We start from the raw sequence: 72,089 nt of genomic DNA, 5'->3' as shown, positions 1-72,089 counted from the left end.
ATCAATGTCCTAGTTACTCTATTAAATTATTTTGAACCAGTTTGTAATGATTAAACTAAATTGTTTTACTATATTTCAAAATGGATAGTATAAATCCATACTAATATATGTTTTAAATATTATGTGATAGTTTGATGTGATATGATATTTTTATATTATTCGTTACCATTTTAAGAAAATAAATTTTAAATCACTTTTAATGGGAAAATATTTTACAAAATTTCATGTGACATCTATAATATGTATAAGTGTAATTATACGAGTTTTAGGTGTTACAGAGTTAGTGAGCCACATAATTGAAAATCGAGACGATCCAACGACAGACGACGAAGATCAAGACGATGGAAGTCGAGGTGTTCTTGGTTGTTTTCGTGGAGCTTGGGGACCGATTCCTGAAAAACGAAGCCCAGAGCCGTAAACACCGAGAGGAGACGAGCAAGACCAGAAAATTTGGTGGCCAATGGCCACCGGGGACGGTGACGGTCGGTGATGGACGAGACACTGGTCGGAGGAGGGTGAGCCACCGACGACGACCGATTTTCTAGAGAGGGGAGACCCTCTGTCTCTAAAAATTTTTAAACCTAAAAAATGAAAATTATAAAAAAGAAAAAGTTGTTATTTATAGAGAAAGTTTTGGGGGAAATCACGATGTGGTCCCCCCACCTTTAGCGTGTTATTACAAAACATTCACATAGGGGACCTTTTTTGTAATTTCCCCATTTTATTGCGTTTCTATTACTTTTTAGGTAATTCTTGATTTTAGCTCCCCTATGTTTGTCGTGTTTTCACGTTTTGGTCAATAGACCACTTTTTCTGATTTATTTCAATTTTATCATTATTTTTTATTTTATTGTAATTTAGTCTTCTATTTGTGTGGCTATTTACTTAAAATTAGTAACTTATTTTTGTTTTGTTTCATTTTAGTCATTAATTAGCTTTCTCTTTATTTTATTTATGAATTTGATGATATAGTTTTTTTTTTATATTTGCATTTCGGTCACAATTTATTTCTTATTTAACTACTAACTTTTATTTTCTTTCATTTTAGCCACTGTTATTTTATTTTTTGAAATTTAGTCAAGGTTTATTTTTTTATTTAGCTACTATTTTTATTTTGTTACATTTTAGTCCCTTATATTCATTAATTTTTTTTTTATTTTTGCCTTCAATTTTAGATTCCTTTTAACTTAGTCCTATTAGATCATTTGTCTTTTATTTTAAACCAGTTTTGATTTTGATTTTAATATTTTTAGTCCCCAACTAGATTACTTTTATTTTAAATTTAGTCATTAAATTAGGAGAATTCTTCATTTGGTCATCGTTTTTGCTCGAGGTTCCAATTTAATTACTCGAATCTTAAAATTAATTTAGGTTAATTTTATATCCTTTATTTTAAGATTCGATTTCAAGCTAGACTTTTAATTTAGGGGATAATTTGAGTTGGCCCTCGCTTAAATGCTCGATGGACCATTTCGATTATTCTATTTGATAATTGATTAAAATCAAATAGAATTAATATTATAGCCTACATTTTTAGGTTTGAGCCTCTAGGTTCCTTAATTTTCATAATTTGACATCTTAAGCTAGAAAAAGCCTTTAATTTACCTTAGCTTACCTTAGCTTAATTAGGATTAAATAAAATTTTGTTTGATTGCTTTGTTTTTTAAACCTAAGGCAATGTTTACGTATTAGGGAATTAATGGTATATCTCCTGCAAGTATGCTAAGGGAGTGATTATCGGTGATTCCTGAAATAGGTTGACATATTTTCAAAGATCACATCATGATTTTCTAAAAATGAGGTAATATTCGAATATTACGTACAATAACTGATCTCCTGCATTTACGCTCGGCAGTGAATGCTATCGGTCTCAATAAACGAATACCCTTTTCAACTTTGCATCTGAAATGATTTTCAAATTAAATAAAGATCGAACTCAAAATTTCTGATTTCAATATAGGGTAATCGACTAGGTATAAATTTTTGGGCGCTTGTTTGGGTGCTTGTTTGGGTGCTAATCCTTCCCATACATAACTGACTCCCGAACCTGATTTCTAAATTTTCACAGACTTTAAAACTTTGTATTTGGATAAAATTAAAATGTTTTATTTAAATCACCCTATTTTTATGGTCTCCTAATTGCACTTTAAATGATTGGTGGCGGCTCCCTACATTTCGAAAAATATTTTCAAAGAGAAAACCCCCGAGTCGGTATCAGTCTTTCCTCGCCTGGGTGAAAATGGTGTCGTCAGCTTGGCGACTCATGTTTTGTTTTTAAAAACAGCTTGAGAGTCGAGCCACGAGTTGGTTACTATATATTTAGGATTTTTGGGAGATTATGAGTTCGATCTTATTTTAATTTACAGTTCATTATGATTTTTCAAAGAAAAAATATTTTCTCTTTGGTTAATGCTTACACTTCTGTGAATTTATTTAGGATTGTTGCATATCATAGCTCTAAACCCGAGCTCCAACCTGATTTACCTAAGTAGGGAGAAACGTCATACCTCACGAGGAGCTTTGGGCTTCCTTGTGTGGGTCTGATAAAGTGTCTTTGGAAAGCATCCTAAGCTGCCTATCCGGATATCAGATCAGAGGTACACTTTTAGCGGTGTGATCCCCTAAGCCGAATAAGATTCATAAGTCTATAATGGGCCAGAATCGGAGGCAACCTTAGCAGCTTGTAAAGACAACTTGGGAACCCTTACTAGATCCCAATCTCATATAAAGAATTTAGTAAACCTACCCTGCTAGAGCCATGTGGCTATAGGAGAATTAGAGCACATGCGGTTAGGATTATTAATTTTATTTGTATGCTTTATTTTTCAGTCTCAACTTTGAGTCAAATTTGATTATTTTTGCTAAGATTACATTTCTTGGACTAATCATTTCAACTAACTTGATTCTTTTTGTCTTGTTTCTACTAACATTGATTTCCTTTTATCTGGTTTTATTGCATTTTTGCATGAACATGACATATATTTCAAAGGTATTGATCCCTTAAATAACTGATCTTTTAGAAGGTTCTTGAAAACATAATGCCCAGAGCAATGCCTTTCGTTGGGATCGAAAGAATTTCGAAGATGCTCTACGTAGATCGAGAAGTGCCAATAGAGAGTCTACCTACTAAGGAGACAAGTCAGACATCTACCTGCTAAGATAACAAGGTAGACTCAAGAAGATTTGACGCTGAAGCCAAAAGTTCAAGATCATAAACTAGCTCGAAAGATTTTTGAAAGTAGGAGATGAAGTAGAAGCTTTAAAGACGATGTGGTACCCAGATGCTCATAGGAGCTGGACATCTTACAGGTGGATCAGATTTTCACTTCCGCAGTGTACCGAGACATTGTTGGTTTTTCAAGAATTATTCAAGGAACAATAATTTTTTGGATCAATTCCTTGTTGCATTTACATCTTGCATTTTACACTCCAATTTTTACATCTTTGCATTTGCATGTGCATCTTTGCATTAGTATATATACATTGTACATTTCATGGTATACATTGCATCTCAACGTGCATTAATCACGGATCCCAAGAGTAACTCACAGAGAATCTTGTGATAAAAGTTTTGAGGTAAGATGAAGTTACCCCATTCGTACCAAAAAAGGATTGAGAGCTAAGATGCTATCACCATCTGAAGATCAAGGCACCTCACTAAGAATTGTGGGGCATTGAAGCACAAGGTTCAGAATTTAATCAATTCAGAGGCATGGACATTCGATGAATGATGGGTGTTGAGTCAATCGATCGGATGAAATAGCCAAGAGGGGGTGAATTGGCAATTAAAATTTTGGTGGAAGCTTGATAGAAAATAAAAACATTTGCACAACGATTTAGAGTGGTTCGACTTTCTCAACCAAACTCTACGTCTACTACCTTAGCTATACACACTAAGGATTTTCCACAAATTCACTAATTTGTCTTTCTTTAGAGGACAAAGAGTAACCTTACAACTTCCTCAAGAATTATACCCCAAATTCTTAAGACACACTCTCTCAAAGAGAAAATTACAAATTTTGCAAACTTAGAAGTAAAACCTCACAAGGTAGGATTATTTGCACAATTCTAGAACAAAGATAGAAAACCCAAGAATAAATACAATTGAGCACAAATGGTGTTCTTGAAAGCAAAATGAATATTGAATGGATGTTGGCTTGATTTGCTCAAACAATAAGTTTAAGGCTTTCTCTTTTGTTTGTTTCTCAATTCTTGTTTCTTGTTTTTCATCAATGGCTTCAAAACTTGTTTAAATACCCCTTGAATGAATTCTGAATGTTGGGGATGATCATGGAGTCAATAGAGCCATTTTTGTATGTTTTCCACTTTAAAAAGTTGTTGGGAGCGTATAGGTATCGTTACTCCACTAAGGGGTATCAATACTACCTGTATAAAATTCAAATATTTCGACCGTTGCAACTCAACGGTATCGATACCTCTCAAGGAGTATCTCTAATGAAATGATGTTTAATTTCAATGTGCTTAGTTCTATAGTATTAGATGGGATTTTTAGTGAGACAAATCGCATTAGTATTGTCACACTTGATAGGAATGGTACCTACTTCAATTTCATAGTCCAAAAGTAGTTGTTTCATCCATAAAACTTGTACGCAACAACTACCAGCTGAAATGTATTCTGCTTCAGTGGTAGATAATGCAACATTATTTTGCTTCTTTGAAAACCAAGAAATTAACATGTTTCCTAGGAATTGACAAGTACTGGAGGTGCTTTTCCTATATAATTTGCATCATTCATAATCCGCATCCAAGAAGGCATGTAAGCTAAAGTTTGAGTCTTTAGAATACTAAAGTCTTATAGTATGAGTGTCCTTAAGGTATCTAAAGATTCTCTTAATGGCTTGTAGATGAGATTCCTTAGGGCATGATTAAAATCTAGCACATAAGCAAACACTAAACATAATATCGGGTCTACTTGCGGTTAGATAAAGCAAAGAGCCAATCATAGACCTATAGAGTTTAACATCTACATATTTACCTTCTTCATCTTTGTCAAGCTTTGTAGATGGGCTCATAAGAGTGGCTTGGGGTTTCACATTTTTAAATCCAAACTTCTTGAGCATATCCTTGACGTACTTTGCTTGATTGATGAAGATGCTATCTTTTCTTTGCTTGATTTGGAGCCCCAAGAAAAATGAAAGCTCCCCCATCATGCTCATCTCAAATTCACCTTGCATTAGCTTAAAAAATTCTTGGTAAAGAGCATCATCAGTAGAACCAAAAATTATATCATCAACATAAATTTGTACTACTAATAAATCTTTACCTTTTCATTTTAAAAACAATGTAGTGTCAACCTTTCTTTTTGAAACACCTTTTTCAATTAAAAAATTTGACATTCTTTCATACCAAGCTCTAGGAGCTTGTTTTAAACCATATAAAGCCTTTGTTAATTTAAAAACGTGATTGGGAAGTTTTGAATCCTCAAAACCATGAGGTTGTTCCACATACACTTCTTCTTTTATAAAACCATTTAAAAATGCATTTTTAACATCCATTTGGTATAATTTAAAACCTTTAAAACATGAAAATATTGATAACATTCTTATTGCTTCCACCCTAGCTACGGGAGCATATGTTTCATCAAAATCTATCCCTTCTTATTGAGTGTACCCTTGAGCAACAAGTCTAGCCTTGTTACTCACTTTGTTACCACTTCTCTCAAATTGATTTAACTCTTCTTGCATAGCCATAATCAAATTTTCATCGATTAATGCTTCTTTAACATTTTTAGGCTCTATGCATGAGATAAAAGCAATATAATTACAAATATTCCTAAGAGAAGATCGAGTAGTTACCCCTTTGGATGGATCACCTAAAATCTCACTATACTTTACATAGTTGAACTCTCTTGGGTATGTGACTTCCCTTTCTTCAATTGTTAGATTCTTGAAGGCATCTTGAGTTTCCTCATCCTTTACTTCTTCCTTTGATGATGATTCTCCCACTTCATTTGCATTTAGTACACCTACGTCATCATCAACACAAGAATCCTTCATTGGAAGGGGGGTTATCATTGAAAACAACATGGATAGATTCTTCTACCACTAAAGTTCTTTTATTAAATACACGATAAGCTTTAGAATTTAGGGAATAACCCATAAAAATTTCGTCATCACTTTTAGCATCGAATTTACCAAGATTGTCTTTACCGTTGTTTAAAACTAAACATTTTCTTCTAAAAGGACAAAAATAACTAATGTTAGGCTTTTTATTTTTGAAAATTTCATATGTAGTTTTCTTTAAAATAAGCCTAATAATTACTCGATTTATCACATAACAAGCGATATTTGTGACTTCTACCCAAAAATATTTTAGTAAATTGTTTTCACAAAGCATGGTTCTAGCCATTTCCTCTAAAGTTTTGTTTTTCCTCTCAACAACTCCATTTTGTTGAGGGGTTCTAGGTACTGAAAAATTATGGTTAATTCCATTTGAATTACAAAAATCAGTAAATCCAAGATTTTCAAATTCAGTTCCATGATCATTCCTAGCACTTGAAATAGAGTTACCTCTTTCATTTTGGATTAGTTTTGAAAAATTCATAAAAGTTTCTAAAGATTCATCTTTAGTACTTAAGAACAGAACCCAATTAAACTAGAATAGTCATATACCAATAATAAAGCATATTGTTTTCCACCCAAGCTAGTAGTTCTAATTGGCCCAAAAAGATCTATATGGATCAATTGTAATACTCTACTAGTTGATACATTATTAATAGGTTTAAAGGAAGCTTTCTTATGTTTTCCTTTTGCACATGCATCACATATTTTATCATTATCAAATTTTAGTTTTGGCAAACCTCTTACTAAATTGACTTGAATAAGTCTTTTCAAAACACTCATACTAGTATGTCCTAGTCTCCTATGCCATAACCAACTATCATGCTTATCCTTGGCAACTAGGCATAAATTAGTCATGTTTATAGAATCTAAATGCACCATGTATATGTTCCCTATTCTATGACCAATAAGTATAATCCTATTAGATGCAATGTCAACAACTTTATAACCGTTTGATTCAAATAAGACATTGTATCCTTTATCACACAATTGACTAATACTTAATAGATTACACTTTAACCCATTTACATATAAAACATTTTCTATTTGTATGGAAGAGGTATTACCTATAGTACCTATACCTTTTATGTAACCTTTTGAGTTATCACCAAAGGTTACCACTCCTCAATTTTTGTCGTTAATCTTTGTAAACCAACTCTTGTCTTCGGTCATATGTCTTGAGCATCCACTATCAAGGTACCATGAATTTGAGCTTGTATTTCGTGCCTTGAAGCAATTCTCCTTTTCCTACAAACATAGATTAATTTTGGATTTTTTGGTACCCAAATTCTTTTGGGTCCATATTCATTAGTTCCTAAAAGCCTTGTCCCCTTAGGTATCCATTCGCTTAGGATATCATTATCTTTAGTAGTATTAAGTCCTTTAGGAACCCATATAGTCCTAATGATATTACCATTCGAGGTTCTTTGGGGACCTTTATGATTGTAAGATTTAAAGTTCTTTCTAATATAGTTGGATTTTAAATTTTTCTCATTTTTCAAAACGTTTTGATCTAACTTTATCGAAAGAAGCTTTAAGATCATCAATTTTATTTTGATGATCTTCATTAACTCTTGAAAGTAAGTTTTGCAAATCAAAATTTTATTTCTCAAAATCTTTTATTTTGACTTGCAAATCTTTAATCTTACTTTCAAGTTCACTGTTTGTCTTGGATATGAGATCTTTTTCATTTTTCAATTTTGAAGTATCTTTCTTGTATTTTGAAAATAACTTCTCATAATCCGAAGCCAACTCATTATATTCCTCTAATAACTCATCAAATGAATAATCTTCTAAATTAAATGAGTTATAGGTTACCTGAGAATCCTCCTTAGTGGCCATTAAGCACAAGTTTACTACTTCTTGATCCTCTTAATCGGATGATTCATTATCGATCCAAGTAGCCACGTGTGTTTTATGTTTCTTCTTTGAAAGACCCTTCTTCTTCAATTGTGGACAATCGTATTTCATATGCCCAAGATTTTTGCTTTCATAGCATACGATTGGGTCATTCTCTTTTGAATCATTTTTGAAGCCTTCATTACGTTAGAATTTTCTTTCTCTATTTGGCTTCGTTAATTTTTTTGAGTCTTTTGGCAAGTAATGCCATTTCATAATTCTCATCATCATCAGAGTCACTCTCATATTTAGTGGATTTGAGAGCAATACCAATGTTCTTCTTTTTTTTCCATGTCCTTCTTTGTATCATCCTTCTTCTCGTGATCTACCTCATCTTGAATCATCATTTTATGAGTGAGGAGAGAACCAATGAGCTCATTAGGTCTTTAGATTTGATAATTGCAGTCTTCTTTGATTGCCAAGCTTTTAGAAGAGAATAAATTATCTTTCTCATAAGTTTCTCACTAGGAATTATTTCTCCGAATCCCTAGAGGTCATTGACAATTATGGAAAATCTATCCATCATAGCTTTAATATTTTCATCTGGTTTCATCCTGAAATTTTTATAGCTATGTGTAAGAAGACTAATTTTGGTTTCTTTTACCTTGTCTGTTCCTTCATGTATAACTTGAAGCTTGTCTCATATCTCCTTGGCAGTTGAACAAGATGATATTCTCCCGTATTCATTTGGTCAAAGTGCATAAAATAGAATATGGATTGGTTTTGAATTGAGCTGGAATTTTCTCGTCTCTTCTTCACTCTACATCTCCGGGTCAGTGGATGGTTCAGAGTATCCTCCCATCATGATATTTCATGCTCCCATATCACTAACTTGAATGAATAACTTCATCCTATTCTTCCAATAGGCGTAGTTAGCTCCATTAAAGAAAGGAGGCTTGCTGACGGGCTGAGAATCAAGAACGAAGTCGAAGTTTTATGTAGAGGCCATTGATGACTTTGATAGCGATTGAACTCTTCTCGGATCTTCTTAAGAGGTGGTAAAACCTTCAAATGAGTCTAGCTCTGATACCAATTATTGAGTCAGTCAATCAGATGAAATAGCCAAGAGGGGGTGAATTGACAATTAAAATTTTGGTGGAAGCTTGACAGAAAATAAAATTATTTGTACAACAATATAGAGTGGTTCGACTTTCTAAACCAAAGTCTACATCCACTACCTTAGCTATCCACACAAGGATTTCCAAAAATTCACTAATTTTTCTTTCTTTTGAGGATAAAGAGTAACCTTATAACTCCCTTGATAATTATACCCCAAATTCTTGAGACACACTCTCTCAAAGAGAAAATTACAAATTTCGTAAACTTAGAAGAAAAACCTCACAAGGTAAGATTATTTGCAAAATTCTAGAACAATAAAAGAACACTCAAGAATAAATACAATTGAGCACAAATGGTGTTCTTGAAAGCAAAATGAATATTGAATGGATGTTGGCTTGATTTTCTTAAACAATAAGTTTAAGGCTTTCTCTCCTGTTTGTTTCTCAATTCCTGTTTCTTGTTTTTCATCAGTGGCTTCAAGACTTGTTTAAATACTCATTGACTGAATTTTGAATGTTGGGGATGATCATGGAGTCAATAGAGTCGTTGGTGTATGTTTTCCACTTCAAAAGCTATTGGGAGCGTATGGGTATTGGTACTCCACTAAGGGGTATCGATACTACCTGTATACAATTCAAATATTTCGATCGTTACAACTCAACAGTATCGATACCTCTTAAGGAGTATCAATACTACTATGTAAAGTAGTATCGATACCGGTCATGGTATCTGTACCCGTTTTGCATTCGATGTTTGTCTCGGATTCAAAACTAAAGGATTAGTATCGGTACCCATAATCATGGTATCAGTACTACTATATGTAAGGGTATCGATACTGGGTAGGTATCGGTAACCATTTTGTATTTGATGTTTGGGGGTATCGATACTGATAAGGCAATATCGGTACCACCCTATTGTAAATCCATTTTTTACTCGTATATGGTTCGAAATACTTTGTAAAATTTATTTCAAAATTGATTTTAGATAGAAACTCAATTTTTCATTTAAGTAAGGACTAAAATATGACATCTTAAAACTTGGAGTAATATTTGTAATATTCAAATAATTAATTCGAATATAACATTTGAAATCGAATATAAAATCTTAAAATTAATTAAAACTTTATTTGTTATATCAAAATATCAAAATGTTTTCAACAATGGGGCATTCTGATGCAAACTGAGAAAAATCATTGCAGCCACTAGAAACTTTTGATGCATTCACATATTGTCTTGTTTGAATTTCTTTTCTTTCTCTTTTCGTTAAAAAGTTTGTAAGTCACTTGACAATATAATGTTTTAAATAAAATGCTACCTTCTGAGGTTATGGGCAATGAATAATTTTCAGACTCGAAATTCTTTAAATATCCGATGGATTAAAAGCTCTTTTAAGAATCAGAGTTATATATCTTTGATAAAATGACAATATTGAAAATTGATAAAACAAGGACCCTTGAGCTTACTACAGATGATACATTCGAACCCCATACCCTTCTCATGTAGGAACCACTATAGCCTTCTCCTCTCATGAGGAAATGATTAAAAGGCTTGTCATTCATGTATGCATAGGAGCAGACAACATAGGACATCTCTTGTCTATGACATTACAAAACTGCCTAGACTACACTTCTATTGAATACTTTCAACGATGATTATAATCTTCACAAATGGAAGAGTGGAGTAGACAAATTTAGTTTAGGTCAGTTGTTTGGGAACTGAACTCTAAATGTGGGATTTTCTGACCATAAAAAACACGCAGACTATATCAAGTTATTCTTGATGAGCTTAAGAAATTTTGAATCTGAATACTCAAGAGGTTAATAAGTTATTACTATAGATTATACAATAAAGCTGAGCTATTCCACTAAAGCAATTAGTTATAGAGGCAACTCAAAAGCCCTGTCTTTATGAATATATTGCATTCGAACCATGACAATACTCGGATACTCAACAGTTCGGTGTTTGCTCCACTACAATTGTCAAGTTGAAGATCTTATGATGAGACGAACCCTTTAGCTAGCCCAATGAAGGTGATTATAATATTTACAATAAAGCTGAATTCAACTAGCCAAACAATGGCAAATTGAATCAAGTTGATATAATAATGATTCCGATGAAAATAGACTAAGGGAATTGAGGAACACCTGTTATAGTCAACTTCACACAAGCACTCAGGAATTTTATATTTAGACTGATGTTTCTGCACTACCTCTACTAATGGAAGTCTATGAAGCTTGAACAAATGAAAAATTTTAGAGAACATAAAGCAGAAGTGTTCTAGAAAGTCTAGTGAGTGATTATACTAGTTACGTCATTTTGTTTGCATCTGATTAAAATACCATGCCAAAGAAGATGGGCATGTTGTAAGGTTCACAAGGACCGAAAAAGAAATAATGTTTCGATGACTGAAACCTTAGAAAATTCAAGGAGCTAGCCTGAAGGCAACCCATCAATTTTGACACTTCTCAAAGAAGTATAACTTTGAAAGATTAAAAGAGTTGTTGATTCTTTTGATATTTAGTGAACTCATGTTCTGTGATTTGCTTCAATTATGAGCCTAAAAAAAGGACGTTTATCTTAAACGAACTTTCTATATATTGAAAATAAAAAGAAAGAAAACATTTCCAAATAGGACAATCTCTCTATAGAGTTTAGCCTGGAAATTGACAGATATCCCTCTGACCTAGAATATTAGAATCAAAAATTGGGGTAAAGATTTTGAATATTAGGGAGCAAGGAAAGCAGATGTTTGCAAAGAAATACGATGGTACACCTTGGTGTAAGATTAAAATAAAGGCGAACAGATCAAGAAGAGAACCAAGATTGCTTGAGCACCTTTTCACTGCTATTAATCAAGAAGAACATGCATTACACATACATGAATTTGTATATTTGCATCAAACATACATCATCTTATGCAATGAAAACTTTACTTTTTTCCCTTCTCACAAGGGTACCATTAAAATTTCTCTTGAAATCCTATGTTTTTTAAAGACATTTTCTCTTCTCATGAGGAAATTCAGGATAGCTACATCCAGATACATTTTACAGATCTTTCAGAAAAAATGATATTAAAAGACAACAAGACATCCTCAGCAAGAGGGAGTAATCATCTTCATATTCAACATTTCCAAACAAATTGTCTCTCGTTTGAGACAGTCTCATTTAATACGAAGGATTTATCTCACTTGATATTGTTTTTCTTATAACATACTTTGTCTCGCTTGAGATAATTTTACTCGAAAGAAGACATTTCATTTGACTCAAGATTATTTCTCTTAAAACAAGATTTATCTCGCTTGTGATAGTTGTTACTCGAAACAAGAATATTCATTTCACTCAAGATTGCTTTTCTTAAAACATGTTTTATCTCGCTTGAGATAGTTTCACTTGAAACATAAGATTTTGTCTCGCTTGAGATAGTTTCTCTCGAAACAGAAGATTTTATCTTGCTTGAGATAGTTTCCCTTGAAACAGAAGATTTTATCTCGCTTGAGTTAGTTTCCCTCGAAACAGAAGATTTTATCTCGCTTGAGATAATGTCCCTCGAAACAGAAGATTTTATCTCGCTTGAGATAGTTTCCCTCGAAACAGAATATTTTATCTCACTTGAGATAGTTTCACTCGAAACAAAATATTTAACTCACTTGAGATTTTTTCTTAAAACGAACAACGCCCGACCAGAGGGGTTAACATTTCCTTCACTCGATTCACGAAATTTCAAATCAGTGACGCCCCACCGGAGGGGTTAACTTTTCCTTCGCTCGATTCACGGTATTTCAAATCAGTAACGCCCCACTTGAGGTATCAACTTCTCTCATGAGATGGTTTCACTCGAAATAGAAGATTTTATCTCGCTTGAGATAGTTTCACTCGAAACAGAAGATTTTATCTCGCTTGAGATAGTTTCACTTGAAACGGAAGATTTATCTCGCTTAAGATTGTTTTTCTTAAAACAAACAATGCCCTACCAGAGGGGTTAACATTTCCTATTGCTCGATTCACAACACTTCGAATCAACAACGCCCCACCAGAGGGGATAGCATTTCATTTGCTTAATTCACACAATACTTCAAATCAGCAGCGCAACGCTCACTCGAGGGATCAACATTTCCAGTGGAAAAGATCATGATGAGAAGAACTCGTTGCTTGAAGAACTAAAGATTGAGTCTCAGGAAAGAGAACGAAGCAAGATGACATCATTTACGTCAAGGACTCAACGATTTCACATAAAGAGAAGAATTGACATTCCCAGCGAAGAGTTCGCAGTTTGACAAGAAGATACCAAGATGGAAAACGACGCTATTTTATCTTTTCTTCATCCTTGTTTCACAATAATGAGCAAAGAGAGGCATTTGTGAGCATCATTTTCCAATAGGCCTCAAGCCTTAACCCAATACAAAGACAGACCTGAACCGGGTCCAGACCAAACCCGACTCGGTAGCCACCCAAACACCCCAACCGAAAGCTACCTTTATTCCTCCCAACTAGAGGCCACCTCCCTCTGCCTCAATACTAGAAAAGCTACCATGCACGCCACCATCTCCACGCTTCTGCAAAAATAGCACGCAAGAGACATAAACATCATTTCTATTTTTTGTAAATGGGTATTAAAACCCAAAAAATGAAAGAATATGAACGCTCCCTGGGTTTTAAATCAAAAAACTCTAATCTGGGTTCCATTCCCAATTCAAAAAATCAATAAAAAGTAGAAAAAATAAACGAAATTTGCAAGGTTTTTTTTCTTCTATTTCCTGTTTTAGCCTATTTATTTAGCTTTCGAAAATACAAAAAAGGGAAAAGAGAGCACCTTACCTTCGGTCGGAGCCTCACCAGAGGTCAGGGTCTCCGTTCGCCAATCCAAACGGTCGAAAGGAGAAGAAAAATGAGAAAGTTTTGGGGAAATCACGATGTCGTCCCCCCACCTTTAGCGTGTTTTTACAAAAAAATCACTTGGGGGGACCGTTTTTGTAATTTCTCTATTTTTCTGTGTTTTATTAATTTTTGGGTTATTCTTGTTTTTAGTCCTCCTATGTTTGTCGTGTTTTCACGTTTTGGTCATTGGACTCCCTTTTCTAGTTTATTTCAATTTTATCATTATTTTTTATTTTATTGTAATTTAGTCACCTATTTGTGTGGTTATTTATTTAAAATTAGTCACTTATTTTTGTTTTGTTTCATTTTAGTCATTAATTAGTTCTCTCTTTATTTTATTTATGAATCTGATGCTATTGTTTTTTTTGCATTTTGGTCACTATTTATTTCTTATTTAACTACTAACTTTAATTTTCTTTCATTTAAGCCACTGTTATTTTATTTCATGCAATTTAGTTAATGTTTATTTTTTTTATTTTGTTACAATTTAGTCCTTTATAATTTATTAAGTGTTTTTATTTTGGCCTCAATTTTAGATTCCTTTTAACTTAGTCCTTATTAGATCATTTGTCTTTTAATTTAAACTCTTTTTGATTTTTAGTTTAATATTTTAGTCCCCATCTAGATTACTTTTATTTTAAATTTAGTCCTTAAATTAGGAGAATTCTTAATTTGGTCCTTGCTATTACTCGAGGTTCCAATTTAATTACTCGAATCTTAAAATTAATTTAGGTTAATATTATATCCTCTATTTTTAGATTGGATTTCAAGCTAGCCTTTTAATTTAGGGGATAATTCGAGTTGGCCCTCACCTAAATGCTCGAGCGACCATTTCGATTATTCGATTCGATAATTGATTAAAATCGAATAGGATTAATATCAAAGCCTACATTTATAAGTTTGAGCCTCTAGGTTCCTTAATTTTCATAATTTGACATCTTAAGCTAGAAAAAAGCCTTTAATTTACCTTAGCTTAATTAGAATTAAATAAAATTTTGTGTGATTGCTTTGTTTTGTAAACCTAAGGCAATATTTACGTATTAGAGAATTAATGGTATATCTCCTGGAAGTATCCTCAGGGGGTGACTATCGGTGATTCCTGAAATAGGTTGACATCCTTTCAAAGATTGCATCATGATTTTCTAAAAATGAGGTAATATTCGGTTATTAGGCGCAATGACTTATCTCCCGCATTTACGCTCGGGAGTGAATGCTATCGGTCTAAATAAACGAATATTCTTTTCAACTTTGCATCCGTGATGATTTTCAAATTAAATAAAGATCGAACTCAAAGTTTCTGATTTTAAATATAGTGTAATCGACTAGGTACCAATTTTTGGGTGCTTGTGGGGGTGCTAATCCTTCCCCACGCGTACTCCCGAACCTGATTTCTGGATTTTCGTAGACCATAAAACTCGGTATTTTGATAAAAATAAAATGTTTTATTAAAATCATCCAGTTTTTATGGCGTCCCAATCGCACCTTAAATGATTGGTGGCGACTCCCTACATTTCGAAAAATCTTTTCAAAGAGAAAACCCCCGAATCGGTATCGATATTTCCTCGCCCGGGTGAAAAACGGTGTCGACAAATATCTTCATCAATCTTTTTGGAGTGTTGAAGAGGATGCTCATTAGTTGTAGTACTACCGACAACATGTTCAACTTCATCAACTGGCTCAATTGATACGGCATATTGTCTGTGATATTCATAAATCTTATCTTTTTTACTTGGTAAGAAATATGATATAATTTGTTTTCTTTTCGACATACTCTAACCTATAATATCAACATTACAAATAACAAATGAAGAATTAAAAATAACAAACAATAATACAATAATCAATTCTTAAAAAAAACATAAACTAAACATAACATCGATATAATGGAATTATAACTCTAGTCTATATAAATTATTCAACTTATAATTTAATTTAACAATTAATCCTTATATTTAAAAAAAAAAAACTTAAATACCTATTTTTGTCGTGATGTTGAAACTTCGAAGATGATATTTTTGAAGAGAGCTTCTATTGAGTCTTGTATAAAGTTTCTGCCGTAATCTTGAAGGGAAGAAAGAATTAGGGATTTGATTTTTCTTATTTTAACTTAATGTGGTTTTTAAATAGAAAATGAAGTAAAAAATAATTATATAGAAAGTCTAAAAGGCATCTCATTTACTTTTGCCTTTAAAGTTATTAAATTTTAATATTTTACTTTTAATTAATGTACAATAATAATTAATAATATCAATAATTCCTTATTATAATAAAAGTTTTACTATTTTAGTCAACAATACACATAACCCTAATTTATATCTAATAATTAATAAATAATTTTTTTTTTCAATTTAGAGGTCCAATATATTTTATTTATTTATTTTTCAAAAAATTCTTTTTTTAATATTAATTAACAACAAAATCACTTGGGAGGGACCCAGGTGTCACGGACTTAGCCTAGTTGGTTCGGTTGCTAATCCGTGTAGCACTCGAAAGGGACGCTTCCCAACCAAGTCAGCCTTAATCTCGTAGATCTGATCAAGCATAAACAAACATCGCGTTAGATCTTTATAGCCACATGGTCCTTCAACCAATAATCCGAGCCCGTGGGGCATAGCGGATGCACACCTCAACCCCCGGACTTCTCCGAGAGAAAAATGTTTTATTAATAAAAGAAACATCGGGTTAAAAAAGACTCACCCACACCATCGATTAGGCCGTAGGGGCGGTCCTCGATGGTGTTCACAAGACACATACCTTTACCTGTGGATCAGCCCAAACTCTGCCGGCTGTCCACCCCCTACATATATGCGAAAACAAAATAACAGAAATGCTACCTATAGACGTTGAAATGCTCGAACAGGGGACAGTAAGTCATACCCCCACTCCCTACCTAAAACATTGAAATGCTTGAAAAGAGGACAAGCTTATTCTACCCTGCCACTAGGCCCTATACATGGTTGGCCTTGGCGTACCTACCCGGTTGTGGCCCCATAAAAGGGACGATCACGACAATCTCCCCCACCTAATTTGTCGACGTCCTCGTCGACTGGTTGGCCTGAAACTCTTCAATCTTTTGCTTGAATGCCCTGAGATCATACTCTCTTTCCCAAGTGTTCTCTTCCTGATCAAAGCCTCCCCACTTGACTAGATACTCTCGTCTTTGCTTTCCACCCACCTTAACAATTCTCCCTACCAGAATCTCGTCAACATGACGCTGTGAGGGTGGTTGTGTGCCGATTGACTCCCTGGCAGACATACTCTAATTATCGATATTGGGATCGGTGTGAAACGGCTTCAAATTGCTCACATGGAAGACAGGGTGAACTCTCATCCAAGTAGGAGGTATACGAAGCATTCCCCACCTTTGCTACTATTGAGACTGGACCCTCGTACTTACGCACCAAGCGACGATCCCTCTGGCTCAAAAATCTAAGTTGTTCTAGCATCAACTTGACTAGCACCAAATCTCCAACCTGAAAGTGTAGGTCTCGCCTGTTACGATCTACGCATTTCTTCATACGTTTCGCTGCTTTCTCTAAGTAAGCCTTGGCAATCTCCATATTCTGCTTCCACTCCCCCACAAAATTTGAGGCACGAGAGCATCTACCTTGAGAGGTCTCATCCACAGTGTGAGGAAGTCTTGGCTGCTGACCTGTCACCAGTTCAAAAGGGCTTTTATTAGTAGATGAACTCTTTTGTGAATTAAAACATAATTACGCCACATCCAATAATGGAGGCCAGTTCTTCTGATTGGCATGAATAAAGTGCCTCAGGTACTCCTCCAAGAGTCCATTAAATCGCTCAGTCTGACCATCTGTTTGAGGGTGGTAACTCGACGAAAAGTTGAGGTGTGTCCCCAATAACTAGAACAATCCTTTCCAAAATTTCCCAATAAATCCTCCATCTCGGTCACTGACTATGCTCTGAGTAATGCCCCAATATTTCACCACATGTTTGAACACCAACTTAGCAGTCTCTTCCGTCGAACAACACTTTGATGCTGGTATAAAAGTGGCGTACTTCGAGAACCTGTCCACTACCACCAAAATTGATCAAAGATTTCTTACTCTCAAACGCCACGGGATGTTTTTCCTGTAAGAGTACCCCTCCAATTGCATAGTCGGATGCGTCTGTCTCTACTTCTAGAGGTTTATCCAGGTCTGGCAAGGTAAGCACTGGTTCACTGATTACAACCTTCTTTAAATCGTCAAAGGCCTCTTGACAGTCCTTGGACCAAACCCACTCACAGCCTTTCTTTAGCAAATCAGTGAGTAACTTTACTCTACGAGAATAACCTTCTACGAATCGTCTATAATAATTGGCCAAACCAAGGAAAGATCTAAGCTACTAACATTTTGTGGGTTCGACCACTCCTGGATAGCCTTCACCTTCTCTTTATCCATACGAATGCGCCCTCGTTCAATGATGTGGCCCAAAAATTGGACTTGCGTTTGGGCGAAAGCACATTTCTCCTTCTTCACAAACAACCGATTTTCCCGTAATCTCGTCAGCACCAATCGAAGGTGCTCCAAGTGCTCTTCTATAGAAGTTCTAAAAATCATTATATCGTCCAAGTAGATGACTACAAATTTATCGAGATAGTCATGGAACACTTGGTTCATCAAAGTGCAGAAAGTAGCGGGAGCATTGGTTAGTCCAAAAGGCATAACAAGAAATTCAAATGCTCCATACCGAGTTACACATGTCATTTTTGGCTCATCCCCTTCGGCCACTCTCACTTGATGGTATCCCGACCTGAGATCCAACTTCGTGAAATACTTAGCATTACTCAGTTGGTCGAACAAATCGGTAATCAATGGAATGGGATATTTATTCCTGACAGTCACTTTGTTTAATGCTCTATAATCAACACATAATCTCAAACTCCCATCATGTTTTCTCTGGAATAACACGGGCGCCCCGAAAGGTGACTTCGAGGGTCGAATAAATCCTGTTTGGAGCAACTCATCCAATTGTTTCCTCAACTCTGCCAACTCCGGAGGACTCATCCGATATGGGCTTTTCACAGGAGGTTTTACTCCTGGGATTAATTCAATCTCATGGTCTACCAACCGTCTAGGGGGCAACTCTTTCGGCAATTCACCCGGCATTACATCCTCAAAGTCTCTCAGCACTTCTTGAACATTCTTGGGCACCGTGCCAAGATTGTCATCCTCTTTGGAAATTAGAAAGACTAAGAAGGAGGGATCCCCCTTTTTCACCCCTCTCTTAAATTGGATAGCGGACAATATCTTCTTCCCATGACGAGGGAGAATCGTAGCTGGTACCACATATGGCTGCTCCCCCATGAACATTAAATAACTTGATCCCGGGACAGGAATAACCTGGGCTGCCATCATAAAATCGAGCCCTAATACCACGTCAAAATCATCCATATGGGAAACAGTGAAATCTACAATTCCTTCCCAAGACCCAAGCTTGATACTGACCCTCTTCACACCTCCACATATCATTGAAGCGGCGGAGTTAACTGCTTTCATTTGTCCCACCTCCTTGGTGACAATCAACGTACATCTCTCCGCTTCCTCAGGAGAGATAAACGTATCTGTGGCCCCTGTGTCGACTAGAGCTTTAGAGGTTTTCCCATTTACTGAGATGTCCACATACATTAATCCCCTCTCTGGTTCTTTCCTCAAGTTACTCAACGGAGACTGTAATGCAGTTATGAATCGGATGGAGCCCATTCTAGCCGGCTCAGTATCTCCCATCGGAGCGTTCACTCTTTCTCTGTCCTTTATTATTGAGACCATGGCATTAAAAGCACTTCGTTGTGGACACTTTGCAACCCGATGGGGTCCATTGCAAAGAAAACACCTTAACGAGGGTCTATTCCCTCCATTGCTCGATCCAGGACCAGTAGGGACTTTATTTTGAACTGGGTCCCTTCTAGGGACTCTTCTATTTGCTCCCCAACTCGATGTCTTCTCCCCTCGAGCCAACTTGTTCCCACTAACCTGTTGGGTGTTAGCTCCACTCAGAGAAGGCGTCTTGCGCTTTCCAGGATGATCGTTATAATCATTAAGGCACTCGGCAGCAGCTATCGCTACTGTCAAATCTTGAACCTTCTGTCTCTGTAACTCGATTCTAGCCCATGGCTTGAGCCCTTCAAGAAAATGAAACAACTTATCTCTTTCTGACATATCCTTTATATCCAACATCAAGGTTGAGAACTCTCTCACATACTCCCGTATAGTCCCAGTGTGGGATAATTCCCTTAGCTTCTTACAAGCGTTGTAATCTACATTCTCGGGGAGGAAAGAGGTCTTCAACTCCTTTAACGCATCCCAAGTCATAATGGAGCACACTCCATCTTTGAACTTGGACCGCCACCATAACTTGGCGTCACCACCTAGATACATCGAAGCCATTACCACCTTATCTTCCTCAGATTCCGTGCGCATAGCTCGAAAATACTACTCTATGTCAAATAAGAAATTCTCAAGCTCTTTAGCATCCCTCGCTCCATCAAAGCATTGAGGATCAGGGATCTTGGCTCGTACGGCCACTCTTTCAATAGGGTTTGCGGTCAAACTAGCTACCGCTGCCTGAAGCACACTGACTTGAGCCTTCAGCTCATCATACCCAAGTTGTATCACGCCTATGGCATCTCTTGCCTCATTGTCCAAATCAGTCACTGCCTCGAGCAAATCTTCTTGGGTCTCCTCTACTCTCCTCATACGATCACCAGATATCATATGAGCTCTAAGGGCCGCTAGTGCGGCTTCGATCTCTTCTAGCTTTCGTCGATCAACCGAACCAGTCTCTTGCACAACTGGCTCGGTAGCTTCCTGCTCTACACCTTTGTGAGAGCTTGTCGATCCGCCATTTCGTGTGCGAACCATTCTCGGTGCAACCGGCTCAGTAACTTCCTGCTCTACACCTCTACGAGAGCTTGTTGCTCCGCCATTTCGTGTGCGAACCATTCTTTGTAACTCGCTGGCACCTCTATGTCTGCAACACAAATAAGCACAATCGTGCCTAAATTGGGAAGGAAAAGAGCACCGCTGTGCTGAATCCATAGCACCTCTGTGCTTCAATCGAGAACTGACACCTCTGTGCAGTTAAAATAAATGACTGAGCACCTCTGTGCTTCAGCCGGGAGCTGACACCTCTGTGTAGCTAAGACGATTGAGCACCTCTGTGCTTCAATCGAGGACTGACACCTCTGTGCAGCCAAATATGACTGAGCACCTCTGTGCTTCAATCTAAATTCTGGCACCTCTGTGCATTGGAATGATTGAGCACCTTTGTGCTACAATCTAAAATCAAGCACCTCCGTGCTTTTACAAATGACCGAGCACCTCCGTGCTGCGACCTAAGGCGAAGCACCTCTGTGCTAGGTTTAGCACTTGTGCACAGCTGTGCCACAACCAGGTAACAAGCACTGTCATGCTTGACTCAACAAAATGAGCACCTCCGTGCTTTTAGTAAATGAACACGCACCTCTGTGCTCTGATACCAAGTGTCACGGACTTAGCCTAGTTGGTTCGGTTGCTAATCCGTGTGGCACTCGAAAGGGACGCTTCCCAACCAAGTCAGCCTTAATCTCGTAGATCTGATCAAGCATAAACAAACATCGCGTTAGATCTTTATAGCCACATGGTCCTTCGACCAATAATCCGAGCCCGTGGGGCATAGCGGATGCACACCTCAACCCCCGGACTTCTCCGAGAGAAGAATATTTTATTAATAAAAGAAACATCGGGTTAAAAAAGACTCACCCACACCATCGATTAGGCTGTAGGGACGGCCCTCGATGGTGTTCACAAGACACATACCTTTACCTGTTGATCAGCCCAAACTCTGCCGGTTGTCCACCCCCTACATATATGCGAAAACAAAATAACAGAAATGCTACCTATAGACGTTGAAATGCTCGAACAGGGGACAGTAAGTCATACCCCCACTCCCTACCTAAAACATTGAAATGCTTGAAAATAGGACAAGCTTATTCTACCCTGCCACTAGGCCCTATACATGGTTGGCCTTGGCGTACCTACCCGGTTGTGGCCCCATAAAAGGGACGGACCCAGGCTCCTCCGTGTCCCTGATTTATTTGTTTTTCAAAAAATTCTTTTTTAATATTAATTAACAACAAAATCACTTGGGAGGGACCCAGGCTCCTCCGTGTCCCTGATTTGTTCCGTCGTTGCGTAAGCCAAATATTTATTTAAGCTTCATCGCCCAGTTTTTAACAATTTCAGTTCTTAAATAATATTTGTTGAAGTATCATTAGATCAATTAAGAATTATTCTCTTTCAACTGAAAACTCATTGCAACAATAAATTTCTCTTAAACTTTATAACTTGAACATGGCTTTGATACCACTTGTTAGGAAATTTTAAGAGGAAAACAAATAATGTAAGATCAACATAAAATAAAACACGTGTAAGAAATGAGATTTAACATGATTCAATCTTTCCTATCTCCATGGATGATAATAATAATTCACTATAAACATGGAGATGATGAAGAGTAGAAATAAATGATATCACGCGTATCATAAATTTCAATATCTATTTCAAAACTTGAAGTATCCCTAAAAAACTCATTCTCCCAATATTTTTTAAAATAATTCTCTCATAATTTTAAAGGCTAAGACACTCTCTATTTATAGTCATGTACTTTGTCACTAAGAACCAATATTCACTAATAATTCTTACTAAATAAACTTAATTACCAAGTATTCTTCAAACAACAAAATTATAACAAGATCTAACTTAATTTCTAATTAGAATTTGAGAGAATATATAAATTTTAACTATATATATTATGATATAATGACGAGAAAAACAAAAAGAGGCCTTACTTTAAGTATTCAAAACTTCTAATCCTTTTAAAAAATCATCTAGCTGAAAATCAATATTTCAGTGATTTAATTTTTAAACTAAGTTTGATAAAAAAAAAACCATAGTTTACCTTTCGATTGTATTTAATAAAGTTTAGGGTAAATATATAAAAGGTCCTAAATTTTAGGATGCATTACGTTTTGGTCATCAAACTTTTAAAATTTATAATGCAATCATTAAACTTTTAATTTAGTTTTAATACCGTCATTGTCATCAATTGTATAGACACTCGTTTTTTATCGAACATTGACTCAAAATTTTCATTTTGATTTCGTTTCTCAATAGATTAAGTTAAATAGGTATTATTACATTTATAGTCATAATATAATTAATATTATATAAAATGTTAAATATATTTGTTAGTTTTTATTTTTAGTATAGGTTATATTTTAATGTTAAATATATAATAAATAAAATTTTATTATCTAGTAAAAAAACTAATACTTGTTTTCTAGATGCAGGTAGGGATGACAATTTAACTCGAAACCGATGGGCGGTCCAATTTGATAGGGTTGAATTTTTTTAAAAAGATTTCGGGTTTGGGTTGGGAGGGTCGGATTTTTTAAGGGGTTGGGTCAGGTCGGGTCGGGTTCAAGTGGAGGGTGAAAAAACTCTGACCTGACCCGACCTGGGGAAAATAATGTAGTTTCCAAAAAATATTATTATTTTAAATAAGTCCTTATTTACTATTGGGTGAGAATCGGGTGCAGTATATATATTTTTCAGGTTGGGTCTGATGGAGAATATAGTTTTTGGGTTACGCCAGGTATAGTGGAGGATGCATATTTTCGGATCGGGTCGAGTTGACCGAAAATCCGATCATAACCCCCACACATTGCCATCTCTAGGTGTATGTCCTAGTTACAATACAAACCCCAAACTCCAGTAGTCAAACAGTAAGCCCGTCAACAAAGGCCCATGCATGTTAACAAAATAATTAGGGCTTTTGAACCCTAATAGGAATCCAGTCACCATGTTTGACAACTGTTGGATTTGGCTAGATCTAACAGTCTAGGTTCATTAGATCATATTAGGGTTTCTAAACCCTCACCATTAACTCAGCCACCACCAACATGATCTAGTAGTAAATATTTCGCGTGTGTTATACACGTGACACCCCACTCGTCTATGTCTCCATTGTCACGAGCTTGTGTCAGTTGATAGATTTCACGTTGTCACCGTCCTTTGCCTGTCATCACTTTCACAAAGGCTTTATCTCCGACGTATGTCTTCCCAACCTACTTGAAAAGTTAAAAAAATCTAGAAAAGTGAAAATGTGGTATTTTTTATAACTTACAACCAATAGATTAAAAAGGATGAGGGGATATGATGTTATCCTACTTATACACTTTTTACTTTTTATTATTTTTTCTTCAAGTGTGGAATACTTCAGGGACCAAGGAGCTTTACTACACTTTTTCTCACATTTTCATATTTATACTTATGTTATTTCTATGTATATGATATCTAGTATAAAAAATAGATGTTATATGCTACATGTCATGCTTAATATAATTTTATATTTAGTACTCATTATGCTAAGCATTGTCATGATACATATTAATAATTATACTTAATCATTTCATGTTTTTCATAGCATAAAATAACCATACACATCTCTACTTAGTATAATTTATAATTATTCATCCATTTTTAGCTCATCATATGCATACATATCATTTCCTATGTTAAACTTAGATTATTATAGGTTGTCTTATCCATTTACATTATTTATCTATGTTACACAACTTAACCTATTGATTTCATGCCTTTTGTAGGTACATAGGACCTAAGGACACCATATGCCAAGCCTTGGGAAGCTCACTCAATTCGTGCTAGCTCAAGCAAGCTTAAGAAAGCTCTAAGCAAGTAAAAAGGAGCTAAGGGCAGCTTACACTAGCTGGAGGACAGCTGAGGACTATAGTAGTTGAGTTGAGGACTTGTGGTAGTTGAAGGTAGCTGGAGTGACACTAGTTACCTAGCTATCTATTTACACTACCTAACTAGATACCCAAGCTCCTAGCTAGTTACCTAAGTCACCTCCTAGCTTTCACCTAATCGTGTGAGCAACATGTGACTAAGGGAACACCATAAAGTGAGGCGTGGAGGATCTTATCAAAGCAAGGGGCATATGCTTTCATTAAAAAAGTATGTTCCATTTCCTTTTTGAATTCAAATAGAGGTGTCACACAAACCAAAGGAGATAACCATTTAGTCAAGCTCTTTCCATCACTCATTTGGGTGCCTAGCATGAAGAACAACACACTTATTCGTCCTATGTATCCTTTTGTTTAAACCAACACCTCTATTCATCCAAAGGAAGAAAATATGATATGAAAGGCTAGCCGAACCATTTCAAGCATTGTAGGATATAATTTTTGGAATTAAAAACATGTTTTTTTTATAAGGAACACAAGAATGGTCGAACCAAAGCTTGTCTATTTGGCCATCCTCATTCATTTTTTATGTAAAGCCAATAGCTTGGCTCTTGTAAGGCATCACTCCCATTATATTGAAATATATTTGTAGGGTTTTCCTATTGCTTAAGTTTTTTGAAATTTTATCGACTTAAAGGCCTTTAGGTTCTTCTGGCTTTAACTCTTTTCCATTGATACTTCTGGTTGCTTTGTTTTGATATACCAAAGTGGTCAAAGTCCGATATACCATCCCTTTTTTAACTATAATGATTGGTGTTAGTTTTCTTAGCCTAGTTTTTTCCTTGTTGATCAAGATACTATCTAAACCTTCATTTTCTTTCATAAGCCATCACCTAGCCCAAATACTTCCACAACCATCTCCAATTTTCATATTCCATAAACATCCCACCATATCACCTTTACATCAACTGCCAAGTCCTCCAATTGAGGCAATCTTCTTGCAAGTACTTACTCATTCACTAGATCTACAATCAAGGGTACTTTTCCCTATATCAAGTTGTATTCAGAGCCTTGGGCAAAGAGCCAACGTGCAGTAAGAAGCCCTACAAGAAAAAGAAAAAAAGAGAAAGAGAAAACAAAAGAAAACACAACATGTGGTACGTCAAGGGAGCAAAGTTTAACCAAGTAAAGAAAAAACAAAGAAAAGGCTCCAACAACATCAAAAAGAAGTACAAAACAAATTAAAGGACATAAAACAAAGGAAACACCATCAAAGGAGAAAGAAAAACAAGGGTGAAGAACTTCATCTCAAGAAAAAGTTCAGCATCACAAGGCAAGCCCTCAAGACATTTGATTGTGGTGAAAGTGAATGTTCTAAGTGTTTGCTTGTAAATAACCCTTCTTTCTTTTCTTTCTTTATTTTTAGTCACATTTTCATTATTTCTTTTGTTTATCCTAACTTTTAACCCTTTGAAGCCGACGTGTACTAAGACCAAGACTTGAGAAAGTTTTGAGTAAAGTTTACAAGACTTTTGCACAAGAGGACGAGTGGAAAAAGGAATTGAGTGGGAGAGATCAAAAGCGGACAAACAAAAGCCATTTATGTCCTGAGAGCAAACACAAGAGAATGAGTGGCATTCTTTTCCTTGTAATTCATAACTTAGGTTTTTCTGAGAGCATATTAGTAAGGCCATTCTACATATTTCTTTCTTTCTAACCATGTCTCGAGAATCAGGTAAATCACCTCAAGGAGCAGTCACAAACTAGAAAAATCAAACCCTTCTTCAAGAAATGATGCGTATGATGTGACTGGAACTTTAAAAGATCTTGAAGAAATCCAAGGTAACCTAGGCATGTAGGTCAATAAGATTTTGAAGATGAAGAAGCCGATGCTATTTTTTAGGGTCCAATAAGGACAATACAAATAGAAAACGAGGGCATTATATACTATGATGACAATACAATAGGCATGTAAATAACCCTCCTTGTATCTTTGTTTAGCTCTCGATCTTTCTTCGTTGTCATTGCATTGTAGAAACGCCTTGAAGCAAGTTTGCTTTGTCTTCACCTTAGTTTGGACTTCGTCGTTTCACCACCACGATTTTTCATGCTCCTTAACCTTCCCTGTCGACAACCCAAGGGTATTTTTGTCCACCCCTCTAATGGAATTTGCCATAATTTTTCATAACATATCTGCATTATTTGAGTTTGTAGTTACAAAACCTATATTAGACAAAACCTTACTCCAACTGATCATTAGCGAGAAAACACGTCAAAAAAATTATTGTATAAATGTTTTCAACAAAAACACAAGATTCTATCTTATGGCTTTCTTTTCAGTCACTTTCTCGGTAACGAAACGGACTTTAAACAAAGGTAACTACAAAACAAAGTTTTAAATTCAGAATCAAAGAAAAATTACATTTCGTAAAAACTCAAACTACATACTATTTCTTTACAGAAAAAGAATCAGCACTCACGTTTAAAGCGGAAAATGCAAGCTAAAAATTAAAACAAACACATCAATATGATTATGAATATTTTAGGTTAATAAAAAAGAACAAATAAAATGAGAAAATTAGATGAAAATAGATCTACTTCGTTAAAGGATACAATGAAAACTATACCTGGAGAAGCTAGAAGGTGAAAAATGCGAAGAAGGAAAAAGTCGTAGAGATAGAAAGAGAGAAAATATCTAAATCGGTAGCGAAATGCTAAAAAAACTTTGCAATGAACTAAATCTACTTGTTAAGAACAAAACAAAAAGAACCCAGGTCACTCAAGAACCCAGAAACAAGTTGAAGGCTTTACAGATCTGGGTTTATGGATCTTGACTCTCAAAAAGCGGCAAGCAATTTAAGAACTTGACTTACCTTTTGCAGAATATGACCCAAAGAAATTGATTAAAATAAATATTGTAGTAATATACAAACGGGATCGTATTGTCCTTGTACAAATGCAAGATCAAACGGCGACCAAGAAATGACCGGAAAATTTGTTGCAATTTTGTGGGATTCTCCGTCGGCGGAACGTGGAAGAAAGGGAAAAAGAGAGAGAAACGGAGAAACCTAACCGTTCTATATTAAAGTTTAATAACATTAGTATTAATTCACTTTATTATATATACTCATTAAATTTTGGTATCACATCATACGTTATGCCTATGTACATTATTTATATTATGTTATTATAGGTATTATATATATTATATGTTATATATAGGGTAAATATATTTTTGCACTTTGTCTTTATATTTTATAATACATTTTTATTATTACGTACTTATATATATATAATAAAAAATGTAGGTTAGGGGTGATTCTCCGAGTTCAACGCTAGGGCATATACCTAGACTTAATTGGGATTTATATGTAAATTTGTAGATTACCCACCAAGAGTGATGGTAGTAAGATTTGAACATGGTCTTACAAGCCCAATTTCTTGAATTCCAACCACTTGTATCAATGCTCGTTGTCCTGTTTGTATTATATATATTGAGGGCTTATATGTATTGTTCTAAACATGTATGTATTCTTATTTATTATGTTTTTAATTTCACATTTTAAAATCTTTTTTGATAAATTTTGTCCATTTATCAGTTTTTAATTCTCCATCCAAATTTGTTTAATTTTAATTCAAATTAGTTTGTCTTTTATAAAGTTTTATCCTCATTTCTTCTAAGGCTTAACGTATAAACAACTTCTTAAACTATACCATCTTTGGTTTTAAGCCCCTAAACTATATTTTGGTCAAACTAAGTACTTAAACTATTATATTTAATCATTTTAAGTTCTATCATTTTTTTCATTTAGAAAAATAGTTTTCAACCAATAAGATGTTAACACGCCACACAAAATTAAATACTTATTTTGACCAAAAAATAGTTTAGGGACTTGAAGCAGAAAAGAGACATAGTTTAGGGATTTATTTTGATCACAAAATAGTTTATGTACTTAAAACGGTTACATATAATAATTTTGACAAAAAAATAGTGTAGGGATTTCAAGCAAAAAAAATGAGTATAGTTTAAGGATTTTTTTACTTTAAGACTTCTTTTAATTTTGACGGTTTGTTTAAATTTGATTTTAGTGCTCTTAATTTATTTTTTCCCTTAAGGATACTCGTGATTAATGCTATGATTTCATCCTTATTTTTCTTATTTTATTTCCTTTTTAATTATTTTATCTAGGTATCTATATCAACTTATATATTTATTTGTCTCTTTGAATGTTTTATTTATCTTAAATGTTATATGGTCTATATATTTGATTTATTTATTTAAGCTTATGATTCTATTTTTTTTAATTAATCATTGGTATCCGATCTATTGACCGACTAATCCAGATCGGGTAATGTAGAGGAGAGGGCGACCCTCTCAATCCAATTTGCTCCATTCGCAAACGCTAAGATTCAAACCCCTGACATTGCTTAAGAGACCCAGTGTCTCATCCCACTAGACCAATTGGTTGTTGATTATGATTTTATTTATTTAATTTAGTCTTAAGTTTATGATGCTTGATTTATATTGAACCCTTTTTTGTGTTTATATTCTTTGCATCCAGATTAAAGAAATATTCCATACATTTCCAATACTTTTGTCACATTATTTTAAATAGGGTATGGTCTTCAATTAATTAGGCATTCAATATCTTTCTAGATGTTAGAGGGTTTCGAGGTTATTTAATGAGAGAACATATCTTTTATTTTATTTTTTTACAAAAATTACATCATATTCATGGGATTTTTTGGACTTTGAAGAATATTGCTAAATTTTCTTAGACGTTATAAAAATATCGAGGTGCTTTAAAGAGTTGTAAATTCCATGTTTCGAGCCCAATTCATGAAAATCGAGGTATCTTCTTGAATGAGATTAAATTTCGATATTCTTCTAGATGTTGGGGAATGCACAAAATTACCCATGAAAGACTTCTCTTTCAAAATTTTAGATAGATAAATTTATGATTTTGAGATTTTTGAGCATAATTTTGATTCTATTAGTTGTTAGGAAATTCAAATTTTTTTCTTGAGAATTTAAAAATTCCTCATTAATCTAAAAGTATATTAATTGCATGCATGAACCGAAAAATATTTTTGATCAAGTATGTTGTTGCCAGCGTGCTGACTCCACTGGGAATTCGTTTAGAGGGAACAACTTTTAATTGATCATGAATATCTTTGTTTTCGATAATTTGTTTGCATTCTGTTTGTCTTGTACACTATTATTTGTTATTTGTTATGTATGTTTAATTTATGTTATTTTAATTCCTCACATATATATTATACATGCATAACATGAGCTTTCTACCCGAGCTATGTCCAAATTAAGTGGGAGATAGTTGCAATGCCTTTGAGAGTAACCCTCCGTAGGGGCTAGTAAACTACTTTCAGGGCGCATAGTACTTATACCTTCATGAGTACCCTTTGTATCGGGTATAAAGAAATACATCCGCTCGAATTGAACTCGATCCGTATATGTCTGTAATGGGTAAGGGTCTGGTAGTCAAAGAGCCACTAATAAGTATAATTCGAGTACCTATTTTTTAGAATTGAAACCCTACATATAACAAGTAATATTGAAATTTTTTCTGTTAGTATGAATGACTTTGAACCTTCGCTCTTTGCTTTAAATTCATAGAATAAATTTCCTTTCGAATAAAAGCATATAAATTAGATACTATGCGGTTAGGACTTACTTCTTGAAATAAATCATAACTGATAGAAATCATGTCTAGGTAGGATCTATTGTATAATTCATGTTTAGGTAGACAACATGTGAGGTAGATTTTATTCATTTTTACTATTTTGTAGATTATTTTATTTATAATAACCATTCCTTTTGTCCACTTTTGTTTTTGCATTTATCTCTTGCATACATTCATCTCTCATTCCATAATTTTTATTTATTTCAATGCATTTTAAGAGTCACGCATTACACCATTCGTTCAATAAAACACTGAAGATATAACATATTGACGATCACAACTACCATATCTCTCACTAGTGAAAAAGAGACGTTGAACCCTTACGTTACTAGAAAATAACTAAAAAGAAGGACGAAAGAATAACCCGTATTGAGCAAGAGAAAAGGGACATGCAGGAAGAAATTAGTAGTAAATTGGCTAAGATTGAGGATAGTGTTGCAAACTTGCAACTTGATATGCTTCAGAAAATAGAGGAGATATTCAAAAAGCATGCAACTGCTGAGAAAGGTCATGTTGAACCGACATTGTCTAGCCAAGAACCCACACATCCTTCGAACTTCACGCCCATTCACGTCCTTGTTCATTCTTCTACATATGAAGAAACAAAACCTCATGCCTTCATCACAAATAAGAACCAACAACATCAAAGCGTATTTTCATTTCCCATAAATTATCCCCCACCACTAGGAGCGAGGCTTAAAGAAATTTGTACCGACAACATAATTCCTGATCTAAATGAATTACTCGAGAAAGAAAAGGCCAATGAAAAATTCACCCACAACTAAAGAATCTAGAGAAAATAATGGAATATATGGAAATGGTTGAGTTGTTCTACGGGTATGACACCAAAGAATTGAGTCTCATCCATAACCTAGTCATCCTATTAAAATTCAATGTTATTGACTTTGAAAAGTATAAAGGGACCACATGCCCTTCATCCCATATCACTATGTTCTATCGAATGATGGTCGACTACATAGAGAATGAGAATTTGTTGATCCCCTGTTTTTAAGACAGTCTGATGGGATCCACTTCCAAATGGTATAATCAGCTAAGTCATACTCAAATTCATTCATAGAAGGATTTAGATCGTGATTTTTTGGGTTAATATAAGCAAGTGACTGATATGGCCTCTGATCAAACAACATTGCAAAATATGGAGATAAAAGATTCATAAGAGCTTCTCTAAGTATACAAAATAATGAAGGGATGTTGCATTCCAAGTGCATCATCCAATGATGGAAAGGGAGTTCATCATTATTTTCACTGATACACTAAAATATTCATATATTAACCAAATGGTAGTGGCTGCCACTAAGAGTTTCTCTAACATCATCACTTGTGGAGAAATTATTGAAAACTTTCTCTGACACCGCCATGTGTGGAGAAATTATTGAAAGAGCTATCAAGAGTAGCAAGATAAAGGGCACCAACAATATTGACATTGAAAAAAGAATTAAGATCAATATGGTGGGATCTTATCCTGCTAATCATGGGACCAAACCTCATAAGGTAATATAAGAAAAGACCCTTCTTGGTCCAATTCCAATGACATATGAAGAACTTCTCCCATCACTTGTCGAGAAAAACCTTGTGAATCTAGTGTAATCCAGGCCAAAAGAACCCTTATTTCCTAAAGGCTATGATGTTAACACTGTATGTAGCTACCATATATGAAGCTTGGGGCACACTATTAAGAATCATGTGCCTTTGAAGTACAAGTTTTAAAATTGATTGATTCAAGGGCATGAATCTTTGTGAGTAATGGGTCATTTTAATGCGAATTGAGAAGAAGCCACTGCATCCACCAGGAATGTTTGTTGCACTTGCAAACATATTGTCTTGTTTGAACTTTTTCTTTCTTTCTTTTTCTTTTAAAGGTTTGTAAGTCACTTGATATTCAAACATATTAAATAAAATGTTACCTTCTCAGGTTATAAATAACGACTAAATTTCAATCTTGAAATTCTTTAAATATTAACTAAACTAAAAACTCTTTAAAGAATCGGGGTTATATATCTTTGACAATAGACAAGATTGAACCCTCATAAAACAAAGACCCTTGATCTTATTTAGAAGATATACCTGAACATCATGCCCTTCTCTTATATAGGCCAAAATAACATTCTTATCTCATGTCGAAACGATTAAAAGGCTTGGCATTCAGGTATGTATAAGAGCACACAAAATGGGACATCTCTTGTATATAATATTGCAAAGTTGATTAGATTATGCTTTTTTAGGACATTCAATGATAAGAACAATCTTCATAGATGGAATGGTATGAATTTGGTTTAAATCAGTTGCTTGGAAATTGAACTCTAAAAATAAAATTTTTTTACTCTCAACGAAACCTATGCTATAATAGGGATGAGCTTAAGAAATCTTAAATTTGAATATCCATGAAATTAATAAAGTATCATCACAAGGTAAGTGTGATAAAGTTGAGCTATTCCACTAAACCAATTCATTATAGAGGTATCTCAAGAGCTCTGGGTTCATGAATATGTTACGTTCAGACCATAACATTGATCGAATACCGAAAATTTAGTGTTTACTCCACTGTGGTTGTCAAGTCAAAGACTTTGTGATGAGATAAGTCCTTTAGTTACGCCAAAATAAAGTCGAATGAAATTAAATTTAATAAAATGAAAGGAAACAATAAAGCTCGAGGTTTGAATTAATAAGGAGTCTTGGTGAAAATGAACTAAGGGAGTCAAGAAACATCTATTATAGTCAACTTCACACAAGAACTTAGGAATTCTAGTTTTAGACAGATATTTTTGTACTAACTTTGCTAAAGGATTCTATGAAGCTTGAACAAATAAAATATTTCAGAGAACCAAAATGGAAATACTCTAAAAGGTATATCAATTGTTTATGCTATTTATGTCATTTTGTATGCATTCGATTAAAATGTCAAGCCGATAAAGATGGACATGTTGTAATTTTCACAAGGCCCGAGAAAAGAAGAGCATGTCAATGAATGAAACCATAGAAAATGTATGAATCTAACCAAAATCACTCATCAAATCCTAACAATTTCAAAGAGTTATACCTTTGAAAAATTAAAAAAAAAACAGTTGATTCTTTTGATATTCATTGAATTCATGTTTTGTGATTTGATTCAATTGTGAGCCTAAAAGGAGCATTATTTTGTTTCTTCAAAAAACTTTTCAAAGGAAGAAAAATATTTAAAACAAGATAATTTCTCCAAAATTATATCTTGGAAATTAAACAAAGGTATCCTAGACTTAAAATCTTATAATCAATGTTGGGGTAAAAAAGGATACAATTTTGGTGGAAAATTTACTGGGGAAAGAAGATTAAATTATCAAGAGTCAAGAATTGCAATAGTACACTCCAATGTGAATATGAGCGAAGAATGTAAATCAGGGAGAGAAACAAGATTTCATGTGCACCTTTACATCACCATTACTAAATAAAATATGCATTGACGTCATTGACATGAACATACCTGATTTTGCATCTTTACATGAGACAACCATTTTCACTGATGCAAGGCACTCATGCCTCGATTGTTAATCTAGGGAAAGAGCAAGCACCTGTAGTAAGATATGATAAAAAATAATGGCTTGGTAGTTGATGTAATGGTGATAAAGGTAGGCTTGAATGATGAATGAAGAATGAAACATAAGTGAGTTTTTTTGGTGATATGGTAGGCATGGCAGTGGTTTAAAAAATAATGGAAATGGCTAGGTAGTATCTTAAGTAGCAATGGAATAAGAAGGGATCGATGCCACAAGCACACAAGGCAATCGATAAGTTGATAGAGTTCTTAGAGAACCTTAAAAAAAAGAAAAGCTCACAAGTATATGTGATGTGCAAAAAGAGATGTCTTACAAGATCCAAGGCATTGGTTTTATATAAAAAAATAAAAGAGAACGCCGAATAGATACAAGTAGATTTTGCAAAGGTACTACCCATGAAAATACATGATTCTTTAATATTTGATTACATTATTTGGACTATTTTTTACAAAATAAAGAGGATGGTTTGACCCATGGAAGTTTCAAATGAGTTGTCATAAAGTCTTTCACTAAATAGGTTGGTATTTCTTCACTTTGGCATCCCAGTGAGTGGTTGGTATTGAACTGGTTGAATGATGATGACTCTTGAAGGTTAGCACCTAATTTGAATGTACATGGAGTGCACAGGCCTTATATGATGCACATGGAAGCCCACATGAAGCACATGACTCCTTAGGATGGAGCAAGCTTCTTTATGTAGCAAGCTTCTCCACATCATGTTTTGGTGAGGTCTCATCCATAGGATGTAGATGCAAGAATGGAAGGTGTTGGTGCTAAGGTTGATACCTAGGTAGTTACCTAGTGTAGTAAGCTAGCTAGCTAGGTACCTAGTGACACTCCAACTGCCTCCAAATTCCCTTAGTCCTCATCTCCTCTCCAGCTAGTCTCATATCTCAATCAGCTACTTCAACTAAGCTTTATGTAGCTGATTAAGTTATGCTTTGATGCACATGAGCTAGTATGAGCTGTCATAGGTTGAGTCTTTGGCCCATGAATTGTTATATCCTTCCTTAGCTTTCGAATCACCTATGTATGACATGAAAAAACTAACATAAGTAAAGAAACAATAGAAACACTTATAAATATATTTTGCCACCTATGTAAACATGCTATTAAGCTAAGAATAAACTCATACACATAAAATGAAGTAAGACAAAGATATGAACTATGTATTATGCTAAGCAAAGTATATATTGATCATAATATAAGGACTATAACATGTCATGACTAAGATTAACAAAAAATAAAAATAAAGTAAGTATATGATGTGAAAATGCATGATATCCTTAGTATTAAGCATAAGGCATGTAAACAATCTTAGCAAAACATGGGATTAATGCATGGCATAGCAAAGTAAGACGATAGTGGTCTATGCAACATAACATAAAGTATGACATAAACTATATACAAAGTAACTATATGAGGTATAAATAATGAAAAGATGTGAAAGGTAAGTAAATGCTCTTTGGTCCTTCGTCTTTACAATATAGGATGAGAGGAAGATAAAAAGTAGAAGGTGTATGAGTAGGATTACATCATCCTCATTCATTAAGGATATTTATCCTCAAATCGAAGTTCATTTCCATTGATAACTTCTTTTTCTTGGGAATGGTTGAATCCATACTTCCTTGAATGTTCATATCTTGAATCCTTCTTGCACCTTTTCCTTATGCTCAATATCCTCTAGAGGTCTATCTATGAAAAAACTTTTCTTTATAGACTTTTCTTTGGAATAAAGATTATCAACAGGTACCTTTTCAAACGATATCTTTTCAAGACATTCCCTTTTCAAATAGTCTTCATAAACCTACAAAGTAAAATAATGTACCTTGGATCATTTGTCTTAATACAACATGATGTCCTTAGGTTGTGTCAAAAGACATGCCCTAGTTGCATTCTCCTTTAAGTAGGTACATGACTTTTCGAGTAAACCTTCATGTTGGTTCAAAAATAAACAAGCCCTTTGAAGATCCTCCTTTATATCATTGTGTCCTTCGATAGGAGGACATACCTCTTGGTGACATTCTTTTTGGTGACATTCCTTTGAACTATCATGAGCCCCTTAAAAGGAAGAGTAATGTCTATTCATTAGCACACTTGTCTCTTCATCACCTCCTTTGGAATCAACACAATGCTCTAAAAATGTGCTTTCCTTCTGAATTGAATCATCATACTCCTTGGCTTCTAACTCTTTAAATCGTTCACTTGGATCTCATTTCTTGTGAATGAACAAACTTGTCTTTTGGGCCACTCTCGATCATCTTGAAAGTCGTATGAACTTTCTTTGTTTCTTAGATGGTTTCCTTCATATACGTTTGATAACTTTGAACTTGTTTTGGGGACAATGGCTCAAAAACAATTTTTTTACATTCATGAAGAAATGAATATCGATTTGAGAACCCATCATGAGTGGCTCTTTTATCAAATTGACATGGTCGACCTAGCTAGATAAGGCTTGCATTCATGGGCAGTACATCTCACAAAACCTCATTTTTGGACTTGAGTATTAAGAAAGGAACAAGCACTTGTTTTGTGACCTTCAGTTTGCCTCCATCATTCAACACTAAAATTTGTAAGGACTATGATGCTTTGTTGTCTTTAATCCTAACCTTTCCACCATGAAATTACTCGCCACATTGGTGAAAGTACCACCATCAATAACCATGAAACAAAAATTTTTGTTAACATGAAATCATGTGTGGAAGATGTTCTCCATTTGTTCATCCTCCAAAGATTGAATATTAAATGTCTTTTTTTACAACAAAAACTTTATTAGAAGTAGAAGGAGTGGAAACTAGAAACATGGTTAGTATAAAATAAATTGAAATGTGTAAAAGGACTTACAATTTGCTAACACAAAGACCTCTATAAGTCACTCCAAAGAAAAAAGATGGCATTCAATTCACTATTGTTTAACACTGAGGAAACAAATGGCTTTTACTTGTCCTCTATTGATATCCCACACTCAAATGTATTTTTTCACTCTTTTCTACTTTGTGAAGTTCTGAAGAGAACTCACTCAAAACTGTTTCAAGTTTTGGTGTAATGTTAGTGTCAACTACAAAGTTGGTTAAGGTAGGATAGAAAGCAAATATAATTTAAAAAGGTGTCTTAGAAGTAAATAAATAAAAGAAAGAATGGATTACTTACAAAGCAAGGCACTCATAAATTTACTTTCACCACAATTAAAGTCTTGAATGTTTTAGGCTTTGTCATGAATTCCTTGTTGTTGTGGTGCATCCCTTGTTCTTCTTTATGCTTTTCTTTATTGTTGGCCTTCACTTTGATGATTTTGTACTCCTTTGATGAATTTGGAGCCTTCTTTGTTATTTTCTTCTCTTTGGTAATGCACATTTGTTTTTCTTCCTTGTGTTGTCTTCTTTTTCTACTTTGTTGGTAGGACTTGTTGTGCATGTTTTTCTCTTTACCCAATGTTCTGAAATGTCGCTTGATGTAAGATAAATCCTGCCTCGATTGTGGATCTAATAAAAGTGCAAGCACCGGTAATAAGATAGGCTCAAAAAGAATGGCTTGGAAGTTGATGTAATGGTGATTAGGGTAGGCTTCAATGATGAATGAAGTATGCAATGGAAGTGGGCTATTTTGGTGATATGGTAGGCATGGTAGTGGTTTAAGAAACAATAGAAATGGCTAGGTAGTATATTAAGTAACAAGGAAAAACTAGGTTAAAAAAGAACCTAAAACCTTTAGTTAAAAGTATCCTAATGGGTGGTAAAAAAGACTTGGCATGTTGATTATAAAGAGTCAAGAAACAGAAGTATCAATGGAATAGGAAATGGCTGACGCCACAAGCATGCAAACTACTTGATAAGTAGATAGAGTTATTAAAGAACTTTTAAAAGAGGAAAACCTCACGAGTATATTTGATGTACAAAAGGAGATGCCTTACATGATCCAAGGCATTGACTTTTTATAGAAAATGAAAGGGAATGTCGAATAGATACAAGTAGGCTCGACAAAGGCACTTCCCATGAAAGTACATGATTCTTTAATACTTAATTACATCCTTTGATGATTGTTGAAAACATTTTGATATTTTGATATAACAAATTAAGTTAAATGAATTTTAAGATTTTTCCAAATGATTTTCTAAGTATATTCGATATAACTATTCGAATATCAAAACATTACTCCAAATCTTTCAAAGATCATTTTTAATCCTAACTCAAGTGTAAAATTAAGTTTTAATCTTAAAACAATTTCAAAATAATTTTACAAAGTATTTCGAACCATTTCAAAGCCAAAAATTCCAGATTGCTCAGAGGGAACCGATTCCCCCCCAAGGGGATACCGATTCCCCCTGAATGGTTTGGCTCTGAGAATTCCAGTATGCTTGGAGGGAACCGATTCCTCCTCAGGGGGTAACGATTCCCCCTTGTATAACGGTCAAAATATTTGAATTTTACAATTAGGGAACCGATTCCCCATAGGGGTACCGATTCCCCCTCACGCTCCAAACTATTTTATTAATTGTTTTCACACTAAAATAGCTATATTATTTTCTCTAATCATCCCCAAAGTTCAAAAGTGATTCAAGGTGTATTTAAGCAAGCTTATAAGCCATTGATCAAGAACAAGAAACATCAAGCAATTAGAATCAAGAGAGAATCAAAGAGAAAGCACCAAACCTCAAGTTTGAGCATTTCAAGCCTATTTTTCATTCAATATTCATTTTTCTTTCAAGAACACTTATTGTGTTCAATTGTATTTATTCTTGAGTGTTCTTTCTTTGTTCTAGAATTGTACAAACATATTTTCCTTGTGAGGTTTTTCTTGTAAGTTTGCAAATTTGTATTTCTCTTTGAGAAAAGAGTGTTCTCAAGAATTGGGGTATATTCTTGAGGGAGTTGTAAGGTTATCTCTTTGGCCTCAAAAGAAAGAAAAAATTAGTGAATTTGTTGGAAAATCCTTAGTGTGGATAGCTAAGGTAGTGGACGTAGACTTTGGTTGATAAAGTCGAACCACTCTAAATCGCTGTGCAATTTCTTTCAATTTTCTGCAAAAGCTTCCACCAAAATTATTATTGCCAATTCACCCCCCTTATGGCCGATTCCGTCAATCGATTAACTTAACAATTGGTATCAGAGCCTAACTCATTTGAAGGTTTAATCGCCTCTTGATTCGATTCGGGAAGAGTTATATCGATAATCAAAGTCATCAATGGCCTCCGCTTCAAACTTTGACTCCGGTCTCGATTCGATGCCTGTCAACAAGCCTCCTTTCTTCAATGGAGCTAACAATGCCTATTGGAAGAATAAAATAATGTACTTCATTCAAGTAAGTGACATGGGAGCATGTAATGCCGTAGAAGAAGGATACATCAAACCTCTCACTCATCCAAGGTTGTGGAGTGAATGAGAGACAAGAATGTTCCAGCTCAACTCCAAAGCCATCCATATCATTTTTTGTGCTCTTGGACCAGATGAATACGAAAGAGTTTCATCGTGTACAACTGCCAAAGAAATATGGGACAAACTTCAAGTCACTCATGAAGGTACCGATGAGGTAAAGAAATCTAAAATTAGTATTCTAACGCATAGCTATGAAAATTTCAGGATGAAACCAAATGAAGATATCAAAGCTATGACGGATAGATTTTCAATGATTGTCAATGGTCTCAAATCATATGGAGAGATCATTTCAAATGAAAAGCTTGTGAGGAAGTTAGTATACTCCCTCCCAAAATCGTGGCAATCAAAGAAGACGGCAATCATCGAGTCTAAGGACTTAACGTCCTTAACTCTTGAAGAGCTAATTAGGTCACTCCTCACACATGAAATGATGCTTGAAGATGAGGTGGACCTCGACAAGATTGACGAGACACCAAAGGAGAAGGAGAAGAAGAAAAACATTGGAGTTGCTCTAAAATCCACAAAAGATGAGAGTGATTCGAATGACGATGACGATGACGAGGAAATGGCATTGTTTGCCAAATGGTTCAGAAAAATGATGATACCTTATCGAGGAAGAAAATTCAAACGAAATGAAGGCCTAAAAAATGAACCGAAAGAGAAGGACCCAATCATTTGCTACGAATGCAAAAAGCCAGGGCATGTCAAATATGATTGCCCATAATTGAAGAAAAAGGGTCAGTCAAAGAATAAGCACAGGGCTCATGTGGCTACATGGAGCGATGAAGAAAGTTCTGATAAAGAGGAACAAGAAGTAGCTAACTTGTGCTTGATGGCATTTGGGGAAGATTCTAAGGTAACCTCTAACTCATCCGATTTTGATGATTTATCCTATGATGAGTTATTAGAGGAATATAATGGGTTGGCTTCGGATTATGAGAAATTATTTTTAAAATATAAAAATGATGTTTCAAAATTGAAAAATGAAAACAAACTCATATCCAAAACCAACAACGATCTTGAAAGTAAAATCAAAGATTTGCAAATCAAACTAGAAGAGTTTGAAAAGAAAAATTTAGATTTGCAAAATTTACTTTCAAATATCAATGATGATCATCAAAAGAAAATTGATGATCTTAAAACTTCTTTTGATAAAGTTGGAACAAACATTTTGAAAAAAGTGGAAATTCAAAATCCAACTTTGTTAGAAAAAGTTTTAGAAACTACAATCATAGAGGTCCCCAAAGAACCTATAATGGAAAAATCGTTAGAAGTATGTGGGTTCCTAAAGAACTCATTACTACTAAAGATAAAAATATCCTACACAAATGGATACCTAAGGGGACTAGGATTTTGGAAACTAATGAATATGGACCCAAAAGAATTTGGGTACCAAAAATCAAAAATTAATCTATGTTTGTAGGGAAAGGAGCATTGCTACAAGGCACGGGAAACAAATTCAAATTCAGCTTAACGCCAAAAATGGAGGAGAAGTGACTTTTGGAGACAATTCAAAAGGTCACATTGAAGGTATTGGTACAATAGGTAATACCTCTTCCATACAAATTAAAAATGTTTTATATGTGAATGGATTAAAGCATAATCTATTGATTATTAGTCAATTATGCGATAAAGGATTCAATGTCTTATTTGAAATTAATGGTTGTAAAGTCATTGACATTGCATCTAATCGGATTATGCTTGTTGGTCATAGAATAGGAAACATATACATGGTGCATTTAGATTCTTTTGATATGACTAATTTATGCCTAGTTGCTAAGGATGAGCATGATAGTTGGTTATGGCATAGGAGACTAGGACATGCTAGTATGAGTGTTTTGCAACGGTTAGTTCAAGGAGAATTGGTTCGAGTGCTACCTAAACTAAAATTTGATAATGATAAAATCTGTGATGCTTGTGCTAAAGGAAAACAAAAGCGAATTTATTTTAAATCCATTAATAATGTATCAACTAGTAGAGTTTTACAATTGATCCATTTAGATCTTTTTGGGCCAACTAGAACTACTAGCTTGGGTGGAAAACAATATGCATTTGTCTTGGTAGATGACTATTCTAGATATACTTGGGTTCTATTTTTAAGTACTAAAGATGAAGCATTAGAACAATTCATCACGTTTTCAAAAGTAATCCAAAATGAAAAAGGTTACTCTATAACTAGTGTTAGGAGTGATCATGGAACTGAATTTGAAAATCTTGGATTTACTGAATTTTGTAACTCTAACGGTATTAGCCATAATTTTTCAGCACCTATAACCCCTCAACAAAATGGAGTTGTTGAGAGGAAAAATCAAACTTTAGAAGAAATGGCTAGAACCATGTTTTGTGAAAATAATTTGCCAAAATATTTTTGGGCGGAAGCCATAAATACTGCTTGTTATGTTGTAAATCGAGTAATGATTAGGCCAATTTTAAAGAAAACTCCATATGAAATTTTCAAAAATAAAAAGCCTAACATTAGTTATTTTCATCCTTTTGGATGTAAATGTTTTGTTTTAAACAACGGTAAAGAAAACCTTGGCAAATTTAATGCTAAAAGTGATGAAGGAATTTTTATGGGTTATTCCTAAAATTCTAAAGCTTATCGTGTATTTAATAAAAGAACTTTAGTTGTAGAAGAGTCTATACATGTTGTTTTCGATGATAATCCCCTTCTGAGGAAGGATTCTTGTGTGAATGATGATGTAGGTGTTATAAATACAAATGACGTTAGACATGACATTGGAGAACCATCATCAAAGGAAGAAACGAAAAATGGGGAAACTCATGATCCTCTTGAGAATCCAACCATTGAAGAAAGGGAAGTATCTTATCCAAGAGAGTACAACTATGTCAAGGATGGTGAAATTATAGGTGATCCATCCAAAGGGGTAACTACTCGATCTTCTCTTAGAAATATGTGTAATTATGTTGCATTTATTTAAAAGATGAACATTGGATTATGGCTATGCAAGAAGAATTAAATCAATTTGAGAGAAGTAAAGTATGGACATTAGTTGAAAGGCCTAGTAATAAAACTATTGTAGGTACTAGATGGATATTTAGAAATAGATGAAAGTGGTCATATAGTGAGGAACAAGGCTAGACTTGTTGCTCAAGGCTATACTCAAGAAGAAGGCATAGACTATGATGAAACATACGCTCCCGTAGCTAGGATGGAAGCAATTAGAATGTTATTAGCATTTGCATGTTTCAATGAATTTAAATTATATCAAATGGATGTTAAAAGTGCATTTTTAAATGGTTTTATAAAAGAAGAAGTGTATGTGGAACAACCTCCAAGTTTTGAAGATTTCAATTTTCTGGATCATGTTTTAAAATTGACAAAAGCTCTTTATGGTTTAAAACAAGCTCCTAGAGCTTGGTATTAAAGATTGTCAATTTTTTTAATTGAAAAAGGTGTTTCAAAAGGAAATGTTGACACTACATTGTTTTTAAAGAGAAAAGGTAAAGATTTATTAGTAGTTCAAATTTATGTTGATGATATAATATTTGGTTCTACTAATGATGTTCTTTGCCAAGAATTTTCTAAGCTAATGCAAAGTGAGTTTGAGATGAGCATGATGGGGGAGCTCTCATATTTCTTGGGACTCCAAATCAAGCAAAGAAAAGATGTCATCTTCATCAATCAAGCTAAGTACGTCAAGGATATGCTCAAGAAATTTGGATTTGAAAATGGGAAACCCTATGCCACTCCAATGAGTTCTTCTATAAAGCTTGACTTGGATGAAGGAGGTAAATGTGTAGATGTTAAATTATATAGATCCATGATTGGTTCATTGCTTTATCTAACCGCAAGTAGACCGGATAGTATGTTTAGTGTTTGCTTGTGTGCTAGGTTTCAATCATGTCCTAAAGAATCACATTTACTAGCTGTTAAGAGGATCTTTAGATACCTTAAGGATACTCCTAGTATAGGACTTTGGTATCCTAGAGACTCTAGCTTTAGCTTGCATGCCTTCTCAAATGCGGATTATGGAGGATGCAAATTAGATAGGAAAAGCACCTCCAGTACTTGCCAATTCCTTGGAAATATGCTAATTTCTTGGTTTTCAAAGAAACAAAATTGTGTTGCATTATCTACCACTGAAGCCGAATACATTTCAGCTGGTAGTTGCTGTGGACAAGTTTTATGGATGAAACAACAACTTTTTGATTATGGAATTGAAGTAGATACCATTCCTATCAAGTGTGACAATACTAGTGCTATTTGTCTCACTAAAAATCCCATCCAACACTCTAGAACTAAGCACATTGAAATAAGACATCACTTCATTAGAGACCATGTCACTATGGAAGATGTAGTTCTAGAATTTGTTGATACTTTGCACCAATTAGCGGATATCTTTACAAAACCCTTAGACAAGGAAAGATTTTGGACACTTAGGAGAGAATTAGGTTTGACCAACCTATCTTCACTTAGTGTTTAAAATAATTTTAGCACTTTTAATAATAAATGAAAAATGCTTATAATAGTAATTTTTTATTGCATTCATTGCTATTAGTTAGGGGGAGTTTATGATTCTTATTGAAAAATTAATTTTATGTTCAAATATCGTTTAAATATTAGTTTAATTATTTGAACATGATTAATTTTCAATATATAAGTTACCAAAACCACTAGAGGAAATTAATTTAGCTTTTTGAGTGTTTAAAATCGGATTTTAGCATTTTGGTGCAGAGGGAATCGATCCCCCATGAGGGAACCGATTCCCCCCACAGGGGAATCGATACCCCCTGGGGTTCTGGTTATACACGGACAGAACCCTTATTTTTGTTCAAAACCCTTTTCTCTCTTCCGCTGTTCCCTCTCAACTCTCTCCCTATCTCCATTCTTGCCTCAAATCATCAATTTTAATCGGAATTCACTTCAAATATCATCTCCTAAACTTGCAATCATCATTAAAATCGTGCAAACAACATCAAAATCCACTCAATCTCATCCTTCAAGGTAAAATTTTCTAAACTCCCTATTTTATTGATTTTGAACATATGACTTGTTTTAATTAGTTCTAGGATGAACTTTAGATCGGACATTGATTGTTTAGTGATTAGAAACTGGATATTACAACCAATTTCATCAAAAACACAAGAATTTTCCAAATTTTTTTAAAATTTTCGAAATTAAAAAAAAAATTAATTTTCAAATTATTGTGTTTTGATTAAATTATGTTGTTTTTATGAAAACTATACATATATTGTTTCTCAAAACCATATTTTTCAAAAGTTTTTCAAAAACTTTGCCCATTAGGATTGATTTAGAGAATCTTGAAATATTGAGGACTCAATTGAGTTTTGGGATTGATTGAATTGCATACATGTGTTTTCTAAATTGCAGGTTATCAATTCTATTCTGATTTCCTAAACCATGTCCAATCCTAAACGTGCTAGGTCATCATCTAGCCGCTCACACCGTCAACCAAATCCACCTCCAAATCCTCCTCCTATTCCAATTTCTAATCCTAATCCCATTGATCCTAACTTGACTATCAAAAATTCATGTTTCAATCATCCTGGTCCTAGAAATCATCGTTTTTGGTATATTCAATATTTCGACTCTTACAAAATCCGGGAAGAAAGTATTCATTCTCATCAAGCTATGTTAGCTATCAATTTTAAATATCTTCCTCTTTTACAAGAGTGGAAATTTGATAAACTTTTTGACCTTGAACCCATCGTTTACCATCAACTTGTTCATATTTTCTATTCTAATGTCGTTTGTGTTAAAAACCAAACTGAAACCGAAACCATAGGAATTCGTTCCTACCTCCTAGGACAATTCTTATATATTGAATCGACTTACATAGCCAATACATTCGGATTAGATAATGATTGTATTTCAAATGAAAAACAGGTTTTAGGATCTCGTTATAAAAAAAGAGATAGTGCAAGTGTCTTAGACCTTCACGAACGTTTTCTTCATCTAATGATATCTTGGTGGTTTCGACCATCCGGAGGTCGTTATTCTACTCTTAGAGCCTTAGATCTTTGGTGGTTACATTGTTTCGAAAACAATATTAAAATTAACCTACCTCAGATTATTTTTGTTGAAATTGTTGATACCGTAAATCTTGTTCCTAACAAGAAACTTTGTTCATCTCTTGTTTACGGTTGCATTTTGAGTAATCTTTTTTCCAAAGCTGGGCTTAGAGTCGGTCTAGATTCCATTTTTCCCCTTAAGAAACAAATTAACCTTCTTTTCTTAACGAGAGTGGGATGGATTAAGGATAAGGAAACCGGTGAATGGGTTCGATCTTCTGCAAATACTCTGGGAGCTAGTTCTTCACAAGCTCCACCCGAAGCTGACGAAGATCTCGAGCTTGAGCAATTAATGCGAGACATCGATGAAGCCGAAGATGAGCCTGAGCAGCCCGAGGAGCAAGCACAACAAACGCATCAAATGCCTCTATATTTTCAATCCTTTATAGAGACATTCGATTTCCGATATGCTACCATGGATTCGCGCTTTACTTCTATAGAGTTCCATTTATTCACAATGGGAGCTCAACAATTAGAAATTCTTCGAGAGATGCGTGCAAACAATGAAGCAACCAACGCGCGTATTAATGACCTCACTCACGAAATGGCCGCTATGCGAGCTCATTTTCCTCCTCCTGATCCTGATATGTGATTCTATGTTTTGCTTTGAACTCCATACTTATTGCTTTAACTTTTTAAATATTTTGGAATGTTTGAATTTGTGGATTGATTAACTTTGAATTTGTTTGGATTTATGAATGGTTAGAACTTATCGATTTGGTGTGATTAAATTTATTGCATCATTTACTTCATGATTAGATATATGACCAATTTTGCCATTTCACATTAACTATGAATATTGATTATGAAACTAATGGCTAACGTTTCTCTTGCTTGTGATCTTAGCAGCTTAAAATATAATCAATTGGCTAAATGATTCCAAAACCTTGTTTAATTCTTTAAAATGTCTTTTTCATTTAACAAAAAGGGGGAGAAGTGTTAAATGTGTTTTAAATGATAAATGGGAAAAGTGTTAAAGTAAGGGGGAGTAATTTCAAAACTTGATTTCAAAATCTTAAAATACTAAAATGTTTTGTTATATCAAAAAGGGGGGATTGTTGAAAACATTTTGATATTTCGATATAACAAATTAAGTTAAATGAATTTTAAGATTTTTCCAAATGATTTTCTAAGTATATTCGATATATCTATTCGAATATCAAAACATTACTCCAAATCTTTCAAAGATCTTTTTTAATCCTTACTCAAGTGTAAAATTAAGTTTTAATCTTAAAACAATTTCAAAATAATTTTACAAATTATTTCGAACCATTTCAAATCCAAAAACTCCAAATTGCTCATAGGGAACCGATTCCCCCCCAAGGGGGTACCGATTCCCCCCTAAATGGTTTGGCTCCGAGAATTCCAGTATGCTCGGAGGGAACCGATTCCTCCTCAGGGGGTACCGATTCCCCCTTGTATAACGGTCGAAATATTTGAATTTTACACTTAGGGAACCGATTCCCCATAGGGGGTACCGATTCCCCCCACGCTCCAAACTGTTTTATTAATTATTTTCACACTAAAATGGCTATATTATTTTCTCTAATCATCCCCAACGTTCAGAAGTGATTCAATGTGTATTTAAGCCATTGATCAAGAATAAGAAACATCAAGCAATTAGAATCAAGAGAGAATCAAAGAGAAAGCATCAAACCTCAAGTTTGAGCATTTCAAGCCTATTTTTCATTCAATATTCATTTTTCTTTCAAGAACACTTATTGTGTTCAATTGTATTTATTCTTGAGTGTTCTTTCTTTGTTATAGAATTGTACAAACATATTTTCCTTGTGAGGTTTTTCTTGTAAGTTTGCAAATTTGTATTTCTCTTTGAGAAAAGAGTGTTCTCAAGAATTGGGGTATATTCTTGAGGGAGTTGTAAGGTTATCTCTTTGACCTCAAAAGAAAGAACAAATTAGTGAATTTGTTGGAAAATCCTTAGTGTGGATAGCTAAGGTAGTGGACGTAGACTTTGGTTGATAAAGTCGAACCACTCTAAATCGCTGTGCAATTTCTTTCAATTTTCTGCAAAAGCTTCCACCAAAATTTTTATTGCCAATTCACCCCCCTCTTGGCCGATTCCGTCAATTGATTAACTCAACAGTGATGAATAATTAAAGTGATGGTTCGACAAGCCTTTAATAAGCCTTATGACTATTTTTTACCGAATAGAGAGGATGGTTCGACCCTTGGAAGTTTCAAATGAGTGGTCATAAAGGCCTTGGCTGAATAGGTTGGTGTTACTTCACTTTGGCGGCCCAATTAATGGTTGGTGTTGCATTGGACGAACAGTGATAACTTTTGAAGGTTGCACCTAATTTGAATAAACATAGAGTGCACATGTCTTATATGATGCACATGGAAGCCCATATAACATGACTCTTTACAATGTAACAAGCTTCTCCGCACCATGATTTGGTGAGGTCTCGGCCATATGTTGTAGGAAGAATGTATGAAAGGTGGTTGGTGCTAAGGTAGATGCCTAGGTAACAAGCTAGAGTTGTGAACTAGCTAGGTAGTGTAACTAGATAGCTAGGTACCTAGTGACACTCCAGTTGCCTCCAGATGCTCTCAGTTCACAACTCAACTACAAGATCTTCAGCTATTTTCTAGCTAGTCTCAGCTCTCGTTCAACTCCTTCAGCTACTACTGAGATAGTGCCTTATGCTTTGAGCTTCCTTTAGCTAGATTAAGCTATCTTTTGATGCGCACGAGCTAGCATGAGTTTTCATAGGTTGAATGTTTGTTCCATAAGATGTCATGCCATTCCTTAGCTTTCGAAGCACCTATGTGTGACATGAAAACACTAACATTAGTAAAGAAACAATAAAAAAACTTATAAATAGATGTTTTCACCTATATAAACATGTTATTAAGCTATGAATGAATGCATAAACATAAAATGAGCTAAAATAAAAATGTGGTGTATGCATTATGATAAGCAAAGTAGATAATGATCATAATATAAGGACTATAACATGTCATGACTAAGCTTAACATAAAAAACATAAAATAAAGTAAGTATATGATGTGAAAATGCGTGATATACTTAATATGAAGCATAAGGCATGTAATAAATCTTAGCACAACATGGGATGAATGCATGGCATAGAAAAGTAAGATGATCATGGTATATGCAACATAACATAAAGTATGATATAAACTATATGCAAAATAACTATATGAGGAATAAATAATGAAAAGATGTGAAAGATTAGTAAATTCTCCCTGGTCCTTCATCTTTGCACCATAGGATGAGAGCAATATGAAAAGTAGAAGGTGTATGAGTAGGATCACATCATTCACATACAACATAAAAACTTTTAATTATCTTCTAATGAGAATGACTCTATAATTTATCTTGAAATCTTGTCTTATGGAAGACTATTTTCTTATCTAATGAGGATAAATTTGAAAAGTCATTTTTATTATAAGATGAAAGATATCAGGTGAACATCGTTCTGACATCTGTAGAAACATTCATTATAGTTGCATTTATAGATGCACAATTTTGATAGATATTCTTAGAAAGAAAAGATTAAAGACAGTTAGGTTCCCTCATCAAGAAGGAGTAACGTCGTCCTCAAAACCAAGATATATAAAGGTAACTAAATGCCCTCAACATGAAGGAGCATTGTTGTTTCAGATTGAATGTCCTTAAGTGAAAGAGGAAATTATTGGTCTCACTAGAGATCGTTTCTCTTGAAATAAAGTTTGGTATCACTCGAGATCATTCCTTTTGAAAAAAAAAATTATCTCACTTAAGATAATTTCTCTTGAAACAAATTTCATCTCGCTTGAGATAATTTTCCATAAAACATAAATTTGGAGATCGTTTCTCTTTAAACAAAATGTTGTCTCGCTTGAAATAGTTTCTGTTGAAACACAAATATGAAGATTGTTCACTCGAGAATAGATATTTTATCTCACTTGAGATCATTTACCTTGAAATATTTTTATGTCGCTCGAGATTACTTTCTCTTGAAACACAACTCTCAATATTGTTTCTTTAAAAAAAAGTGTCTATCTCTCGTGATTGTTTCTCTTGAAATAAAAATTTTAAGAGTGGCTCTCTTGAAAAGTTTTTATCTCTCTTGAGATCATTTCTCTCGGAATACAAGTTTTAAAGTTATTTCCCTTGAAATAAAAGTTGCATAAAAAGATCGTTTCTCCTCTCACATGAGATAGAATGCTTTCCATGGAAAATGAGATAGGATGAAAACTCGTGCTTTTTTGTCTTTGTCCTATTCTCTTTACATGATAATATACAAATAAGGGCAGTTGTAGACATTCATTTTCACCCGAACATTGAGTCAAAATTTTTATTTTTGTTTCGTGTTAGATTAAGTCAAATAAGTATTTTTAGGTTTATAGTTATAATATAATTAATATTTTATTAAACTTTAAATGCATGTGTTAGTTTTTTTTAGTATAGGTAGTATTTTAAAATTAAAATATTATATATGTATATATATATATTAAATAAAAAATTTATTACTTAGTAAACAAAAACACTAATAATTGTTTACTTTGTGTATGTTGAAGTTAAAATACAGAACCCAAACTCTAATACTCAAACAATAAGCACATCAGTGGAGGCCCACGCGTGTTAACAAAATAATTAGGATATCTAAACCCTAATGGAAATCCAGTCTCCACGCTTACCAACCATTGAATTTAGCCAGATCCAATGGTCAGGTTCATTATATCATATTAGGGTTTCTAAACCCTAAGCATTAGATTAGTCGCTGTCAACATGATCTGGTTGTTAATTTTTCATGAGTGTGATACACATGACGCCCCATTTGCGTGTCTCCACTGCCACGCGCCTGTGTCAGTCATCGAATTTCACATCGTTTCCGTCCTTTGCATGTCATGAAAAGGTGTTTTGCACATGACACCCCACTCAAGAAAAGGTGTTTATTTTTCTTTAGGTGCTGTCGGAACCGTCTTTCGATTGGGTCCTGTAATCGGGTTTCGACTTGGATTAAATGAATTGGAGTCGTCACCGACCACTTTAAAACGATTTTAGGTGGGTCGGACACCATCTTACCTAATCTGCATTGTACCAGAAACGTGTCGGGTTCGGGAGTCGGTTACGATCAAGGAAGGATTAGCACCCTTGAACCGCCCTTTCGGTACCAATTAATTTGTCGGTTGTCTTAGTTGCGAAAAGTTAAAAATTTAAACTTAAATTTAAAAATCCGATTCGAAATACTTACCTCTGATTGATTGGATTTTTTCTAAAAAAGGAAGATCGAAAATGTTAGATAAAAATAAATATATAAGTATTAAAGCAATCGAAAAAAAAGGATCAAAACGAAAAAAAATGAAAAGAAAGTGGCCAAATCAAAAGAGAGGGAAAAACAGTGACCAAATTGAAACATGCGAAAAACACATGGGCCATTCTCGAATGAAACAAATTTGGTGATCATAACGTGAACATATTAAACTCAGGACCCGAATTGAAATGTCAAAAGTTATATTCAGTGACCAAATAGTAACAAATAAAACTTACACTGACCGAGGATGTAGTTTACCCACGAATTAAATTGCAGAAACCCCCTCCCTAAAACGACGTCGCATGGATGGGGTATATATGGCCGAAAATCGGCCCAGAATGCCTCAACCATCTCATTTTTCCATTGCTCTCTCTCTCATAAAACGAGAGAACTGAGACTCTCTCTGGCCTCTCTCCTCAAGGCGATTTCCGGCCGCCACTCCGGTGGCCCTCGTTGCTCCTACCGCCGCCTCGGCCGCCGCGAGCGACGGCCGAAAAACCAAGACTCACCCCAAACGCTCGTCTCGCCGCCCCCAACCCAAAACCGAAACCTAAACAGTCAAGAAATCCACCCACCGGCGTAGATCTACGCTTAAAGCTTCGACTTTTGCCTTTCTCGTCGGTGGCTTTTCGACTTCCAGTGTCCGTCGGGGCTCTGGGTAGCTTACTGCTGTTCTTTTCTTTATTTTTGTGTGTATTTCTTTGAGGTTTGCTTTGATGTTTGGCTGCTTTGGTTCATGTTGGTTTACTGTTTTTGGTATTTTGCGGTTCTGTTGGTTCTCGATGATTTTCTGGTTTCGATCCTTTGGTTTCTGGCCGTTTGGTTGTGGCTTGATTCTGTTGGTGTTGTTCTGTGGGTACTGTGGTTGATGTCTTACTGTGATGGCTCCGATGGTTCTGCCTAGCCTCCGATCATTCCCCCTCTGCATGCCTCACCCGGGGCTTTTATATCCCCGGTGTTTGTTGGTCTGGTCCCGAAATAAGGGCGTTCGTGGCCATTGTGACCGGTCACCCCGGGATGGGTCAGTCCCAGGGATCTCGGCCGGTCGTTGGCACTGTTGACCGTCTGTTTCACGTGGCTCTTGGTTTCCCGGGTTGTGCGACGCCTTGACCGAAACTGGATGTGAAACCCTAATATTTCTGCTGGGCTGGTTCAGGCCCGATTGTTGGACTTGGACCTGTTATTTAAACCTTAAATGAGATAAACGAAATAAATAAATAAATAAATAAATATCAAATAAAAAAAGAAATAAAAAAATATAAAAAAATATATTTTTTAAAATTATATTTTATATATGATTTTAAAAATGGTTTTCAAAACCATATAATATAATATATTTTCAAAAAAAATATTTTAAATTTATATATATTTTCTAACATGTTTTTGAAAAACTATATAATATACAATTGTTTCAAAAATATTTTTTCCAAAATAATATATTATATAAGTTTTCAAAATGATTTAAAAAACTATATATTATATATTTTTTAAAAATATTTTCAAAAATTATATAATATATAATTTTTTAAAAATGTTTTAAAAACTATATATTATATAATTTTCGAAAATGTTTTAAAAACTATATAATATATATAGTTTCAAAAAAATGTTTTAAAACTATATATCATATACGTATTTTCAAAAATCATTTGTAAACTATATATATAAATGTATATATAAAAAAATGTGGACGAAAATTAGTGTCTACAGGTGCGTTCGGTTCACAGAATGTAGGATTATCAGTGGGAATAAAAGATTACCAGAGAATAAGATTACTAGAAATGTTGTATTTTGTGTTCGGTTGATTTAGCAGGAATGTAAGATTATCGTGTTTGGTTAAAGGAATAAAAAATTATTGGAATGTATATTTGACTAAATTGTCCTTATTATATATTTGTATAATATTTCAAATTATAAAATATTTATATATTTTCTTTAAAAAATTAAATTCATAATATTTATATAATTTTGTTTACAAAATTAAAAATATAAAAAAGGTTTAATGGAATGGTAAAAAAAATTTAACTCCTTAACTTTATATAAAATTTTAATTATAGATTTTTTTTATAAATCTAAATTAATTTAAGGATAAATTTATAATTTAACATTCGTAGAATTTTTATTATTCAATGACAAAATAATGATATTTTTGAAAAAAAAAAAATTAAGGGCATTTTAGTCCAAAACGTCGGTAATGTTACAATACCTAAGGAAATGGAGGTAATGACATTCCCGGTAATATACCTCAAAAAATCAACTATTGGTAATAAAACATTACCGGGAATGAGATTTCCGACCAACCAAACATGGGAATGTGGGATTCCCATCCAATAAGAATCTCACAATCCTTGAACCAAACATCCCCTTAGTGCATATCAACGGTGATCGGTGTGATAGAGCCCGGCGGAGCTTCCACCAGAATTTGGATTCATCATGATCCATGAACTCTGGCGAGGAGACGAGATGAGATGAGAGAATTCTTTCAATTTTTTATTTCTAAAACAAGAGAAAAATGACTTTTTTTTTTTAATTTCAGCCTTTTATAGCCCTAAGGAAACAACAATGTGTGGGAGCCCACATACAAAGCTTTACATGACGCCATTTTGTTGATGACCCGGGTGCTTTGGGTGATGTTGAGACTATTTATGTCTATAGTCCTCATTTGTTTTATCACATTTCGATTTGATCCTCCATTTTATTTCTAATATTAACGGATTGAGTACGTAGATTGTATTTCTTCTATTTTAGTCCTTATTTCTAGTAAACTTAGTTAATACAATATTTACATTTGAAGCATTTATTCTCCTGTTGATTTTGTTAATTTTTTATTTTTATTTCCTTCATTAAAATTCTGTTTATTTAATTTATACTTTTATTTTAATTTCCTATCTATTTGCATGTAATTAGTAAATTGATTTACTTTCTATATATCTTAAAATTTAATGAAATTAGTTTTAATTCACTTTATTATATATACTCAATAAATTTTGATATCACATCATACGTTATGCTTACGTACATGATCTATATTATATTATTACAGGTATTATATATATTATCACATATTATACGTATATGTTATATATTGAGTAAATATATTTTTGCACTTTGTCTTTATATTTATAATATATATTTATTATTATGTACTTATGTTATATGTAGTTACTATGTTCAGTGTTATATATACTATTAGTATTATATATACTGAGTGCTTATATTTATTGTTCTATATATGTATGCATTTTTATTTATTATGTTTGTAATTTAACATTTTTAATTTTTTTTTGCTTAGTTTTGTCCGTTTATCAATCTTTAATTCTCTTTCCAAATTGGTTTAATTTTTACTTCAAATTAGTTTGTTTTTCCTAAAATTTTGTCCTCCTTTCTTTTAGAGTCCGTTTATTTGGGGAAAAACAATTTACAGAAATTATTTACCCCTTGTTTGGTTATTGTAAAAGTGGTTGGTCAAAGAAAAATATTATTACGGTCAAAGGAAAATAGCCCCCTTATCGCGTAAAACAACTTACGGTCTGTAAAAGAGTATGTCATTTTTCAGCTTCACCCTCAAACCATCATCAGTATCAACCCTTCATATCCAAAATCATCAAAATGAATCCATCGCCCAAACCCCTAATCCCGCAGACCCAAGCCTTTCTTATTCTCTAAAATCGACCTCGACCCGTCGTCAGCTGTCGTTCCTATTTTCTTATGAATCAAATTCACTGAAATCAGCTAATTAAGTTTGCTGATTATTGGAGAAAACCCTATCTTGAGATAGTGGTAATTAATAAAATAAAAGTAGGAGAAGCTCCCTCCCCCATGGCTTTAGCTCCTTCCAAGATCTATGCAAGTTCCCCTTCTTTTAACTTTTATCTACATTCACATAATTGTGATCGATTCCTTTCTTGGTGTTTCTTTTGTTTTGATAATTTTATTACTATTTGTTGTTGCATATGATGTTAGACTTGTGGTAGTTTTGCTAGACACAAACCCATTTTTCTGGAGTTCCTCTTCGGTCTCTTTCTTTCAGTTTCTTTCTCATGAAATCTCTCTTTTATCTATCCGAAAACCCCTAAATTAAAGCAAACCAAAATGAAAGATTCATTGACTTTTTCATTTTATTGATCTGTATGTTGGTGTTTGTTTAGGTTCTTGCATTTTTTAATGCAATATTGACTCTGAATCAACTGAACCAAGTTGTGGTTATAGCTACTGGATATAATTCTTCTGACTATATATTTGATTTGGCTTTGGACTTGAACCAAGGTTTTGAGAATGGGAGAATGCCTGCTATGAGCTCCAGCTTGTTGCAAAAGTTAGAGAAATTTCTCATTAAAGATGAGCAGTTGAGCAAGGAGGAACCTGAAGGAAGGATCAAGTCTTCCCTTTTCTCGGGGTCATTGTGAATGGCTCTTTGTTGTATTCTTTTTGGTGTTTTAAGGCTTCATTACTTTATTTTTTCACGGTAAACGTAGGTATTTTAGAAAATGAATGGGCTTATAGCGGTAGTAGTGTTATAGAGTCATGTAAAAGATTTGGTTGTTTCATAATCATACCTGACTGATATTGTGTGTACAATTATTATTCAGCTGCATACAAATGCACGTAAAACAATGGCATTGGTTACATTTGCCCGGACTTTGTTAATCAGTTCTTTATTAGTTGTTCGATATAATCAGATTTTAATAGATATACAGAGAGTGTTTCATTCACGAGCCCTCCATCCACATCCTCGAGTGAGTCTCTGAATAATTGATTGCTATTTTGATTTATTTTCCAAACTCAATATGAATCTAAAAAATGTCTACTTACCAATTATGCAGTTGATTCTCATTGTGAAATTCTATCTTGTTAAGAGATCGAATGCTATTTTCATTTGATTGATGGTGCACTTCTAAAATATATTTGTTTAAGTGAATTAGGATAGATACAATTGTTGGTGCTGAAGTGCATGCTGGATGATGTAATTCCCTTCTTATTCATCAAAAGATTAAGAGTGGTTTAATTTCAAACAACTTGGAATAACTATATTCTAACGGAGAAGTAAATGAAGAGTTTCTGTGGGTTCATGTTGGAAAAAGAAAAACACTAAACGTGCATATTTTGTAATTAGCTTATGGTGGCTGATTTTTATGTATTTTCTTGTTTAGTTTTTACTACTGTGTTCCATAGTATTTTACTAACATTTGTTTGCAGATCTTATGCTTGCAGGGATCACCAGATGGACCTGAATAGTAAGTTCTTTTTCTTTTTATGGTTATTCAAACTTTCCACCTCTCGCTTTTTGACTCCAGAAAGATTTTTTCTTTTCAGATATGTTGCAATCATGAATGCAATATTCTCTGCCCAACGCTCTGAGGTAATCAATGTTACATCCAATATTTCTTTCTCATTGTTTCAATATATATTTTTCCAATCCCCCCAATTTTCCTGTTTTATTAATTTGGCAGTTCATTACCAACTCAATTAAATTTATAGTGACTTGAAAACTTTAGATGATTAGTTGCGAAGTTAAATATCATTTTCTTTCTACCAACCGTAGCAGCTGTTTGGATTTTTTTGTGATTTATGTATAGGGTATCACAATGACAGCTTCTAGTTGGTTAAAGGGTCTTAACCTTGTAGTGGAAATATAATTGTTTTCATTCTACCATAGCTATCTTGTTTTCAAGTATGATGATTTGCATTATGTTAGTAGGTTAAATTTGACAAATTTCATTTTTTTAGTTTGGGACTGTTTTTTATTATTCTTGTCGATAATATCTAAATTAAATATTAGATAGGATCAGTTTTAATTAGATAGAATCAATTTTTATTCTATTAGTTATTAGATAGGATCATTTTTAATTAGATAGAATCAATTTTTTATTCTATTAGTTATTAGATAGGATCATTTTTAATTAGATAGAATCATTTTTATTCTGTTGCTAATTTTATGCATCTTTTTATGTAAAGTTGTTACATTGTAAACTCTATTTAAGTCAGCCATATTCAGCAGAAATAAACACGATTTATTCGGAACAAGTTTTTTCCGTCTTTATGGTGTCAGAGCCAAAAATGGCCAAACCCTACGATGATACCTCTGGTATCGACTCTATGAGTTCTACTCGCTCACCTTCAATTACCCTAAACACTGAATCCTTCCAAAACATATCCATCACTTCTCACAAGTTGAATGGAAATAATTTCTTACAGTGGTCACAATCTGTGAAACTGTTTATTCGTGGCCGTGGAAAATTCGGCTATCTCTCAGGTATCACTACGAAACCTGTCGAAGAAGATGAAGAATCTGAAAGATGGTAGGCAGAAAACTCGATGATTATGTCTTGGCTCATAAATTCCATGGATCCGAGTGTAGGGAGAACTTATCTCTTCCTACCTACTGCTCATGACATTTGGAATGCTGTGAACGAGACCTATTCTGATCTCGGGAACGCAGGACAATGGTTTGAACTAAAAACTCGGTTATGGAGGCTAAAACTCGGTTATGGAGGCTAAAACAAGGAGAAAAAATTGTCACTCAATACTACACTGAACTCAAGACCTTGTGGCAAGAGGTTGACATGTTCAGCAACTACGAATGGAGTTGTGCTAAGGACAGGGCTCTATTCCAGAAGATGGTGGAAAAAGAACGCGTCTTCGAATTCCTTGTCGGCCTTAACAAGGAATTGGATGAAGTCAGAGGGCGCATTCTTGGTCGTGAACCACTACCAAGCACAAGAGAAGTCTTCTCCAAAGTCAGACGAGAGGAGAGCCGGCGGACAGTCATGCTTGGAGACCACTCACCAAATCCCACCGAGTTTTCTGCCTTGTTCTCGGGTCAGCCACCACGTCGCAACGATCGTCGGAACGACAGAGATCGGCCAATCTGTGAGCACTGCAACAAGCCGGGACACACTAAAGCCAAGTGTTGGAAGCTACACGGGAAGCCAACCGATAATTTTTCAGCCAATCAAAATTCTCGTAATGCAAAGGGATTCCATGCCTCATCTGAAGATGCTTCTGAAGAGCCGAAACCTGCCTCAGAACTGTCTGCCTTCAGCAAAGAACAGCTAGAGCAATTGTATCAACTAATGAGTTCTCATTCCATATCCAACACTCCTAACCCATCATCTTATATTGCCTCTTCATCATTAGCCCAGAAAGGTACATATCCTACAGCTTTCATAGCCGGTTCTAAATCAAACCCTTGGATCATAGATTCAGTGACAACAGATCACATGACCGGTAATTCCTCCATATTCTCATCTTATTTTCCTTTATTTGGTAATCTGAAGGTAAAAATTGCTGATGGCTCTCTAACCTCTATAGCTGGAAAAGACTATCATTATTTCTCCATCTCTCACATTACTAAATGTCCTACATGTCCCAAAGCTCTCTTGCAATCTCATCTCTGTTAATCGTATTATTCATGATTGCAAATGCATTGCTACAATAACATTTGCTGGATTTGAATTTCAGGACCCTTGTTCGGGGAAGATGATTGGCAATGCTAAGGAGGTTGATGGACTCTATCACTTGGTCACGGACAATCCTTCAGATAAACAAGTTCAGAAACCGAGATGCTTTACTACCTTGTCTTGTGAGAATGAAATAATGTTGTGGCATTATAGGTTAGGCCATCCTAGTTTTAATTACTTGAAATATTTGTTTCCAAATATTTTCAAAAAAAAGGACGGTTTTTCTTTTCAGTGTAAAGCTTGTGAATTGGCAAAACATCATAGATCTGTTTATCCATCTTTAAAGTATATACCATCAAAACCTTTTTCTCTTATGCATAGTGACATTTGGGGCACTTCACGAGTAAAAACAGCCTCAGGATCTAGATGGTTCATCACATTCATTGATGATCACACTAGAGTCACGTGGATTTATTTACTAAAAGAAAAATTCGAGGCAGCAAGTGTTTTCAAAAATTTTCACTCACTGATCAATACTCAGTTTCAAGCAAATATTCAAGTTCTTAGAACCGATAATGGTCGAGAATATTTTAATGCAATCTTAGGTGATTTTTTGAAACAAAAAGGAATTATTCATCACAGTTCTTGCGTTGATACTCCCCAACAAAATGGAGTTGCTGAAAGAAAAAATAGGTATTTATTAGAGGTGACTAGGGCTTTACTGTTTGCTATGAATGTTCCTAATCGTTTTTGGAATGAAGCACTCTTAACAGTGTCTTATATGATAAATCGAATGCCTACAAGAGTTCTTAATTATAATACTCCTTTGCAAGCTCTAAAGAATATGTTTCCTGAAAATAGATCTTTCACTGATTTAACACCTAAAATTTTTTGTTGCATTGCTTTTGTTCATATACACGGCCAAAATAGAGGAAAACTCGATCCCCGAGCACATAAATGCATATTTCTAGGTTTTCACCAACACAAAAAGGGTATAAATGTTTTGATCCTAAATCTGGGAAGTATTATGTGAGTATGGATGTCACGTTTTTTGAAAAACAACCTTTTTTTGACAAAAACTCTCTTTCGGGGGAGAATGACTCTGAAATGAGTTTTTAGGAACAAACATCCTTGCCAAAATCGGTTGTAAATAGCTCAGTGGAACCAATTCATATTTCCGTAACTAATCCTAGGATTTCACAACCTATAAATTCACAACCTCGTGAGACTCATGTAGAAACCAACTTGGAACCACCTACTGAACTTCGTGTTTATTCTAGACGAATGACTCGACCAAGTAATGTTCCACCGGCCCCCAAGGTATGCCAACCATCGGACTCGACTATGGTCCAAGGTACGACTTCTTTCTCCTATTTCTTCTCCAAATTTAGAGCCTTCTACAGAATTCTTTGAACCCTAGCCTTGCGCAAAGGTGTTAGATCATGTACCACAAAACATCCAATATCCAATTTCTTATCTTATAATAAACTCTCTCCAGATTTCAAAGCTTTTTCCACCAGGATTATGGATGATGCACTACCTAAGTCGATACATGAAGCTCTAGAAGTTCCGAGATGGAGATAGGCAATTTTTGAGGAGTTAAAGGCCCTGAAGAAGAATGACACGTGGGATCTAACTCCTTTACCTGAGGGGAAACGACCTATAGGCAGCAAGTGGGTGTTCACCATCAAATACCATGCAGATGGCTCGGTCGAGAGATACAAGGCAAGACTCGTAGCACGAGGCTTCACTCAGACATACGGCCTTGACTACGAGGAGACCTTCGCACCTGTGGCCAAACTAAACATCGTACGTGTCCTACTCTCACTAGCCGCCAATCTGGATTGGACTCTCAGACAGTTTGATGTGAAGAATGCGTTCCTAAACGGTGAGCTAGAGGAAGATGTGTTTATGGAAGTTCCTCCAGGCTTTGATGAATTGAAGAAGGATGGCAGGGTCTGCAAGCTAAAGAAATCCATTTATGGATTGAAACAATCTCCGAGAGCCTGGCTCGAGAGATTCACGAGAGTTGTGAAACAACATGGTTACACTCAGGCCCAGTCTGATCATACTATGTTCTATAAACACAATAATGGTAAAATTGCTATTTTAATTGTGTATGTAGATGACATTGTTATGACAGGAGATGACATAGTAGAGTTGGAGTCGTTGAAGAACTTCTTATCCAACCAGTTTGAAGTCAAGGATCTAAGACAACTCAAATATTTCCTTGGAATGAAGGTGGCTAGATCCTCAAAAGGTATAATTATCTCGCAAAGGAAATATGTCCTCGATATCTTGAAAGAGACCGGATTACTCGGATGTAAACCAGTGGTGACTCCTTATGATCCGAATCAAAAACTCGAAAAAGAAGATGGTGCTGAGCCTGTGGACAAGAATCGGTATCAGAAGCTGGTGGGGAAACTGATTTATTTGGCTCATACGAGACCAGATATTGCATTTGCATAGAGCTTGGTTAGTCAGTTTATGCATTGTCCCTCAGAAAAACACTCCAAGGCTGTTTATCGGATTCTTCATTACTTGAAAGGGAGTCCTGGTAAAGGAATCATGTTTTCGAAGAATGGAAGTCGAAGAGTGGAGATCTTCACTGATGCTGATTGGGGCGGAAGTTCTACAGACAGAAGATCTACTACCGGTTATTGCTCCTTTGTCTGGGGCAACTTAGTTACTTGGAGGAGCAAGAAGCAACTAGTTGTCTCTAGAAGCAGTGCGGAGGCCGAGTTCAGAGCCATGGTGCAAGGAGTATGTGAGTTGTTATGGCTTAGGAGGATCTTGGAGGAGCTGAAGGTTGAAGGAGATAAACCGATGAAGTTGTATTGCGACAACAAATTGGCAATCAGTATTGCTCAGAATCCTGTACAGCATGACAGGACCAAACATGTCGAAATAGATCGACATTTCATCAAGGAGAGGCTGGAAAATGGCGATATCCGCATACCGTTTGTTCCATCATCAGAGCAGCTCGCCGATGTTCTCACCAAGGGACTGTTTACTACGATGTTCGAAGGATTTCTGTCCAAGCTGGGAATGATCGATATCTATTCTCCAGCTTGAGGGGGGTGTCGAGAATATCTAAATTAAATATTAGATAGGATCAGTTTTAATTAGATAGAATCAGTTTTTATTTTATTAGTTATTAGATAGGATCATTTTTAATTAGATAGAATCGGTTTTTTATTCTATTAGTTATTAGATAGGATCATTTTTAATTAGATAGAATCATTTTTATTCTGTTGCTAATTTTATGCATCTTTTTATGTAAAGTTGTTACATTGTAAACTCTATTTAAGTCAGCCATATTCAACAGAAATAAACATGATTTATTCGGAACAAGTTTTTTCCTTAATTCTCACTCCCTATAAACATGAATACACACATGATATGACTAACTGGCTTGTTTATTATTTTCTTTTGTATGTGTAGTTTGTCTTGCTTCAAAAGTGTTCATGTCGCCAGTCTTAATTAACTGGCTACCTGTTGCAGGTTCCTATAAACTCTTGTTAAATAGGTGCACAAAATTCAGCCTTTCTGCAACAGGTATGACACCTTTAGTAATGCTCTCTTAATGGCATTATGCTGCAAACAGATATTGGTCTTCCTCTCTCAGTTCTACTGATACTCTGATGCATGGGAGTTTTACTTATACTCTTTGATGCATGGGAGTTTTAGGCTTCTTACATAACTGGTGGTGTACACCATAAGCCGCAAAATTTGGATGGGCTGTTTCAATATCTTATGGTATGTTGTTTTTCTCAAACTGGTTTGTAATTTGAAATTTTGATTTAAAATCTTGCTTGTTACCATCAATTTCCCCACTCTGTACCGACTGATGAGCTTAACTTGATTTCTTGACATACGTTTAATAGTACTTGTTCATGATGATTGTACCGTGTAACCTTTTGCATATTGTTAAAGTGTCTTTCTTTATAAATGTTCTTCGAAGTGCATTTGGTTGATGAAAATTTGGGCAAATTATTTTATTAATATGTTATTGGCCTTCCATGCAGACTATCTTTTGCTACTGACTTGCATTCTCGCAGTTTCATACATCTTCCAAAGTCAGTTGGTATAGATTTTCGTGCCTCATAAGTTTTCATGCTCTTATTGGTTTAACTTTAAACCATGTAATGATTTTCATACATCTTCCAAAAACCTGTTCATGTAGGTTTTCGCGCCTTTTAAGTTTCAATGCTCTTATTGCTTTTAACTAAGTGCCTAAAAATACATTCATATTCTATTTCAGGTTATTGTGATGTGAAGCAAAATGGAGCATCTCAAACTTATATTTTAAGTTTTGAATAATCATTGTTTAGTTCTGTGTTTTGTTCATACAATAACATTTTCAAGTTGAATTTTTAGTTTGGATTGCATCTTTCTGTGTTATTGTTTTACTGTTTGGATAATATCATTTTCTCAATTTTGTTCTAATATTGGATTTATTTGGTGTACTTATAGAAATAAAACATTTAATTTCAAAATTTTATAAAATACAATTTTATAAAAATAACTTAAAAAATTTTAAAATGTAAATAACAAGAAAAATATAAAAGTGTATACATTTTTACAAAAAAAAGACTCCGTAAATTGTTTTCAGAAAAACTAACCAAACAGTATAAAACATTTTACAATGTAATATCCAAACAATGTAAAATGGTTTTTGGAAAATATTTTCCGAAAATGTAATTTATTTTATAGAATTCATTTTTCGAAAATTGTTTTCAGTGAAACAAACGGATTTTAGTTTTGACCGTTTGTTTCAATTTACTTTTAATGTTCTTAATTTATTTTTTTCCTTAAGGATACACGTTATTAATGCTATGATTTCCTCCTTATTTTGCTTATTTTTATTTCCTTAATTATATTTATTATTTTATAACCACCGATATCTAATCTTAATTATATTTCTTTTTAAATTATTTTATATTGGCATCTATATCAATTATATATTTATTATTTATCTATTTGAATGTTTTATTTATCTTAAATGTTATATTAGCAATTTATTTGATTCATTTAGTTTAAGTTTACGATTTTATTTCTTTAATTTAGTCTTAAGTTTCATCTAGATTAAAGAAATACATCATACATTTTTAATATTTTCGACACATTATATCAGACGGGCTACGATCTTGAATTAATTGGACGTTTGATATCTTTCTATAAGTTGTAGTATTTCGAGGTTATTTAATGAGAGAGCATAACTTTGATTTTTTATACAAAAATTACATCATATTCATGGGATTTTTTTCAAACTTTCAAGAATATTTCTAAATTGTTTTATACGTTGAAAATTTTTTGAGGTGTTTTAAAGAGTTGTAAATTTCAAGTTTCGACCCAATTCATGAAAATCGAGGTGTCTTCTTGAATATGATTAAATTTTGATATTCTTTTAGATGTTGGGGAATGCACGAATTTACTCATTAAAGACTTCGCTTTTGAAATTTTAGATTCGTTAATTTTTTAATTTGTTTTAGATTTTCGAGCACAATTTTGATTTTGTTAGTCATTAGGGAACTTTAAATTTTTCTTGAGAATTTAAAAATTTTGCATTAATCTAAAAGTACATTAATTGCATACTTGAACCGAAACAAAATATTTTTTTATCAAGTAAACGTTGTTTTTCGGGTGTTGTAAGGGTTCTAATCATTCCTCACATGTAATCATGCCCTCGAACTAAATTTTGGTTTTCGTTGACCTAAACAATTTTTGGTGATCCAAACCACACCTAAACAAATTAATGGCGACTTCCATCATTTTTCAAACATTTTACTAATTTTATTTTGCTAAAAAAAATGTACCGACAAATTGTCAATAAGAAAAACTGATGTGGCACATCAAATTTTTTCCCTAAAAGAATCTTGTAACGCTTCAAATCTTGGGATAATAGTTCCAGGCTTACCCGAGAGAGTTTTGTATAAACCCAATAGCATTGTAGGGAGTCTTAGTCCAAGGATGAGTTGAATTGGGCTTGGTTTGAACCCAATTGGAGATAAAAATGGTATTTTTAAGATAAAACTCAAGCTTGAGGGACCAAGGGAGTGCTTATACCATTTAGTTTTTTAAAGGTTAAATCCATTTAATTTGGGTTAATGTCATGCTTGGATAAATGACACAGAAACTACTCTACCCCTTCTCATTTTCTCCTCTTCTTTCTCTCTAGCTCACTTCGTTATCTCTTTTTCTTCATCATGAGAAATTCTCAAATGTGAGAACTTCTTTTCTTTTCAAGCTTAATCTGAGATTCTAAAGGTAAAAATCATAACCTCGTCATCTAGAGCATTCATTCAAGCCTTTAATAGCATGTGTTGGCCATATGGCCATAGGTGGAGGTTTACAGAGGTTTTAGAAACCCTTAAAGAACTATCTCATTTTTTAGGGATTTGATGTTTAAGAAATCTTCTTAACAACTTCTTAGTTCCCAAGCAAGTTAGTAAATCATGTACTTGATCCTTGTTTAGTAAGAGAAGTTGGAGAACACTCCAAAAGCAAAGGAAATGATAAGCTAGCATTTGGTTAAACCTTGAGTATTCTCAGTAGCTTAGGAATCAAGGTAACACATTTCCAACTCACCTATACCACCTGTAGATCACTAGATGTGTTTGGTTGGTTTCCAGAGTTCATGATATAATGCCCTAAATCCTAGGTTAGGAGTTTCGGGCTAAACCGGGAGGCCCTTGGGTAAACGCATTAGTTTTATAAGAAACCTTAGCCCAAATGAGTGTGGAATTAGGCTTATGTCGGGCAAAAAAAATGTTGCAAAGGACATTCTTGACTGGAGACCAAAAGTTAAAGGACTAAAGGAATAATTATACATTTTAAAAAATCAAAACATGAATCCCATTAATTAGAAATGAGATCATGCCTAGACACCCTCTTTTTACTCCCTCTCATTTGTCTTCTTCTTCATCTCATTTTTTCTCTCCAAGAATTTTATCAAATGATGAAACTTTATAGTCTTACAAGCCTAGACTAGATTTTCTAAAGTAAGAATCACAATCTCTTCACCCCAAGTTTTTATTCAAGCTCTCAAACTCAAGGTTTGAACATGGTATCCATAAATGTGGGTTCACCGTACTATTATATTTGTGACGATGTCATAAAAGAAAGAGAGTTTCCAACTGAAGGGTTAAAGACTTGGGTTAGGGTGTCTAGCCCATCAGGTATAGATGTATTAGTAGATACATTGTATCCCCGTTATCCAATACAAATTCAAGGGAAAGTATTTTCGGCTAACTTGATGGAATTTCCTTATAAAAAGTTTGACATAATTTTGGGGATGGATTGACTATCAGAGCATGAAGCAAGCATGAGATATAAAATCAAACAATTGAAATTTTTGGAAACCTTATGGGTCGAGTGTGGTGGTGTACAAAGAGGCAGATAAGGATAATAAAATTAATATAATTTTGGCTTTGTCAGCACATATGATTTTGAATCAGGGAGGAGAAATATTCTTCACGTATATGTTAAACATGGAATCAATGACACCGAGTAAGGAGAATACACAATCGGGAGATTGATTTTGAAATTGAGGTATATCCAGGAACCTCCCCTGTTTCTATAGCTCTCTATCGAATGCCACCAATTAAACTATGAGATTCATCTTTAAGAACTTTTAGATTGGGGGTTTATCTATCTGAGTGTATCACCCTAGAGAGTCCCAATGCTATTTTTCAAAAACAATAATGGTTCTCTAAGGTTGTGTATTAACTATCGAAAATTAAATAAAGTGAGAGTTAATAATAAGTATCCACTCCCACAAATAGATGATCTATTTGACCAGCTCAAGGGTGTGAGGGTATTCTTGAAGATTGACTTGAGGTCAGGATATTATCAACTAAAGATGAATGAAGTGGATATTCTAAAAATAGCTTTTAGAATGAGATATGCATATTAGGAGTCTTTGGTGATACCATTTGGGCTTACTAACACCCCCTGCAACTTTTAAGGATTTGATGAATCATGTCTTTAAACCATATCTAGATCAATTTGTAGTAGTTTTTATAGATGATATTTTAGTGTACTCTAAATCGGAGGAAGAGCATGATGAAGGAACTATGCAAGTATGAGTTTTGGTTGCCAGAAGTCAACTTTCAGGACATGTAGTTTTTGAGGTAGCCATTCGAGTAGATCTCTATAAGATAAAGGTAATAGTAGAGTGAGAACCCCTAGAAACATTACTGAAGTTCATAGTTTTATTGGACTAGTAGGTTACTACCGTCAGTTCGTGAAAGTATTTTTAATGATTTTTATTCCAGTGACACAACTGCTTTATAAGTGATTACTTTTTAATTTGGGATAGGAACAAAAAAATAGTTCTAAGGAAATAAAGAAAATCTTGACAGAAGCTCAAGTCTTAACTGAACCTGAATTGGGGAACGAATATGTACTCTATACAGACAAACCCTTGAATGGATTGGGATGTGTGCTTAAGCAAGAAGGTAAGGTGGTTGCGTACGCATCTTACCTACTAAAACTTCATAAAAAGAACTATCATACTCATGATCAAGAATGATAGAGGTAGTTTTTACACTTAAAATCTGGAGACATTATTTGTTTCGAGAGAATGTCGCATATACATCGATCATAAAAGCTTGAAGTACCTTCTCACCCAATAAGAGTTAAATTTAAGGTATCAGAGATGGATTGAGTTACTCAAAGACTATGATTATGTTATCGATTAACACTTAGGAAATGCCAATGTAGTATATGACACTTTTAGTCGAAAGGTTATAACAGATTTAAGAGCTATGTTTGCTAGGTTAAGCCTTCTTGAAGGTGGAGGCTTATTGGAGGAACTTCAATTTGAATCCACTTCAATGCAAGAAGTAAATGAAACTAAAAATTTAGATAAAAATATAGTTGTTAAAATTCTTCAAACAAGGCAAGGTATAACATTGAATTTTGAAGAGAAAGGTGGAGGAGCTTTGTATTTCAAAGCACATTTGTGTGCTGCAGTAGATAAGCATTTGAAGAAAAATATCTTGCAAGAGGCCGATATTAGTTCCTTCTTCATTCATCCTGGAAGTAATAAAATGTATCAAGAACTTAGGCAATTCTATTAGAGGACGGGAAAGAAAAAGGAAGTGATTGAAATTGAAACCAAGTGTTTAATGTATCAACAAGTTAAAGTTGAACGTCAATATCCTTCTATCCTTCTCCAACTAATTCAAATTCCACAATGAAAGTGGGATAGTCACCATGGATTTTTTTAACTAATTTGCCTATGATTGGAAAGAAGCACAATGCTATTTTGGTAATTGTAGACTGGCTTATAAAGTCTGCCTATTTTTTATCAGTAAGAATAGACTTTCTGTTAGACAGATTGGCGTAGTTATATATAAATGAAATTCCAAGGCTACATGGAGTGTCCACCTCAATTATTTCAAATAGAGACCCCCCAATTCACTTCGAGAATTTGGAAGAAACTTCATGAAGCTCTGGGATAGAAGCTACACTTTAGTACAACTTTCCATCTGAAAACTGATGGAAAGTCAGAGTGCGTTATTCGCGCTTTGGAAGATATACTTAGATGTTGTGTATCCGACTTCAAAGGAAGTTGGGAGGATTTCCTACCCTTTTTGGAGTTTGCATACAAAATAACTATTAAGCCAGCGTTCAGATGGCCCCGTATGAAGCATTATATAGGAGAAAGTGCAGAACACCATTGTGTTGGAGTAAATTGCATTAAAAAATTGTAGGCCAGACCTCATTCAAGAGACGAAGGAAAAAGTTAGAATCATACAAGATAGATTAAGAGCATCTTTGATCGACAAACGTCTTATGCATATCTTAAACGAAAGGATATTGAATTTCAAATAGGTGAAAATGTGTTTTTGAAGGTGTCTTCGTAGAATAAAATATTAAGATTTAGACGTAAAGGTAAGCTGAGCCCTCGTTTCATTGGGCCTTACAAAGTATTAGAGAGAATTAGACTAGTAGCTTACTGGATGGCATTATCGCTAGAATTGGAAAGGATCTATAACGTCTTTCAATTATCAGTGTTGAGAAGATATTGATTTGATACCTCCTACATTGTATCGTTGGAACATATTGAAGTAGACACCAACCTCACCTATAAGGAAGAATCGATACAGATATTGGTTCAAGACTAAAGAATTAAGAAATAAGTGCATTCATTTGGTAGAAGTATTATAGAAGAATTAAGGGGTTGAGAATAAAATTTTAAGGACTAAAGTTAGTAGTTGGATTTTTAGCTTATAAAAAGAATGAATATTTAAAAAAAGGGCCCAAGTTTATAAGCCCAAAAAGGAGTGAAAGATAAAAGTATGGAGCTGTGAGGACTATTAGAAGCAATAACCCCTTAAGTCGATTTTTCCCAAAAGTTGAGAATAAAAAAGTTAGTACCTAAGCAATAGAAAAAGAGAAAATAAAAGGTAGCCATCATTTTATTTTCTTCCATAATTTCCCTTTTTGCTCTTTTGATCCAATCAAGACTTTTTGAGGTTCAAGATTTTTAATCAAGGTAAGAAAAAGAGTCATCCTTATTTTGGGTGTAGATGCCTATTTTTGTTTGGGGATTATTTCAAGACGGTCTATATGTTTATGTTATATAGTATAATATTTATGTTGTATATAGTGTATTGTATGTATGTATGCATGTATGTATGTATGTATGTATGTATATATAATATAATGTTTGAATATATATATATATATATATATTATAGTTTTTAAAAATATAATATATATGTATTATATAACATATATATTTTGAATATATATACATATAATAAAGTTTTTGAAAATATATTATTTGTTATAGTTTATTGAAAATATATATTATAATATATAATTTATATTGTTTTATATATTTTAATATATTTTAATATATTTTATTTTTATTTTAAATGTTAGGTTAGGTCCAATAAAAGTCCAAGTTCATGTAAGTATCAAAATCCAATAAGGGTCTAAAATGTGTTGGGCTCGTTTTCCTGACCTAGCACAGAGGCCCATTCCAGTCCAGCTCCAGGGAAGATGAAGCTCAAGTGTGCCAGGCCCAACATATTAGGGTTTAAAAGGTTTAAGTCAAGTGCTGCAATCACAAGGCCCACACGATCAAGAATAGCCAATGACAAGATCAAGGAAAAGTAGCTTCATACAACCAATCCAGGGTCGTAGGCCTAGCTTGATCCAACATCCAGATTTAATCTAAGAACATTACAAAAGGCACAAGGGGACATCAAAAGTCATCGGTTGAGCGATTTACGGTATGTGAAGACCACACGCAGATGAAAATTCCCCACGCGTTTAGCCAGAATCCAATTTCAGATCCGATCGAGTAGTTTTGATAAGAAAATCAATAAAAAAAAGAATCACACACGAATTTGAAACAAATCAGATCAAAAATGACAATCATATCCATGAGAAAACAAAAGGAAACAAATTTTGTTCCCAAGCCTTCAACCACAAAAGACGAACACAATAGGAAACAAAAGTTAGACTAAGGAAAGATATCAACAAAAATGTCAGAATCATGAAGAAATCAAATCCCATTGATCTCGAGATTGAATGAGTATTGAAGGAAAATAATCCTCCCACTCAATGCTATAAAACCCCTGCGAGAAAGGAGAGATATCATCAGTTTTGGGAGCTTTTAAACACCAGAAAAAAATAAAAATAAAAAAAATGAAAGAGGAGAGAAAGACTTAGCTTCGATGATAGAGGATATGAGAGTCATCGGGAGAACAAAACAATGTGGGAAAACTGAATGATCATTGAAGAAAATGTAATACTGAGGGTGTAACACCCTAAATTATGGGCTAGTGTATTTAGGTTTACTTGAGAGGTATTTGAACCTCGTGGAGTTTGTAATTAAAGTCGTTGGGCCTAGTGTGGGCTTGATTGGTTTGGATCGAGCCTAATTGATGATAAAAATATGATTTTTGATTAGTAAAAATGAAGAATGACCAAAAGTGTAATTTTATCTTTTTAGAAAGATAAAAGCCTTTACCTTATTTCATCTTATTATTCTCTTAATTTTCTTTATTTTCTTCTCCTCATTGTCCCTCTCCTTCTTCCTCTACAAGTTCCATAACTCAAGGTAAGTTCTTGAGCCTCTTTCATGTTTCAAATTCGTTTATAATCCATTCAACAATCTCGTTTTAAATATTGAAGCTTTGGGTTTCTTCTTTTTATAGATAAAGTGCGGGTTTTATCATCCAAGCCCTAGAGGAGAGTGTTTGGTGGTTAAAGGATCTTCATTTTCGGATTTTGACATCAAGGCATTGTATTTATAATCTTTTTTGGTTTAAAAGTTGCATAAGCATGATGAATTGTTGAGATTTGAGTATTTAAGCATTTTATGGTTTCGTACTTGATTCATGTCATAGATAACGAATTTGATGTAAAATATGTGCTTTATAATACTTTATAACCCTAAATAGTTCCCTAAAGATTTAACAGATGATTAGGAACCAAAATAAGATATTAGGGATGGGTTTTTTGGTGTTTCTCGAACTTAAATAAGACTTTTTGGGTTTGAGTATCGATAATGGATGGAACAATATTGATACTGAATGAATTGAGATGAAATTTGGACATGTTTAATTATGAATATCGATACTACTTGGGAGAATATTGATACTACCCTGTAAGAGATGATCTGTAATGTTGGAACTTAGTCCGTAAGGGACACAAATAACCAAATATATCTAAAGCACTCGTATGAGTGGGTTACAACTAATGTAACCATACTCAGCGTAATACGTTAAAGTATTTTCAATCGAGCACGTATTGAATAGTTAAGAACGAGGATCATTGCAAATGATGTACCGACAAGTAGTACGATAAGTAAGTCAAATCCAATAATAGAGGAAAACATGTTCTTTAGAACATCAGTGAACTGAGAACACATAAGCCGTCCCTCTAATTCAAGGGGTATTAGGGAGAAGCACGATGAGAGAGATTAGATTGTTACTACATTATAATGAACCTGAGTCAGGTATCAAGCTAGCTAGTGTTTCAACTAGTGTATAGTAAAAACAAAAATCTTACTGAAGTCACGAATCAAATAGAGACCTCTTCAGAGATAGAAATGACTAAAACACCTTTAAGTAATGAACGACTAGAATATAGCAACTTAATAAATAACAACAGTAACGGACTAATAAACCTTCATATAACGTTGTAATTGAGAGAAAAAGTGAGATAGAAGCTAGTAAGTGGATGACATCACTTTAGTATTCCAACTATGCTAGGATGTAGCCAGTCTACCTTAGTTGACCTAGTGAGGCATTGTCAGTTAGTAAGGCACTTTAGTGGCTAACTAGGGCGTGAGGCCCGAACGATCATAAGGAGTGGGTTAGCATTATTATTGTTGTGTAGCCATTGGGCTCTTAGATATGCATGTATAGTTGCATTTGTCCAGTATAGTAGATATCCTTAGAGCTTGGCTTTACTACTATATGAGATTGAGCCAATACTTCAGTTGAGCGGGAATTGTACCGATGTTATGTGACATTAGGTTCCTCCTCCTTGATCTACCTGATGACTATGTGAAACTAGGAGATCATTCAATAATTTGGTGGAAATTTCATAGATGCTATGTCACACTGGGTTCCCTTAGTTAACTAGTATTTGATGGTTGTGTAAGACCAGATATTAGTCAGGGTTATATTTAGATAATGAACAACAAAGTCAGGGTTTCATTCATATAATGCACAATAGAGTCATGTTTGTATTCAGAAAATACACTACATATTCAGATAATACACACGAGTGTCAGTATCACATTTAGATAATACATAGTTGATACAATCAGTTTTCTTAGAGACCCTTAGAGGTGTACTCATGGTGAGGCATTTAGCAGAGGATTAAGGGAAGTATAAGACTCTAACTTCAGCGATAGAATAGTTAAACCTTAAGTAGGTAGCACTTAATTAAGATCATGTATGTACCTACTGCTTAGTACCATATATTTAGCATGCTTATGTTTATGAGACTCGTAATGCTACTCTAGGTTAGCGATTATACTATTGGGCTTTTTAAGCTTAGTGTTTGGATGTTTTAGTTTGTAGGTTTTT

At 34.3% G+C, this 72,089-nt stretch overlaps 1 pseudogene; it reads left to right on the top strand.

The window, feature by feature from the left end:
• Positions 1-30,750: 30,750 nt before the first annotated feature.
• LOC120176181 lies at positions 30,751-62,131 on the top strand (annotated as a pseudogene).
• Positions 62,132-72,089: the final 9,958 nt, after the last annotated feature.

This window comes from Hibiscus syriacus, unplaced genomic scaffold, assembly GCF_006381635.1.
Source record: "Hibiscus syriacus cultivar Baekdansim isolate YM2019G1 unplaced genomic scaffold, ASM638163v2 tig00112230_pilon, whole genome shotgun sequence".
Lineage (NCBI taxonomy): Eukaryota > Viridiplantae > Streptophyta > Magnoliopsida > Malvales > Malvaceae > Hibiscus > Hibiscus syriacus.
This window is presented reverse-complemented; position numbering and strand designations above follow the sequence as displayed.